This window comes from Triturus cristatus, chromosome 11 (genome assembly GCF_964204655.1).
Source record: "Triturus cristatus chromosome 11, aTriCri1.1, whole genome shotgun sequence".
NCBI lineage: Eukaryota > Metazoa > Chordata > Amphibia > Caudata > Salamandridae > Triturus > Triturus cristatus.
The window spans coordinates 251,944,011-252,016,099 of record NC_140594.1 but is presented as its reverse complement, the minus strand read 5'-3'; the positions used below and the strand labels follow the sequence as shown (position 1 = coordinate 252,016,099).

General features: G+C 44.6%; 1 long non-coding RNA gene across 1 annotated transcript; it reads right to left on the bottom strand.

Moving 5' to 3' along the window:
* Nucleotides 1–22,888: 22,888 nt before the first annotated feature.
* LOC146783974 (uncharacterized) lies at nucleotides 22,889–68,741 on the bottom strand. Its single transcript, XR_014970686.1, has 3 exons — nucleotides 68,613–68,741; nucleotides 64,718–65,008; nucleotides 22,889–23,353 (listed from the first exon to the last, which is right to left on the bottom strand). It is a non-coding gene; the product is annotated as an uncharacterized LOC146783974 (long non-coding RNA).
* Between the last annotated feature and the right edge of the window lie 3,348 nt (nucleotides 68,742–72,089).

Here is a 72,089-nt window from a genome sequence, read left to right as displayed (position 1 = left end):
AGGAATGAATGGGAAGACATTCCTTAATTGCGACTCGCAATTTGCTAGTCGCAATTAAGGAATTTGTGGGAATCGCTATTTCTTTAGCGATTCCTACATGCATAGGGTTTTGCTATTCCTTAATTGCGATTCCTTAATAATCGCTATTAAGGAATCGCAAAACCCTATGATGATGCATGTGCCTGTAAGTTCAATATTCAATTCAGTGTCATGCCACAAGAAGTGTCTTCACCTTGCATTGCTAACAAGTCAAACTTGGCAGATCTGCTCATGGTCAATGCTGTGGACAATGATTGTTGTGATGGGTATCATGCCAGGCCATATCTCAAGATAGAGCCCTCACCATATTCACAAAGACGATGAAGCATAATTGAGCATATTTACAAGCCCCCATCGCCACCGCAATGTCACTTTCGGCGATAGGGTCATACATAGTGTTTTCGCCTTATTTACACGGCAGTGTTAAGCCACCTAACCTCGTAAATAAGGCACCCTTTCAGGCTGTACTCAGCGTGAAAGGGGAGGGCAATGGGTGTTGCGGTGGGCGTTACACCGCAACACCCATTGATTTTGATACTGTTCCCTATTAACAAGGGTGGCGTAAATAGGTGGCGAGGCCAAAATTAGGACCTGGGAAAACCTGGTCTTACCCCAGTGCAATGAGAAAAAATGCTTTATTTCTCCTTGTTTTTGCTTTTTCCAGGTGTGTTCTCTTGTGCAGCACACATAGAAAGAGAAAATTGTCATTGATTGTGCATGTGCAGGAAGGTGAATGTGCAGGAAGGTGACCTATACACATAAATAATCCAAAAATTACATTGTGTAACTTCTATGTGTGCTACATTAAGCAGCACTCATAGAAATTTCTAAACACCATGAATGATCTTTTATGTGCAGGAAGGAAGACCTTCCTTCACATAAGCAATCATTTCCCGTAACGCAGAAACCCTTGCACTATGGTGCAAGGGTGTCTCCGTTGGTGTTATGCAGCTGAACTCAGTGCCAGCGCTAGGGGAAATGCAGGGTTGTTCCGAACTCTTGTGATTACGGCACATCCCTGCGTTTCCAGAATGGAGAAGCATGGCGTTAGCAATGTTTGCTTAATGCCACGCTTCTCCATCCTGTTGAAAATATGCCCCAATGTGTCTTACAACTCCGTCAGTTCCTCATAAGAAGCTAAATAAATCAGCAGACTATCCCTATGCAAGGTCATAATTTAACTTTGCCAGCCTGCAATGCATGCATGCTTTCTGATCACAATCCATCAGCAGTATGACAGTAGCCTTTCCCTAGAAGATGATGTCATGACCACACTTAGACATCAAAATGATAGTTGTGTGAATGAATCTGTTGTATCCAACTTCCAAATCATCACTCCATCAAATCCCTTCAAACATAATTGCCACCACAAATCAAAAACAACTAACAATTTAATAAATCTTAAAAATACTACTGAGCTTAAACTAATACTGATTACCTCAGCTAATCTAATCTAAACTAACTAACACTAACTAAACTTTACACTAAACTAACTACCTTATCTAATGCTAAACACTCAACAACATATCTAAGACATCAACCCACCTCTCTCCCTTAAAGCACATCTTCAGATGGGACATAGACAGCTTAATCTAAACATAAACTAACTATACATATATCCTAGACAAATATATAACTTCTGTATGTTTTTCTTTTTTTAACGAGAATAAAACATTTACCCCCACCCAAAGTAAAAGAAACTTAGCCCATAACACTACATAAGTTGAATAAAAAAGCTAAAACCTTACCTAAACCTTACTACTCTAACACTACACTTAATAACACATAAAATCCTACACTAATTTATAAACAGTAATAAACAGTATTAAAAAAGGAATAGGGGGACTGTATATAAGGTAAGGATCCAGGGCCAGACTAGAATAGCAAACCAACCCTCGCAATTACGTCTGACCGGCCCCTGTGTGGGGGAGAGGAGCTTGATGTCGGGAACCCTGTTGTCGTGCTTTTTTTTTACAAGGGGTCGATTTTGCAGCACTGCTGAAAAGCCAGCCCCCAATAGCAAAAACGGCCCCCACCCTTCTGGCCCACCAGGGAAACGCCTGGTACCCGCTACGACCAGTCTGGCCCTGAAGAGATCACACATTTGGTGGCTCAGAATGGGAGCCCCAAGGCACACTTGATGTCCTGGAGGTTGGTGTTAATATGTGATATGTCCCTCTCCACTTGTGTGAATCTGACATTTATGTCCAGTAGACAAAGAAGGTCCCTGTTTGTGTAACTAACAACATGTGTCCCGGGTGGAGCTGGCAGCGATGCAGTGCCTTGGCGGCAAGGTTGTGAGGGGGCACCTGGTTGCATGCCTGAGGCAGGGGCAGCAAATTGGAAATATGGTGTGTGACTTGGAGTAGCAGCTTGGTGATGATGTCTGGACCCACGTCTGTCATTAGAATTAGAAGGGCCTGGGATTGCTTGGGTGTCCCTTCCTCCACTTTGCGTGCAAATTTAGGCAGTGATTTCCATTGTCCAGCTGCCAGGTCCTCTCGATACCTCCTGGCCATCCCGTGATTACCTTGGCCACACTTTGGATATGCAGTAGCGTTCCTTCCTGAATTGGAACTTTCATACCTCTTCAGGTGACATGTTGTCTAAGAAATAACACATATGCCAATATGCAAGATCCAAGCTAAATGACAATGTTCACCATTTAAGTTTGAAACACAAGTGCATGAAAACATGGACTTAACACTCTCATCAAATGTTTGGTAGTTCCAATATGACCTGAACTATGCAATGTGAACGAAAGGACCAATTACAACCTGATGGTGTTACTGACCAGTCAATGTATGCATGGGACATATCAAGGGCAGAGTAGAGTCACAATATTTGCAGATTAGCTGAGTTAAACCATGGTTCTGACCCAGACTCATACTGAGTCTACTAGGGGAATTACCTCATGAGACAGATTGACAGGCCCATTCAAAGTCAGTTATTGCTATGACAAAAAAAGACACAGGGGCATCTTCACAAGGAAGTGGCAGAGTGTGACATTGGCCTCCTTACCTTAACGCCACACCCTGCAACTTCAGGAACGCAGGTCTGTACCATATCTAAAACAGTATGGTGCAGACCTGTGTTTACCCCTGCGCTGCTGCACAATTTTGTCTCCTTGCATCTACGCAGGTCCCCTTGCACCATGGTGCAAGGTTGTATGCATAGATGGGAAGATTGTTCACGTGACAGAGGGTGCCCCTACCTGCACATCAACCATTTTGAAATTACGTTTTGTCACTTCTATGTGTGCTGTTTAATGCAGCACATATTGAAGTTACAAGAGGGGTCAGACGTCCAAAATGTTGGCTGTGCAGGTATTCATTGCCCACCATTTGCACCCAAGATATGGTGTAAAAAGGTGGTATAACGCACTATTGAGTTTCAATCATAGGGAGTTGGTTTAACGCTGCATCGTGACTAAGGCAAAACTACTCTTGCTACTACAATGTTGTTCCAAGTAACATTGTGGAGGCAATGGTGTCCTTGTAATATCCACCAACATGTCAAAGATACACTAGATCAGAGGAAAGACAGTGACTATGGACAGGAATCAAATGTTGGCACCCAACTATCTCTTACAGTGATGTTGACTCACCCAAAGGAGAAGTGACTCTGGCTCATGCAATGCAAATTATTTTCTCACGTACACCAGCTTTCATCTTGTGTATGTGACTAACTCTTTAGACTGATACCTGTAACTGACAACTGGTGCTCTAATTAATTGATCATTAGTAACAGCTATCTCAGTCCATGCTGTTCATGGATTCCAAGTCTGGTCATACCCATCACCAACATCACTCACATGTTTCCTCTCCTGTATGTACATTGTAGAATCCACATGCATCGGCTGGAGTGACATAGCCTTCTGAATTTCATGCCTCAGTGAAGGTGTCTGTGTCACTTCACAGGTTTCATTGACTAAATCAGTCAGTACAGACTGACCAAATCACATGTTATTTAGCTGTTGACAAGCTGCCACGTAGAAATGATGCAATACCAAGGAGGCATCTACACTTAGTGATTTGGACATCAATTCACACCTGATATCATGGTATTACACAATTTTTCTGGCACATTGAGAGACAATTGCACACAGCATTTATCTGAGCATAGGCACCCACAGCCACAGCATGCAAAGAATGGAGGGAATTTGGGCACAATGGATTCCATAGGATCACACATCTGATGGGACATATATCAGATGGGCAACCTTGAAAATGTATGTTGTATTGTATTGACATAACATCATCTCAGGAATACTGGTCTGACTTTGCTAATGCATGTTGGCAAACAAGGTGCCATGATAACGTGGCAAAACTAATTTGCATACACAACAGTGTCCTATTGCCATGGCTAGCACCAAAACAGGCCCACATGCACATCTGTTGCAGACTGTCTACATATTTGGAATGCTGTGAAAATTCCTCTAAGTCAGGCCAAAAGCCAGTGATAAGCAGGATATTTGCTAATACAGTGTGGTGATGAATTTGACTAACTGGGATGTGCAGCGTAAAGTCAAGAACTCAAATGCTGTGATCCATCACAACAACATAAAATTGTGCATACATCTCAATGTTCGGCTCCCACATCACACTAGAGGTGACGTCCATGTGATACACACCCTGACTGTGTTCAGCTGCATACAGGAGCATATCCATCAAATCTCTACATCTCATGAAGAAAATATATGAGGAAGGCTCTCTCCAGTGTCATGTTGGTCCATGAAGGCATCTACGTCACCCTGAGTTATCGTGGTCTTCCAGCTGTGAGACATGTGAAAACTTGACTTAGTATCAGACGTGACTTTCCACATGTGTCATGATCATTATCAGATTCATCTACATTCAATTTGATGGCCTGTTAACAGTTCTGTCTATGTTCATGTTGCATACATGAAGGGATCTGCTTTGCCAGTCTCACACATAAAACATGACCATTGCAGCCTTGTAGGCCACAAGACAATCCTGCAGCTATATGTGATCATTTTGGACACACTACTTGAGTGACAGATTCACAAGGTCCCGTTTCCAGCCACAACATCAGTTTCTAGATGCTAGGTAGTCAATATGTGCTTACCATAATTCACAAGCGGGTGTTCAGACAATTGACGTGGTCTGAGCCCACATTGTGTATGAGGCAGTCTTATACACCAAAAACAGTGACAAGTGTTCCAATGGGAATGGGTTTTTCGATGGACCTTACACAACAACACCAAAGTCATATTGCAATGTAACAGATTTTAAAGTGTGGCATACATGTGATCCAGCGCCTACATTGGGAACTGGTAACAAATGTTTAGATCCTTGCACAATGGAGATAGACAAGTTAGTCCATCAAGTAGAGTGTTTTGTTGTGTGTGCTGCATTGTGCAGTTCACATGGGCACTTCATGAACATTGTGAGGCCTAACACACAAATATCATTAACCATTATCTTAATATGCTGCACTACACAGCACACATTGAACACACAGCACTTCGTGATTTTTTATGTGTAGGAGGGAACACATTCCTGCACATGGTCAAACTTCATCCTCAACACTGGCACACATGCACAATGGTGCAACTGTGATTTTGTTTCAGCTAGGCAGCTTTGCTTTACTGAAAAATGGAGGGCATAATCCTGTAGAGTTTATTACATTGTGTCACTGACTACATTTGCTGACAGAGCAAGCACACTGTGATTTAATGAAACTTTTATCATGCACTTACCAACTTGCCTGCCAACGATAACTCCCAGGTGGTCCAAAAGGTCACCCTCACATCCCACACAATCCTGCCATCTGTGCTTCTATTGATGGACAGTCGTGTCCACCCCAAAGATCCGCATTTGGTTGCAGATATGCTTCTACTTCACCTTCCGGACCCAGACAATATAGCCCTGCAGGATCCGTCCCCCCCCCTTTCTCCACCATCAGTGGCATCAGTGGCAGGTACAATTTTACTAGCCAGAGGAAGCCTCCCAATGCCCTCTTTGACATCATGCCCTCCCTACCCACACCCGATATCTCACAACACACCTAACCCTACTATATAAAATGAAAACCCAATAAAATACCTTAAAACTGTAAAACTGTAAGAAAGACAAATATACCAATTGGACAAGATTATCAACAAGACACAAAAAGCACGTAAAGACAAAGACGCAGGACTTGACAGAGACACTAAGGACAGATCACAGGATACATAACCACTCTTTTCTCCAACAACACCAGTACACAACTACAGACATCTCCAACACTCTCCACAGACACTGACAGTGTGGTTAAAAGAGAAAGTGAAAGTGTACAGTACTCCTCCATGACACAGGATGCAGACTGACATCACTTCCTGGGCGTTTGCAGCACACTTTTGGACTCTGCGAGAAACGTTTACCCGCTAAGGGCATAGCAGTAATTTTCAGAATTATAACATGTATTTTGTGATAATTTTCAATGGCGATTATGAAAAAAATGATCGCGTACCATATTTCATTAAATTGACTGACTAATGACACCATATGGCTATGGGATGTGATCTGTGTTCTGTAGGTGACTTCCTTCATTCTGATATGTCATAACGTCAGTAATCCAGATCTTTCATCATGCCCTTGTGCCTCTCATTGACGACTATCCACATCTATTCATGTGTGATTGGAAATGCATGCATCAGTGCTAGCCATTATGGTCAGCATAGGTGGTATGTGTGACCACATATATGACTGTCACATTGCACATTGCTGTGATGTCTGTACCTGTTTGACGGGTTTGTAGCATAGATGGACAGGAACATCAGGCATTCACTACTTGGAATTCAGATTTGGTATTCAGCAAACATGGCGAAGGCTTGACCACAGGTTCACATTTGAGTATTTACTCTGCTGTACTTGTAGATGTGAACATTTACAACGGGCTGTGAAAATTCACTAATGGGTAATGATTCAAAGAGATTGGGGGACACAATGGAGAGTTTGCACATCTGAAGATGTTTTTAAACAATGTCTATCAAGCATATCCATTGTCATGTTAGCGACATATGTACAATACGTTGTTACATGGTCTAAGGAACAGCTTGTGTCAGACAATATTGCCCATCAGACTAGCGTGACAGTGATACACAGCTTGAAGCTAGGAGAGTAACAATATGATGGCTGGACCGTTAGAGGACCAAAAACTTTATTTGAGTAAGCACTACAGGAAACTTCAGCCTCTGTAGGCTACAGAAGCTTATGTTGGCACCTCTAATGTTTTTTTCAATGATGTATGCACCAGGATGAAGAATGGAGCAGCCTGGAGCTAAATATGCCGAGGTCAGCAAGTCACACAAAGCCATGTAAAACATGTTGTAGACCCAGAGTCCCAGGTGGACAGGAACTTGTTGGCTGGAAACAGCAATGCAGTACTTTACAATGCGCACTTATTGCAAAAGCATGGCGTCCAATGCCGGTAAGCACCGACAGCCCCCATTAACTTGAAACCACACTGTCCTTCTGTATGAGACCCATGGTGGTAGATACAGGTACAGCAGAGTTACTGCAGACTGACGTTGAAGGCGGTGCCTGCATCATGCACAAGCCTGTGGGCCAGTTGCTGTAGACATTGATGCGTCAGTAATGACCCTTAGCTGGTGTCAAAGTCTGGCATGTCAGATGTAGACACATTGCTGACATAAGAAGCCCACATAGTGCACCTTGTAGTGAGGGACAATCAAGGTGCTCCTGATCAGGTACAAAGGGTAGTCTGCATTGCATGATACGCACCAACACTACACTGGGGTGACAGGGGAGACATCCTATTTTGTGCTGTGCCTTTCAACATCATCATGCTGGAGGAATTTGTGCTGCCCATTAGCTGGGTAGCGTGAGGTCCCTGACTTGGACAATTCTTGTGTGAGAGGGGACCTGTGACAGGGGTTACGCTGCATACTAAGAGAACTCTGCTGTACCCAGGCCTGTATATTTAGGACTGACAGAGGATTCAGCTGGCTGAGGCACTGATTCAAGAAGTGCTGTGTGTTTTGAGGCCTGGTGTAGTTATCCAGGTTATGAGATGGTTGTTTGTGAAGCAGATGTGGCCCAGGGATGGTATCTGCCCAAAAGCCATGGACAGACTGCTTGTACCACCCAGATTCACGGAGGGTCTGTTGAACATGTAATATACTTGCCAAAGTTGGCATCCAGAAGGCAACGGGTGGGGCTGCTTTTACTCAGCACATGTTATAGAGTTCTTGGGTTCATGGTGGATGTCCCTTGGTGCTATCAGGACAGAGATATGTGCCATTGACATTTATTTTTAGATGCATATTTGTCTATGTGTTCAACTGTGCCTGCAGATGTGTGGGTATTTTGATTGGTGTAGTTGTGATAAATCACTAAATTACACACATCATGCAATTGGCACAAGTAGACTTTTTGGGCCCGATTCACAGAACAAACTTAAGACAAAATCCTAAACTTACTACTTTTGGTATTCACAGAAGTTGGAATTTTGTCTTAAGTTTGTCTTAAGACAAACTTAAGACAGACTTAAGACAAACTTAAGACAGACTTAAGATAAACTTAAGACAGACTTAAGACACTGTGGAAATATGGATTTTTCTGGTCAGTTATGTCCCCTATCTTGGACCCCAACGGTTCTATGTGCATGTTACAAGTACATGTATGTTCCCTCCAGTTCCAGTTATGAAGACGCAAATACATGTGCGTCCACCGTTAACATGTCCTCTGTCAGATCCGCCATGAATAGGCCGGATATTCCATTCCTAAGTATGAAAGGCCACCGGCTTTATATGGTTCACTTATGCCATTTTACAGTCCAGGCAAGTAGGCCCTGATTCTGTCATCAAACTTTTCTTGCTTTCTGCCTCTGAAGCTCCAGTCTGAGCCTGCATCTGTGACCATGAACTTTGTCTCATTCTCTGCGCGGCTCACGAAGCCTGACATCAGCCTGCTGTCTGCCAAGAACTGTATTTCACCTTCGAAGTTATCTGCTCCGTTCCCTGCCCGATGCATTCCTGTCTAGTAGTTTAAGTAAACATTCTTCCAGCTACCGAGCAAAGGCCCGGCTTCTCCGTCTTCATGCAAGTAATTCATAGCCCTGTTATTATGGAAGATTCCGCCCTCGCATCTAGTATAGACACTTAGACGCTTGTACACGCACTAACAGTCAGTATAGTCAGTATAGAATAAGATTCTACTCGAAGAGACCTCTCTTTTGGATAACATAGTTCTTTAAACATAGGATGTTAGATATGATTTGGGATTAGGTTGACTTGACCCTCCAGACTTCTGTCGCCACATGTAGAGCTAAATGTCAAGTCCCCTTCACCCCCTAGTTGCACGTCAATTACACGTCATGCTGCTGCGCGCGCATATCTGCCAAGTATTTCTGCTGACATTGCGAAATTCTTTCATGTAACCACCCTCTTATGACATCACATCTGATGACGTTCTTTAAATCACTCCCAGTTACGCCTATTTTTGCTACGTACGAATATATTATCACCACTATCAATTGTTACGCCTCTTGTATTTGCTTCACTGTAATGCCTATTGTATAAAAGTAATTGATTGTCAATAATGTATGTACTTCACTTCCTGAACCTTCGTGGTGATGGAACCTGGAGCAACCGATTATAATCGACCACTGGAATAAAGCCCATTCCGAACCTCTAATACCACGGATTCTGCCTCTTATTTACTGAGCTATTTTATTATGTTTCTGTATCAAATTAAGTCCCGGTAATTAAATTATTTACCACATGAATGGCGCCCGAACAGGGACACTTTCTCATCTCACGCGCCGGCGGTGCGTTGCAGGCCCGGTCTCCTGCCACAGCTGGACGGACAATAACGCGTACCAGCAGGATTTCCTGTATCTCCCTCCGGTCAAGCGGGGGCGACTGAGGCTGCGATCAACACCCAGACGAGGCGGTGAGAAGTGCGAAGTATCCCGACCAGAGCCTAGCTGAGAGAGCAAGATCCGAGGTATACAGAGGCCCACCAGTTTCCGAAGTCCCAAGTCGAGTCCAGTGTCCGAAGTGTTCGAGTCGAGTCCAGTCTGGTTCAAGTTCAGTTCAGTTTCCGAGGCCTTCCGTTCCGAGCTACCCGGTGAGTACCATTACTGGGGAGGCGTTCTGGCGTGCACATAAGTTGTGCCGGTCCAGACGGGTTTGGGTACACAAATCCGGTCTGCACTGTTTCAGCAGTGTATCTGTACTGTTTAGCAGTATATCTAGTATATCAAGTATATCAATTCAGAATAATTCAGTTCAAGTCGAGTATTATGTTTAGTGATTAAGTTTTCCTTAGATCGTCATCATCATTGTTGCTCAGTTAAATGTTAAATGTTAAATGTTTTTAGTACGTTCTGCATATTGTGGTATGAATGACTGTTCATTATTGTGATTACTGTATTAAGTTTGTTCAAGATCAAGTATCAGATCAGTTCTCAATATGCCGCTCTTTTCGAAATTAAGACAGATCACAACTAGAAAAGGGGTACTCGAAGAAGCCGTTCCTATTCCTCCTAGGGACACTCCAGGGTACTTCATGTATCATAAACATGGCTTAGATGCTATATTATTTCTTGATTTATGGGTAGACTACACTAAGGAATTACCAGAAAGTCAGAGGTGGCCCGCGGCTGGGACCTGGGATGCAGAGTGCATCGTGAAAGTAGAGGAAGAATTATGGAAAAAGAAAGCTAGACAATCACAGAAAGACGCCATTGAATTATGGCGTAAAGAATCGTATAGACGTACAGAAAAAGCACGTAGACAGGAAGAGAAGAGTAAAGAGAATTCAAATGAAGTCCGAGAAAATCTATTAATTGAAGAAGGTGCACGAGTGAAATCAGAACAAGTAGACAGACAAAGACATGCCCTTATGAATGGTATGTATCCCCTTCTGGCAGAAGGATTACCTAAGGCTACTCCAGAGATACCAAAAGACTTGCCAACCCCATTATTTCCAATAAAGGTACATCCCAAGGGGCATCCTAGAACCGCAGAAGATGTTTTTCTTTCCTCATATTTAGATGACGCAGCTCCCGAGTATGCTAATCCCGCCCCACATAGACCGCCTGCCAGGGAGGTTCAACGCCAAGATCCAGTACCCGTATCCCTACAGCAACAAGTTCTGACACAAGTTCCGGCAAGCACATCTGTTTCCACATCTGTTCCTACAGCTACTTCTATAGCTGTATCCACACCTATAGTTGCTGTATCACGTTCAACGAATCCTTTCACGCCCGATACCCCAGATGGAGCTACGGGAGGCGCTACCAATATCTTTTCTACGCCACCCAGAATAAATAAACTTACTTTTCAAGAATCTGCACATTCACGTACCCCCAAACTCATAAATGCCCGTACGCTTAAGGAACTTCTTATAGATTGTAGATATGACCCTGTGCCCGGAAAAGAGGACGAAATGACCCTGGCATCATTACGTATCAGACGAGCCGCGGTGTATTTAGGGAAGTTACCAGGAATGACTGCGCATCTAGATAATATATACCATTTTTTCCAAACAGGGCGAGATTCTGAATGTATTAACAGAGCTATGGAATACCAGAAAGTGGAGATACAGGGGGAACTGTTACGTTTCCTTATAAATTGTGTGATCAGAAATCAAGACCGACCGGGGGTAGACCCGGAAGCAATGCAAATTCTTACCAGATGGAGCCAGAATATATCAGAAGGGAGACATGATAAGCAAAACTGTATAATAGCCATGTGCCGAAAGATCCGTAAAGAAATAGAACGCCTACACGAAGAAAGATTAGCGGTAGACCAGTTCGAACAAAGCGAGGAAGAAGGATCAGGACTGCCCGCAGGACAGTCAGAAACTATAGCCTATGTAGGTAGAGGAAGATCTTGTAATAGTACTAGATGTCTTACTGACCCGATACGTCCGATATGTCTAGAAAATAACAGGAATTTCCAAACATCAATAATAAATATAAGGTCTAACGAGCACTCATTCCAAGCAGCTGATAAATTACTCCAAGAACGAAGGGGTTATCATTTTCTCGATTCTATGGATGAACAAGAATTAGCCAGGTCAGCTGTCCATTGGGTTGACAGTCCCGGGAAGTATAGTGATGATACAATAACACACACATTTTTGAATCTCACCCCAGATGAACAGCGTTTAGCTGGGATTTATATGATCCAACAACTTCTTATACTATATAAAAGCCAACATTCAGATCCTGGTCCCTTACCTGATATATTGACTGAATTACTCACGAATAGATGGAGAGGTTCAGGTACTAAGCTAATTAAAGAAATACTAGAATCAAGAAAGCAGTACATTCTTTTTGTATGCCCAGAACATGTCTCATTGCCCATCAAGGAAAGAACCACGTATTACATGGACAGACAGAATCCCTTACGAGAAGTGCACCCAATAAAAGGCGAGGACAATGAGTTTAAACGCGTATTCTTATATACGCCCATATCGAAAATAGAATTGTTAGAAATGAAGAAAGTGGTACCCAGCCATGACAAAGACCCAGCGGGTTTCCACCGAGAAATTAAAGACATGTTACTCATGGGAGAGTATACCTATCCCGACATTATGACCATATTAAAGGTATTGATGCCTGCTGGCATTTATGAAAAACTCAAGGAAAAAGAGTGGGAGGTGGGAGACCAAAAGATAGATTGGACAGCATTAGAAAATGAAGAAAAGGCCCGAGGTCCAGGTTCGGGGCTTGGGGACAAAACTAAAGCACTACCAGGTTTACTAGTACAGGTACTGCCACGTTTATCAACCACGAAAAAGGAAGACTGGGGTGCAATTTCAGCCTGTAAACAAAAGCAAGATGAAGACACTAGTGATTTCTATGCACGATTTGAAAAATGTTTTGGTATAAATAGTGGCATAAAAGCAAGTAGCGAATCATACCCACATCTGTTTGTGACAAAATTAGTTGAAAATTCCTTGCCCCAAGTGAAGAATAGAGTATTAAAATTCGAGAGTACCTGGCAAGGTAACACTCCATCACAAATGTTACAAATGTTACAGTATCATCACAATAGAATTAGAGAGGAACAAGATCATGAACAAAGACGCATGAAAGACACGAAAATGAAAATGCTAGTCTCCCAGACAGTTCCAGCTGAAGGACATAAAAAGGGTACGACACATTCCGGTGATTCAGCAGGACCTGTAAAAGGGACATGCAACTATTGTAAACAACTAGGTCATTATGTACACGATTGTCCAGTCCTGAAGCGTAATATCGCCACAGGTATTACAAAAGAAAGACCGCGGCCACTTAGACAGGATCAGAATGAACAAGGAGCCTTACAGCATGCACAGTCCATGCCAGCTCCACAACAGTCTATACAGTTTGTGCCAGCCGCACCAGCGTTGCCTGCTGCTGCCACGCAAACCACGACACGACAGCTGTACCAGACCGCACAGTATGACTATCCTGATTATCAACGATACGCATGAACAAGCCTAGAGAGGGAAGTTGACTTACCCCTTATCGAGATCCCTGTAGACCAAGAAGGACCTTATGTACATAGTGAATTATTAGGCCAAGACAGAAAATTTTTACTCGATACAGGGGCAAGTCGAACAACTATAAAACGTAGTGAAGTTCCAGGGGTACCCCTCTCAGGCTCACAGAATATTTCCCTTGGTTTTTCAGGAAAACCTACTGTTAATGAAGTGTCACAACCTCTTCCACTTACGATAGGACCTTTGACCCGAACTACAGATTTATTGCTTACTAAATCATGTCCAGAAAACCTGTTAGGAATAAAAACACTGAAAGCTCTAGGAGCTATAATATGTTGTTCTCCGGAAGGAGTAAGATTGTTTTTACGTGATTTTAAAGGTCATTATGTGTCTAGAGACATGGATCCCCGATTGCAGACTTTACCTACACATCTATGGGCACAAGGCCCTACTGATGTTGGTTGCATGAATATTACACCATATCGAGTTACACTAAAGGCAGGAGTGGTACTACCACGAATGCGACAATACAAGTTACCACCAGATGCTGTAGTGGCTTTACTACAAATCATTGACGAGCTTATTGCCCAAGGAGTGGTTGTAGAAACAGACTCCAATGTATGTAATTCACCGATAATTCCGATTCTCAAACGAACAGATCCGAAGGCCCCGCCAGTATATCGATTGGTTATTGATTTGCGCGAATTAAACAAATGCATAGTGCCACAATTCCCTGTGGTCCCTGATATCTCGTCATTACTGACAGCTATTGATTCCGAAGCAACATTCTTTACTGTAATTGATCTCAAGAATGCTTTTTTCAGCGTCCCAATAGATCCGGAAAGCCAATATTTGTTCGGATTTAGTTTAAATGGACGTAGCTTTAAATTCTCACGCGCACCTCAAGGATTTACAGAAAGCCCCAGCATCTATAGCCAAGCACTGAAACGAGAACTCGACAGTATCCACATGCCAGTTAACACTGCCTTGCTTCAATATGTCGATGATCTGCTGATCACCGCTAGAAGCGAACCCGAATGTGAGAAAGCATCACTGACAGTTTTACGATTTCTAGCCGAAAAGGGGCACAAGGTGTCCCCTTCTAAGCTGCAATTCTGTGTCCAGCGAGTTGTTTATCTTGGACACTCGCTGTCCAAGGAGGGGAGGCAGCTTACACCCGACCGCATTCAGTTAATAGCTAACATGCCAATACCCAAGACACAAAAGGAGGTACGGGCTTTTATAGGCCTCACTTCATATTGTAGGCAGTGGATCCCTCAGTATGCATTTCTAGCAAAACCACTCATTCAGTTGACAACACAGGAGGCAGCCACATCGACTGTTCTCCCTTGGACTCAGGAACATACACAAGCTTTTGAAAGCTTAAAGAAAGCTCTATGCCAAGCACCTGTTTTAGCAACACCATGTTACAGAAAACATTTTACACTCTTTGTTACAGAACGAGAAGGTACTGCTTTGTCAGTACTCACACAGGAACAAGCAGGATCACACAAACCGTGTGCTTATTTTTCTAGTACATTAGATCCCGTAGCTCAGGCTTTGCCTGCGTGTCTGAAATCAGTGGCAGCGACAGCTTTAGCAATCAGACAAAGCGATGCCATAGTGTTAGGACATCCATTGACAGTACAAGTACCACATGCAGTGGAGGTTCTTGTGAATCGAACGCAAACACAACATTTGACTATAGCAAGACTTACAGGGTACGAACTAACACTGTTTCAGCCACATATAGAAATCAGACGTTGTAGTACATTGAATCCTGCCACACTTTTACCTGTAAATGGAACAGACCCACTAGCCCATGACTGTATTGATGTTATTACAATCACGACGAAACCCAGACAAGACTTAACCGATGTCCCATTGTCAGACCCAGACCTGACGTTGTATGTAGATGGTTCATGTATGAGAAAAGGTACAGGAGAACTAGTGGCCGCTTACGCAGTCACAACAGATACTGAAATCATTGAAACAAATTGCATAAATACCTTGTCCGCTCAAGCAGCAGAGCTCGTCGCTCTGACACAAGCCTGTATTCAAGGCACAAATAAAAAAGTCAACATATACACTGATTCACGTTATGCATTCGGAGTTGTACATGACTTCGGCGTGCTGTGGCGAGAGAGAGGTTATTTAACTTCTCACGGTGCCCACATTCAGCACGGACCCCTCATTCATGCTTTATTAGATGCAATACATCTACCCACTGCAATATCAATTATGAAATGTAAAGCTCATACGAAAGTTACTGATATCATTTCTCAAGGTAATGATCTAGCCGACAGAACAGCTAAACAGACTGCTCAAACTCAAACATCCGACATGACAAAGACAATAGTCCCGACACCAACATATTGCATGATGGTTAAGGATCCCGCTCTTGACGTAATCGACATACAGACACATGCTACACCAGACGAAATAAAGAAATGGACTGAATTAGGAGGGATCCAAACCGATCAAGGATGGATGATGAAGGAAAAGTCTGTGTGGTTCCTTCCTGATTCAATGGTCCAAGTTATAATTAACACTGTACATAGTCCAGCACATCTAGGAGAAAAAGCTATGCTAGACAGCATTCAACACATTTGGTTCAATAAACATTTACGAGCTGCAGCCAAACAAAAAGTTCGTACCTGTATGATCTGTTGTCAGTTCAACCCAGGAAAAAGCGTCCCCGTAGAACAGGGTGGATTTCATCCTCCTGATCATCCTTTTGAAGTCCTCCAGATGGATTATATCCAGATGGAACGATGTAGAGGATTCAAATATGTTCTCGTAGTTGTTTGTGCTCTTTCCCGTTGGACGGAGGCATACCCGGTTTCAGATTACACTGCCCCGACTACTGCCAAACAGTTGGTTCGAGAATTCTTCCCACGATACGGTTTACCACGTGTTGTTCACTCAGATAACGGCCAGCCGTTCTCGTCCGAATTAATGAAACACGTTTCGCTCTTGTTAGGCTATCAGTGGAAATTCCACTGTGTCCGACACCCCGAGGCAGCAGGTCTCGTAGAAAGACATAATCAGATTCTGAAAATAAGATTGTCCAAAATATGTAGAGAGAAAGGTGTCGACTGGGTAGTAGCATTACCAGTTGCACTCTTTTACATGAGAATGGTAGCACACTCTCGAACAGGGCTATCCCCGTATGAAGTGATCTTCGGCAGACCACCAAATATGTGGGGGACGCCTATACCACGCAAAATAACTGATATTGACTGTAATATGCTGACAGATTACTTGGCTTCCTTGATGTCTGCACTACAATCTTGTCGTTCACAGGTAGCTGCAGCTTTTCCTGACAACACTGAGGTGAAACCCCATGACGTAGTTCCGGGAGACTTGGTCCTCGTGAGGAACTTTGATCGAAAGACTCAGCTGGAACCTAGGTGGAAGTTGCCTCAGCTGGTGTTGCTCACCACAAGGACAGCCGTGAAGATCGAGGGCAGGAAAGGTTGGATTCATTCAAGTCATATCAAGAAATTTCATGGACTACAATCAGATGTGAATACCACACCTCGTGGGTCTTCACCCATTGACTCAAAACTTCCTTTTGTGGAAAAAAGTAATTCTGAACATTATAAACTGAAACTCAGGCCCAATCAGTCGAGCAATTTGATGGTTTAAGTCCTCTCCAAGGTGAAGCGGTTGAATTGTCTCTGACATGTATCCCTTGGACCTGAATAGAGAAAACACCCGAAAAATGTTGAAACGACAGGCGTACTGTAAATCACTGCGTAGTCATTGCATAGTGACATTAATAATTTTGTTTTTCTTAAGTCTTTTAATAATTATTGCAAGTATATTGTTGCACATATATTATCCTATTTCTAGACATGTTTACAATGTTACTGCCGAACATTCTTTTAGTGAATTACCTCCGCTTGAGTTGTCTTATAGATTTGCGCTGCGCAATAACACGTTTATTAATATGTTATATCATTCCCATCAGGTTAGCAATGCTACAAATTGTTGGATATGTGGCCGACTCCCTCCCTATCAGAATTATAAAGGAATTCTACCTCTCTTTCCATACCCGTTCACACACAACGGCTCCTGTGGAGCATGGTTTAGTTTAATTAATTCTCTAGATTCGAATTCTGCAGTTTATCAAGATAACTGGGTATGGGGAAATTTGAATTTAGTTTTACTTAATGTCTGCTATCCTAACAAGGAGGGACTTCCCCAGAGAACAGGAACTGATCTAGAAAATGAAGTGTATGGATTAGGTAATTTTACGCTTAATCTTATGATCCTAAATGTCGAGTCCGAAGCTATTCCAATCTTGCCCGCCATGTCCGTATTCCCAGTAAAAGGGGAATTATGTATAAGAAAGAATGGCTCCATACACATGGGCCATAGTAAATGCACCACTGTAGTAGAATTTAGTGATCAAGGCAAGTCTACATTTAGAGCTTCTCGCCATTCCTATTTCATATGTGGTCAGACGGCATATGTACGTTTACCTCTAGATTGGGATGGTACTTGCTATATTGGATTTCTTTTGCCACCTGTTTTTCTAGCTCCTCCTGATTATCACAGAAATACTCATTTAGTATATAATAGAGTAAGGAGAGATCTCCCAATAGTCGATTACACTGAAACAGCATGGGAAAAATACACAGATTTCAATAAAGGTCTCTTTCCCTATATAGGTACAGTTACTAATAGTAAGCTGATACGTAGATTAACTAGAACCCTTGAAGCAGTAGTGAACGAAACTATTTCCGCCTTAGGCAATTTAACAGAAGAGCAGTCTGCTATGCGGATTGTTGTGCTTCAAAATCGTCTTGTCCTTGACGTCATCCTGGCCGATAGGGGCGGAGCTTGTAGGGTCATCGGATCAAGCTGTTGCATTTTCATACCAGAAAATTCGCCATCTGTATATAAAGCCATAACTCGCCTTCATAAGATTGTAAGCCAGATACACCAGAATCCAGGCACCTGGACTTGGTCCGGTTGGTTGTGGAATGTATTATCTACCTTTGGATGGAAGGTCCTATCTTTCCTAGGTATTGGCCTTCTCATACTATTCAGTTGCTGTCTATGTCTACAATGTGGACCAGCGATCTGTGGTCTGTGTGCCACATCGTGTATTCCACCACCAAGATTTCATTCGTCCCAGAAGAAAAAAGAAGAACAAATGATGCTACATGAACAGATCAACGGATTGATGAAGATTGATATCTCTTGACGGGCAAGTAGGGGACAAGGAGGGAATGTGGAAATATGGATTTTTCTGGTCAGTTATGTCCCCTATCTTGGACCCCAACGGTTCTATGTGCATGTTACAAGTACATGTATGTTCCCTCCAGTTCCAGTTATGAAGACGCAAATACATGTGCGTCCACCGTTAACATGTCCTCTGTCAGATCCGCCATGAATAGGCCGGATATTCCATTCCTAAGTATGAAAGGCCACCGGCTTTATATGGTTCACTTATGCCATTTTACAGTCCAGGCAAGTAGGCCCTGATTCTGTCATCAAACTTTTCTTGCTTTCTGCCTCTGAAGCTCCAGTCTGAGCCTGCATCTGTGACCATGAACTTTGTCTCATTCTCTGCGCGGCTCACGAAGCCTGACATCAGCCTGCTGTCTGCCAAAAACTGTATTTCACCTTCGAAGTTATCTGCTCCGTTCCCTGCCCGATGCATTCCTGTCTAGTAGTTTAAGTAAACATTCTTCCAGCTACCGAGCAAAGGCCCGGCTTCTCCGTCTTCATGCAAGTAATTCATAGCCCTGTTATTATGGAAGATTCCGCCCTCGCATCTAGTATAGACACTTAGACGCTTGTACACGCACTAACAGTCAGTATAGTCAGTATAGAATAAGATTCTACTCGAAGAGACCTCTCTTTTGGATAACATAGTTCTTTAAACATAGGATGTTAGATATGATTTGGGATTAGGTTGACTTGACCCTCCAGACTTCTGTCGCCACATGTAGAGCTAAATGTCAAGTCCCCTTCACCCCCTAGTTGCACGTCAATTACACGTCATGCTGCTGCGCGCGCATATCTGCCAAGTATTTCTGCTGACATTGCGAAATTCTTTCATGTAACCACCCTCTTATGACATCACATCTGATGACGTTCTTTAAATCACTCCCAGTTACGCCTATTTTTGCTACGTACGAATATATTATCACCACTATCAATTGTTACGCCTCTTGTATTTGCTTCACTGTAATGCCTATTGTATAAAAGTAATTGATTGTCAATAATGTATGTACTTCACTTCCTGAACCTTCGTGGTGATGGAACCTGGAGCAACCGATTATAATCGACCACTGGAATAAAGCCCATTCCGAACCTCTAATACCACGGATTCTGCCTCTTATTTACTGAGCTATTTTATTATGTTTCTGTATCAAATTAAGTCCCGGTAATTAAATTATTTACCACAACACACTTAAGACAGACTTAAGACAGACTTCAGTTAGGATTTTGTCTTAAGTTTGTCTTAAGTTTGTCTTAAGTCTGTCTTAAGTTTGTCTTAAGTTTGTCTTAAGTCTGTCTTAAGTCTGTCTTAAGTTTGTCTTAAGTCGGTCTTAAGTCTGTCTTAAGTCTGTCTTAAGTTTGTCTTAAGACAAACTTAAGACAAAATCCTAACTTCTGTGAATACCAAAAGTAGTAAGTTTAGGATTTTGTCTTAAGTTAGTTCTGTGAATATGCCCCATAGAGACCATCCAGAGATAGATCGTGCAACTTCATGGTGCTACTATTTTTTTCCATGTCAGTCCGACCCAATACAATGTCAATTCCTGATTTAATTGCGTGTATGTTACTTGCATGTTTTGGCTGTACTTATTGGTTTTCTGGTTGCACATGTGTATGTCTGTTCTCTGTCTTGGGGGTGTCAACACACAGTAAGTGTTATTTGATGAGGATGTAGCCAGTTCTCCACCTTCATTGCCATGCCACACTCATGTTGTTGCAAAAACCAAAGGAAATGATGGACGGAGTGTTGAACATTGCAAGCACTCACCCCCAGTCAACTGATCTGGGTTTAATCCATCACCGTTCTTTAGCCCACTCTGCCACCCCAGTTCAGACATGGCCATATGCAAATCAGTCTGAACCTGTGCCTCATGGGAACAGTCCAGCCCGAACTGCAAAGCCATGTCTTCCCTGGACCTTAAACAAGCTTCCTAGGACCGGTTTCTGGCATTTCAGCCGTCTTCAGCCAGGCTTGCTTGAATCCAGTGGCAAAGTGAGCAAGGGACTCATGTCTGAGCATACCCTGCCAACTTATGGCGAACAAAGCAAAAACCAAAGGAAATGATGGACGGAGTGTTGAACTTTGCAAGCACTCACCCCCAGTCAACTGATCTGGGTTTAATCCATCACCGTTCTTTAGCCCACTCTGCCACCCCAGTTCAGACACGGCCATATGCAAATCAGTCTGACCCTGTCCCTCATGGGAACAGTCCAGCCTGAACTGCCAAGCCATGTCTTCCCTGGACCGGAAACAAGCTTCCTAGGACCGGTTTCTCGCATTTCAGCCGTCTTCAGCCAGGCTTGCTTGAATCCAGTGGCAAAGTGAGCAAGGGACTCACGTCTGAGCATACCCTGCCAACTTATGGCGAACAAAGCAAAAAACAAAGGAAATGATGGACGGAGTGTTGAACATTGCAAGCACTCACCCCCAGTCAACTGATCTGGGTTTAACCCATCACCGTTCTTTAGCCCACTCTGCCACCCCAGTTCAGACATGGCCATATGCAAATCAGTCTGACCCTGTGCCTCATGGGAACAGTCCAGCCCGAACTGCCAAGCCATGTCTTCCCTGGACCGGAAACAAGCTTCCTAGGACTGGTTTCTGGCATTTCAGCCGTGCTCAGACGTGAGTCCCTTGCTCACTTTGCATATGGCCATGTCTGAACTGGGGTGGCAGAGTGGGCTAAAGAACGGTGTTGGATCAAACCCAGATCTGTTGACTGGGTGTGAGTGTTTGATTGGTTCTGATGCTCCGTCCATCACCACCACCTTTTGTACCGCTTTGTTCGCCATAAGTTGGCAGGGTATGCTCAGACGTGAGTCCCTTGCTCACTTTGCCACTGGATTCAAGCAAGCCTGGCTGAAGAAGGCTGAAATGCCAGAAACCGGTCCTAGGAAGCTTGTTTTCGGTCCAGGGAAGGCATGGCTTGGCAGTTTGGGCTGGACTGTTCCCATGAGGCACAGGGTCAGACTGATTTGCATATGGCCATGTCTGAACTGGGGTGGCAGAGTGGGCTAAAGAACGGTGATGGATCAAACCCAGATCTGTTGACTGGGTGTGAGTGTTTGATTGGTTCTGATGCTCCGTCTATCACCACCACCTTTTGTAACACTCATGTTGTTGTGCATGTTACTTCAACACTTTCTCGTCGTTGCATTGCCTGGTTCATACAAGTTGTTGATTGCTGATGCCTTGCCAGTTGTCCAATGGCTGACCTATGTGTAATTGTTTGTGCTTATGGAACTATAGCGTTGTAAGATCAGGGCAGTATTGATGGATGATTCATGCACAGTGTTAGTGATGCCAGACATGCTTATCTCTCATTCCAGTGACACATGTCAGCTAGGGAAGTTGTGTCACTTGCTAATGTTGAATAAATGGGTATGCTTGGTGTTAGAAGCATTCCCTGCACTATATTGATACATCTGTTATTCTAGCTGTAATATCCTCTGGATCTTCATACTCCACACCCGCAAGTGGATCCAGTCCACATTTATCATGTATCTTTGTGACTATTGTCCGTTACCTTTATTCCTGTTAATAATTCACAGATACGTTGTGTTTCCACTTTTATGATAGTTTATAGCAATGTGGCGCCAGTTACAAGGATGCATCAGACACACATTGTATGTTGTACTACGCTCTTGTGTGAAAACAGATCTGATTGTGCTCCTGTGAAGACACAACATACATTTTTTGATTCTCACTGAGAAACCATACACAGTCATACATTCTGATGCCCAATACATTGTCCCATTCTCATTCTTCCTTTAAATCGTGTCAAATCAACGGCTAGGTGAGTGATCTGTGTGACACTGTTGTTTTGTTAACGTGACTTTACAGGATTGATCACCTTCTAAAGTCACAAACCAAGCATACAATGGGAAGAGGATGTAGCCTTAAGGCTAGAGTGGTCTACCTCGAAGCTGGGGAACCGGGTTTGAGTCTCAGTAACAACGCTCAACTTCCTGTGATTCTGGAAAAATCACTTAATCTCCCCATGCCTAACAAAAATGAATGTGTCCATCTGTATCGAAACTGGTGCTTATGTAAAGCACTCTGATAACCGATTTCTCAGGTCTAGTTCGCACTATATAAAACTCTAAAAAAATAAAAATTACAAGACATTGTTGTAGTGATATTTTATTTTGCAAACACACAAGGTGTAAACTTTGGTTGACAGAAATGTTTGTGACAAGACATTTGTTTTAATGGATTATGAAAAAAAGTTGTGGATGATGGCATCCTTTCATGCTGTTCCAGCTGAAGGAGCTAAGGTGTGCATTGTCTCACCTTCTTTGTCCTGCCCATCCTCTGGATTGTCCTGCTCATCCTTCTGGTCTTCTGGCAGTGGTGTGTTGGTCTGTACACAGATGTTGTGCAAAATGCAACACACCAGTATGATTTTGCAGACTAGTTCAAGCCTGTATAGGAGTCTTCCCCCAGAAATGTCAAGGCACCGGAACCTTGATTTCAGGACTCTGAAAGGTCCATTTCACGACGGCCCTTGTGCATCCCAGTGCAACATTGTAGTCTCTCTGGGCCTGTGTGTGGGTCACTTTGATGGGGGTCATCAGCCATGGTGACAGTGCATATCCTTGATCACCTGAAACAGAAAATGGAGAGAAGTGTCCATTAGTATTCATGCCTGATGTGTTTGCAAAGTGTTTTTTATATTTTGAGTCCATTGTGCAGCTTTGTACTTTCTACTTCATCATGTTGTGGTACATACAATTGACCTTCATTACTGACATTGAATTGCCTGTACTGTACAGCCTACACATCACCATGATGCCATTGGCCAGGTCTTGTGTATTACCTTCATGTTGTAACAATCAGGATGTCTGGGTACCTCAGAACACCTTTGGGATTATTTACAGGCTCCTTGCACCACCGGTACGCCACCTTTGAACATATTGTAAATGAGGCACTGGTGGCTCATGAGCCTTGTGAGCAGCCACCTCATGGAGTCCGTACGCGTCATTGTTCCATGTGGCCCCATCTCCCCTCACCTTTCATATGTCTTGGAATATATGTAGGTACAATAATCTTTTTTCCCTTAGTTCTTTTCACACTAACTCTATCTTTCTCTAAATCTTCATTGTTTACCCCTTTTACTGTATTCATAATTACTTCCTACCATGTATCTCTCTTCCTTATCTTTCCCCTTATCTTAATCGTTTGAGTTTCAACGTCATTGTATATGTATTTGTATCACATGTTTCTCCTCACGAAATTTGCATTAAGGCTGGTTCATTCTATCATTTATTCTGTTTTTTTATTTTATGGTTTAAAAAACTTGTTATGTGGAATGTCAAAGCTTAAATTCCCCCATCAAGAGACAACGAGTACTATCATACTTATCTAAATTAGATGATAGTATTGTTTTGTTGCAAGAAACCCATCTTACAAAAGCTGAATCTTTAAAACTTTTTAAAAATTGGGTTGGTGAAGTCTTCTTCTCACCTGGTTATGGCAAAAGAAATGGAGTCATAACTTTATGTCCTAAAGCATTGTATGCTAAACTTTTTTCACAAGATGCGTATGAGGAAGGTAGATGGTTGTTCACTAATTTACTGACCGGGAGAGCTCTGATTTCTTTATTCAATGTGTATGCTCCCACCAATATGTATGCTTCCTTTTGGTCCCACATCTCCCAACTGATCGCACAGAACCCTGCAAAAATGTTTATTCTTGCTAGCGATTGTAACCAGATAGTTGATCCAGGGTCTCCTTCATCCCAAACAAAGCACATAAAGCCTTCATACAAACTGTAAAGCAACAAAGCCTAACAGAAACATGGAGATTTTGTAATCCGGCTTCACAGGAATATACCATTTATTCTTCACATTACCAAACCCAGTCAAGAATTGATTACATTTTCATGTCACACAACGTTTCCCAATCTTTGCTTTCAGCGGATATAGGTCGTATACTCATCTCCAATCACGCCCCTGTCTCAATTCAGCTAGATATTGTACCTCAATCTTATTATCCCAGAAGATGGCTTTTCAGCAACTCCCTGCTTTTAGACCCTAATTTTAACACCAACAACATTACCTTTCATACAGTCTGAAATGCTTTCAAAGCTTCTGTACGTGATTTTATCATCAGATACATATCTAATAAGAGAAATGTAGCCAGGTTATTGAACGTGGAACTCCTATCTAAGATAAAGAAATTAGAGCATTCCTATTACACTTCTAAATTGAAAGAGTGCCTTGCAGATTTTATAAATGCCAAGATTAAATGCAACAAGGATACTACTGAACGTGCTTCTTTGTATTTACTGAAGACCACCACAAAATTCTATGGAGGACAAAACAAATCAGGCACATTATTATCTAATTACCTTAAGACCAAACAGAATAAGCTTCATATTGAATCTATAATAGATGATGATAACACACCAAAACATAAAGATGCTGATATTTTACAAGAATGTTAACAGAACCCTCCAAGCAATTTAATGCTCTCTAGCCTCCCATCCTAGCCTCCTGACCTACCATAAGAGGAGCTACGAACCACCCCACTTCTTGTTTTTTTTTGGTTCTACGTTGTAGACTCTTCAAGCAACTCACAGGGAAGTGGGGAGAGGTCATTCTGTAGCAGACCCAGGGGCCCGAAAGGGCTTGCATTATCACGACAAATAGGCCAATCACGGAGCAGGGGTGTATGGAAAAAGGCCCAAACCACTGCCATAAAGGAGGAGGAGAGAAAACAAAAGAAGGACTCGATCGAGGAGGAGGCGAGAAAGCAGGCAGCCGCTGAGGAAGGAATGACCGGAAGAGACGCCTGCAAAGAAGACGACACAGGAGAGGACGCGAGTGCAGTAAACACCAGTGCCAGGGAAGCCACAGACGAGTGGAGCGAGGAGTGGTGGTCACCGTAGGATGCCCAAGAGCTGCAGCAACTCTGGAGAGTTGCAGCAAAAGACGCCCTGACGAAGTTCAAATCCTTGAACGAAACGCGTTGGCTGATGTGTTTTATTAACCACATGGATTGTCAAAAATAAAGATTGATGCAATGAAGACACTGATCAAGCTTCTTTATTGACGCAATACTGTCTTGGGTGTGCACCGCTCCATTATCCTTACAGTTCTGTTTTCCTGCTTGGCAGGTGACATCCCACAATGGCGGGTGCAGGAGCGGATGGTGCACACCGACCACCAACCTACACTTAAAGTACCAACTGAGGAATACACAGAGGAAATTGCGTCAATTGGAGTCCGCCGTTGGTTCTTTGCTCTATTTTACAAGAATTTGTTCAATTCTATGAAAGACTGTATACACCAGAGAACGCGCCCACAGATATGGACATTTCTCTTTATCTTTCCTCTATTCCAAAACATAGAAACCCTCTAACAAATTTGGATCTCCTGGAAATTGACATCACGCTGACAGAAATGCTTAATGCACTCACAATCCTTAAGAAGGATAAAGCCTCAGGTCCAGATGGTTTCACCATTGAATTCTTCCTGCATTTTGCCCAAATACATCTTTCACGATTACATAATCTCATTTCCTCTTTCGCTGACTCAGATAACTCTTAATGAACCTTTTTAGAGGCCCTGATACGTCTTATACCAAAAGAAGGCAAAGATTTACGTTATTGTAAAAACTCCAGATCCATTTCCCTAGTTATTATAGATTACCAAAAGTTTTCTAAAACTTTGGCCCTTCGAATTGAATCACATCTTCCTCCCTTATTGAGTAAAGAACAAACAGGCTTTGTTAAAGGATGTTTTTTTTTTTTTTTTTTTTTTTTTTTAAACTTTATTTATGAAATTTGAGCGACCATACATCATAAGCAAGTTACATCAATGGGGTCATATGGCAGCGGGAAGCAGTACAAAGGTGACAAGGAGCAGCACAGCAATCATCAATAACAGAAGATATCAATAAATCAGTATCGCATTTTAAGTCCATAATGATTGTACATTGCGCTGCAACTCAGACTCCCCCCTGGCGGAGCCGCAGTTCTAATCCCTCACGCCTCAGCACCGGCCAAATGGAAGACACTTTCCGCGAGCCCAGGGGCCTCTGCACTTAACGACCAGCCATTCGCGTCAGCATTGGAGCACACCATTCACCACAGGCTCTCTGCATGTCATAAGGGATAGTCCTATATGCTGCTATGGGATCGCCTCATCCCCCCCAGCATTCTCCCCTTCTAACAAGTAGCAAGTCAGTGGAGCCCAAATGTCAGTTGGTCTTGAAGCGAGTGGTAAGAGTTCAGAGTACGTGTTAATTTGTTCTTGGCAATAAACAATATCCCGCATCCAATCCTTAAATTTGGGGGCCCTGCCTCTGCCCCATTTACATGCAACTCGTCTTTTAGCCAGTAAGAAGGCCAGTGCAATGAATTTGCGGTGCGCGGCTTGTATGGGCTCCACATACCCTAAGAGTGCAAGGACAGGGGAAGGCTCTATCTCCGAATTGATCATTTTGGATACCGCTGTAAAGATCTGACGCCAATAACGCTGCACCGCCTCACATGCCCACGCCAAGTGGAGGAAGTCTGCCCCAGGAGCATGACACCGGTCGCACCTATCATCCTCCCGGAGTCGGTATTTGTGCAACTTGACAGGTGTGTAATACAGCCTGTGAATATATTTATAATGTATCATTCTGAATCTGCTACTAGAAGAAATACGCTCCGTTTGTTGAAGGCAGAACTCCCACTGTTTGTCCGTCAGTGGGATCTGCAGTTCCAGATCCCACTTCTCCCGAGCAGCAAGAGGCGGCGCGTCCACCAGTGATCGCACCGACCCATAAATCTTGGAGACCAACTTAGCAGGGGTCTCGTCACGAAGGGCACGCTGTAACGGTGTCACTGCTGGTGGCTCTCGTGGGAAATCGGGCGTGAGTGCCTTAAGCCCCTGCCGGAGCCGAAGATACAGAAAGACCTCAAGGGGAAAAGGCTGGATGCCTCCATAGAGGTGCTCCATAGAACGGAACGTGCCATCATGGTACAGGTCTCCCCATGTCTTAACGTGGATAGCATGGGCCAATTTCTGAAACCCTGTCTCCTGCAGCAGGGGCATGGCAGGGTGGTAGACAAGCGGCAAGAGCGGCGCGTATACCATATTTAGTCCCAGCTTAGCTGTTATTCGCTTCCAGGCCGTCACTGTACTTGCCACTGTCGTGGGGGGTGCATCTGCCCCCGTTACTGGAGCGTACAATGCGCCTTCTATGGGGATCGGATGCGCCAACCAGTGTTCGGCCGCAAGCTGGGGCATATATCGGGGCTGCTGTATCCAGAAATAGGCGTAATGCGCCTGCGCCGCTTGAAAGTACAACTCAAAGTCCGGGACGCCAAACCCGCCCTGCACAAACGGCCTAGTGAGGACTTCCCATTTGAGTCGAGGAGACTTCCCGCCCCAAACTAAGCGAATAAGCTCCGAGCGAAGGGTCCGGAAAAAGAAACTGCCCGGGTAAAAGGGGATGTTCAGGAAGAGATACAGCAGCTGCGGCAGGATTACCATTTTAACCAACGACACCCGACCTGCCATAGAAAGGGGAAGCGTAATCCATCGAGTGATGCAGTCGGTAATACGGGTCATCTTCGTGCCATAATTGTCCCTCATCAGTTCCTCCCTGTTTTTCTCAATGTGTATACCTAAATAGGTGAAGTCCCCCTCGCACCAGGCTAGAGGGTATTCCAGCGTAAATCGCCTAGTAGACGCCGTAAGCGGGAAAACCCGAGACTTGCTCCAATTGATCTGAATTCCCGAGAGCCTGCCAAACCTGATGAACTCCCGAAGAATCGGATGAAGGTTAACACAGGGATCACGAATATACAGAGTGATGTCGTCCGCATACATAGAGATCAATATCTGTCTTTGGAAACACCGCATCGCCTTATCCTTATGATGCTGTCTGAGCCGCACCGCGAGCGGCTCCATGGCGATAGCGAACAACAGGGGCGACAGGGGGCAACCCTGCCTAGTGCCCCTGGTGATATGAAACGCCTCAGACAGTTTCCCGTTCACCAGCACTCGGGCCCTAGGGGATATGTACAAGAGCCTAATCCAAGAAATAAAGATGAGGGGAAACCCCATCAATTCCAGAACCCGAAATACATAATCCCATTCAAGCGAGTCGAAAGCTTTCGAGGCATCAAGGAAGACGGCAGCCATCGGGAGATCGTCATGCACGGCATTCAGAATCGAGAAAAAAGTACGTAGGTTATGGGATGTTGCTCTTCCGGGCACGAACCCCGCTTGGTCGGGGAGGATTAAGTTAGGGAGGAGTAAGTTAATGCGGGTGGCAATCAGTTTAGCAAGTATTTTTACGTCGCAATTGAGCAGTGAGAGGGGCCGATATGAATCACATTGGTCAGCTGCTTTACCAGGCTTGAGGAGAGATGTAATGAGGGCCATACGCATCGAGGGGGGCAGACGGCCCACCTCCAGAGCATCTTCATACACTTCGCGGAGGACCGGCGCCATAAAATCGATGTAGGTCTTGTAGAATTCGATTGGGATCCCATCAAGGCCAGTGGCCTTGCCCGATTGCATGTGCATAATAGCCTCCCGTACCTCATCCAATTCAAAAGGGGAGCTTAAAAACGCCCTTTGTGTATCACTAAGCCACCCCAAGGAGACATCCCCCAAATAGTCCTGTAGGTGCAGATCCCCAGCCCTGGTCGACGTATATAAGTGGTGATAATGCTCAACAAATGCGTTAAGAATGAGCGTGGTGTCTCTGTACACTGCACCGTTCCTGTCTTCAATTTCCATTATAGTATTTGGCGGGCGCGTGAGTCGCATCGTCGCTGCCAGGGCTTTCCCTGGCCGTTCGCCTTCGCCATAGCGGCGAGCTACCCAGTGTTTACCCCTAAATTTCACTTCACGATCGGCTTCAGTCATATATTCCGCTATCTTTTCACGGATACGAGCGAGTGTGGCATCCTCAGGGTTGTCGGCCAGCGACACCTCAAGCGCCCCAAGTTCACCCTCCAGAGTACGCAGGCGAGCTAATATGGTTTTGAGAACGCCTGACCCCTTAGCGATGCACACTCCCCGTATGGTAACTTTAAAAGCGTCCCATATGGTACCGACCTCGGACACGGAATCTTTATTGCGCTCAAAGAACTCCAAACATTCCTCCCGTAGCTCCTCCTGAAATACAGTATCCAGCAGCATCATGGGCTGCAAGCGCCAAGAGGCCACAGGGGGGCCTAGGTCCTCCGCCCGCAATGTGACGCGGGTCGGCGAATGATCAGAGAACGTGCGTGGGAGATGGTGTGCATGTTCAAGCGCTGCATGAAAATGAGGTGAGATAAAAACATAGTCAAGTCGTGCCCATGATTTTGCTTGCGCCGTGAAGTGTGTACCTTCACGCGCGTCCGCATGCAGGTGTCGCCACGTGTCTATTAAGTTATGATCAGCCAGTACGTCCAACAGGTTCGCACGCGCCTTAGTGTAATGGTGCGGGGCCGGGTGGGATCTGTCCCTAGACGGATCTAGTGTAGTGTTGAAGTCCCCCCCCCAAATCAGCTGTCTCGGGCCCACGCCCACAATTGCCGCATTGAGGTCTGTAAAGAAATGCGGGTCATCTATGTTGGGGCCGTAACAACAGACCAGGGTAACCGCCACATGTCCCAGCCTACCCCACATTAGACAGTATCGCCCCTGAGCGTCACTTTTAGTGCCCTCCATACTGAAGGGCGTTCCCTTCTTTATCAATATCGCCACACCCCTAGAGTACGAAGAGTAGGAGGAGAAGGCAGCAAATGCCGCCCATCTGCCAGCAAAGGGGTGGTTGGCTTGCACTTTGAAGTGGGTCTCTTGGAGAAAGGCAATATGTATGACATGGCGGTCTAGATAGAAGAGTATCTGCCTCCGCTTTCGCGGGTCTCCCAGACCCCTAACATTCCACGTCAGGATATTTAAGGCCGAATCTACTCGTGTCATGGGGACAGTAAAAGAGTAAGAGAGTGCTGCGATAGGGGAGGGCCCCCCACGCAGCTATAAATATACATGTTTGACCGCAGTGTCACCCCAGCATCAGAGCAGCGCCACCACCCGCGCCTCATATGTCTGCAGTTACCTCCGCCTGGCCATACGTGAATAAGTGTGGGAGGGGCCGGCACCAGGAGGGGGTCCCCCATCCCGCCACCAACAAGTACACCCATAATCTTAAAAAAAAACCTCACATTGATGTTGGTCGCGTACAACAGTGCAATAACATATTCAAACATTCCCATCCCCCCACCCCACATCTTGAACATTTCCAACAGAATTCCCGTAATCTTCTGAAGAACATGGCCCACCGGCAACGTATCTAAGTCAATCTCACACTGCACTGGAAGGCGCACCTCCCCGCTCCACCCGGCGCCAGCCGCCCTGCATAACCACCATACCCAAGCATGTTGACCTAAAGTTTGGGCCAGGGTCATCACACACAATCGTTCTGTCCCAGTCATCCAGCAGCTATCTATAAGAGATTCCTCATTATTCCGCGCATGCCAACTCCTACCACAGACCTCAGGCGCGGGCAGATCAGGGCGGCCCGGGCTAGTAAGCTCCGGGGCCCTCGCTCCAACCCCCTCCCATTCACCCCCTGAATATAGGACAGATAGCCCCGTACACCCCACGACCCCTGACCCATCAATGAGCGTCCCTACCTGATCGTTGCCGCAGGCCATAGTCGCAAACAGCGTGTGCAGCAGGGGTCCCCGCCAGTGCCAATCCCTCCGCCCGGGCAGAGTTGCCCCGGTAGAAGCGAGGGCAGCGGGAGAGACCAGGGCCGCCAATCGTATCCCTACCCCACCCCCAACCCACTGAAGCAGCCCCAACTTGCCAGAATCCTCTCCCCTCCCCCCACCCATAACTCCCCACCGAAAGCTCAACAGGAGCAACACAGTCAATGTAAGCAATGGGGTACACCCCATGGGGTCCGTCCAGAGTGCGCCCATATCCACCCCCAAAGGCCCACCCCCTCTCACAACAGGGGGAAGGCGCGGGGAGGTGGCGCCTGGAATACGTTACCAGCCGCTGTCCCACACCCGACCAATGTAATTCCAAACAGTCACATCGTCTTCATGCTTGCATGTCCCGTAGGCTTGCATCTGTATTAAGCAATATGACAATAGGTCCTAAGTTCGCAGATCCATCTAGCAAAAATAAAAACAAAACACATCCACATAGCTAGTGTTCATCGTCACGCTCTTCCTCGCCATCAGTAGACCTCTCTGTACGCCCATTCTTCAGAGCCTTAAGAAACTCCTCTACCTGCTGCGGGTTTGTAAAGAAGTGCTGCCGTGCTTGGTGGGTAATTCTCAGTTTTGCCGGGTAGAGTAGCGCATAATCAATTTGTCGGGCCCGCAGTTTCTTTTTAACATCGAGAAATTTACGCCTCTGTTCTTGCACGATAGGCGTGAAATCAGGGTACACGGTAAAGTTGACCCCGTCACACGAGAGTGTCTGAGCCGTGCGAGCCGCTCGCAGCGCTGTGTCCCGGTCTCTATAATTTAATAGCCGTGCAATGATGGGTCTTGGAGGAGCTCCCGGTTGCGGCCGTGGCCCCAGAGAGCGGTGTGCCCTCTCGACGATAAAGTGCTTGGAAAAAGCGTCGGAGCCAACGGCGGCCAGGAGGATCTTTTCCACGTAGTCTTCCATGCGCCCCGTATTGGTGGACTCCGGAATCCCTACCACGCGGATGTTATTGCGGCGGCTACGGGCCTCCAACTCCTCATTCTTTGCTGCTATAAGTCTCAAGACATTGTCCATTCTTGAAAGCTGCGTGGTGTGGGAGGCTGTGGTATCGTCGTTATCGGAGATCCTCCGCTCAGTTTCCGCAATCCGCTCTTCATGGATATCTATTTTCTGCGCGATGGCGTCCATTCTGGACGATAGCCGGTCCACTTTATCCACAATTGTAGCAAAACCTTGCTTCATCTCTTGCATCAAGTGTTGTAAGTCCGAGGCCGGAGCAGAGGAACCCGCCTCGGGCGCGGGCGAGCCCTGGGTGCCTCCCGTGTCCTGCGCACCCCGCACCCCTTTCTTGGTCGCCGGGGGGTCAAACGTGAGCTTAGGCTGCCGGCTATCCTGCTTGCCCATCGTGGGTGCTGACACAAGTCTCAGTACGCCGGCTTCTGCTATCCTCAAGGGCACAGGTGGGCCCAAAAGTCCCGGACAGCACACAGCGCAGCCTCAGTGGTGAGTACCAGGCCACCGGCGGGTCCGAACCAGCCACCTCCGACCAGGGAGCAAAAGGCAGGTAAGAGGCATCCACCGCTACAGCCCCCAGATGAAGACCGGCCGCCGGAACCCCGATAGCCACAGATGCCGTGGCAGGCAAATGAAGCGAAATGCCCCGCAGGTCGCAGGGTGCAGGGCCGCGGCGTCCGTAGCGTGGCGTCCGTAGCGTGGCGCCCTCCTCGGACCTCCAAACAGCGGGCCGGCACACGGGAGAGAGGCCAGCCAGGCACCGACATACAAGAGAGGAGCCCAGCTCTCGTCGAGTCTAAGCAGATGGCCCCGAGGCGGTGAGTCCCCGAGCCCCCCTCACAGGCCCGGGCACCACACAGCTGCCGTCGGGTGGGCGCAGTCTCGGTCCCCGTCTCGTCCTCCTCCGGCAGCAGGGGGAGGGGGGGGAGCACGTATCAGATCTCCGATGTGCGAGCCAGCCCGATAATCCTCGCGCAGCAACGTGGCTCACTGCAGGGAGGCAGTGTCCGGCCGCGCCTCTCCCTCTCTCAGCGACCTCTCCGCCATCCGCACAGTCGTCAAGGTGCCGCCAGCGCGGGTCCCCAGCACGGCCTGCTTGCCTCGTGGTGAGCCTCGGACTTGCGTGGATCACACGCCGGGCGGCTCGCTCCGCCCCACGTCCGCCACGCTCCCCTTCCGGCCACCGCCGCCGCTTACTCCGCCGATGCTGGTTGTACAGGGCCAAAACTTTCACCAAAGCAGCAGCAGAACACCCTCAACAGTTACGGGTAGTTTCGGTCGCGGGAGCAGCGGCTTAAAAAGGATAAATTACGGATTTGAGGTCCAGGCTGCAGGAGCCTCACAGCAGTGCGGCCATTCTGCGTGCGCGCTCTCTAGCGCCCCCTCTTTGTTAAAGGATGTTCTATTACAGGATGTTCTTTTGTTTTTTGATATTATATCCAAATTTTCAAAATACACAGAGCCTCTTGCTGCTATTGCCCTAGACGCAATAAAGGCTTTTGATAGAGTGTATTGGCCTTTCATTTTTCATACACTGACATGGTTTGGTTTTGGCCCGAAAATTACTTCTTTGATTTCTTTTCTTTTCTTTATTCAGAACCTAAAGCTGCGATCTGCGCTAAAGGTCTCACATCTCCTTACTTTACTCTTCATAGAGGAGTGAGGCAAGGCTGTCCTTTATCTCCATTCCTTTCTAACCTAGCTTTAGAACCCTTATTATCTAGAATAAGACAAAACCAGTCTATTACTGGCTTCATTTCAAATACACAACACATTAAATTATCAGCCTATGTTGATGATGTACTTATGTTCCATTCTCAGCCTCACCTCACCCTCCCGGCCTTTTTGAAAGAAGTTCTTTCTTCACAGGGGTTTCTGGCTATAGATTAAATAATGAGAAATGTGAAATTATGCCCCTAACCAAATACACTTTTAAGGAAGACTTTTTGATCGCTAACTTTACCTGGAATCCACACCACATTTTATATATCTTGGTTTGTAGTTCACTTCATCTAATAAAACGTCAATATCCCTACATTTTGACAAGTGTATAGAGAAGCTGACTACCCTTACAACTAAATGGCACACCCTATACCTTTCATGGTGGGGCTGCCTTGACACCATCAAAATGATGTTGACTCCTACTGTCCTCTATATTATTTCTAATATCCCGATGGCCATATCAACAAGATTCTTTCATAAAATTAACTCCATCCTTATATCTTTTTGTGGCTTAACAAAAAACCTAGAATGTCGCTACAAAAAGTGTCTCGCCCAAAATCAGATGGAGATGTCAACTTCCCTGACTTCCCTAAATATCACAAAGCCTTTCTATTAAGACAGCTATCCAAATGGATGTCTAACTCATCTCTAGATTGTCCGTTATGAATTGATCTGGAGAGATCTTTTCTTTCCCCCTTTTCTTTTCAGGAGTATCGGTCTTTTACATGTAAACCACAAAAGCTTTCCTCACCAATTAGCAATCATACATGTAAAATTTTAACACTCTGCCCCACTCCACCCCATATGATGCCGATACATTTCTCTATTCCTCTACATGGCATAATAAATTCATATGTATCAATAATAAACCTATTTATTGGAAAACATGGAGAGATAGAGACATAATATGGGTACATCAACTATTTGATAAGGGTTCCTTTATCACATTCTCAAATGCATGTTCTCTTTTTCAGTTACCTCCCTCATTTTAACACAGATTTTTAATCCTACGCACTGTAATATTTGAGTCTTATTCTCATTTTAATTCTCTAGTTTCTTGTTCTCCTTTACCAAATTCTACATGGTATAACTTACTTCGAATTCCACCCAAAGCCTCTACTATTTATTCTCGCTTATCACAACCTTCCATCGAGAGAGACAAAACAAAAACAGCGCTTTCCTGGGAATTTGACCAGGACACACATTTGTCTATTTCCCTATGGAATAGGATCTGGATGAAAATTAGGAAATCATCCAGAGCGGCAAAGGCTACACAATCTCTTTTCTTCACAAATGATCGCCTTCTCCTAACATTCATTGAATTCATTACATAAAATGCATGCTGAAATTCCTGACACTTGTTGGTTCTGTTCCCTAGCGAATGCCGATTTAAAGCATTTACTATTTACCTGTCCGCATGTATTTCACTTCTGAAACAAGTCTGGTTACAAATCACGCCAAAGTCCCCCTTTCACCTACCAACATCTTTCTTGGTAGCCTTTTCACTGGTTGGAATACAAAGACTGCACGAACACAAATCATTGACTTGTTATTGGCAGCTGCTTTTCAACAGATAACAAACAAGCATTTGCAATGCAATCGGTCTCGCATTTACGCGAGTTTAAGCTATTGGCATTGTATTTATGTTTCAAAAATCAAAACATTAATAAAAGGCACTGTCATTTACAATGCCAATAGCTCAAGGGAAACATCCTTTACCACGCAACCATTACAACGCGGTATGGTTACATCGTGGTTTTTACAACGAAAGTCGTTACACTGACTTGCACTGGAGGGCGCTCTAGACTAAGGAATAGTGTGAATTACTATTCCAACACCTTCCCTTCTGTACGTAAACTGGAGTTGGAATAGTAATTCACACTATTCCTAAATCCAGCGCCCTCCAACGCAAGTCGATGTAACGACTTGCGTTGTCAAAACCGCAATGTAACATACCGCGTTGTGATGGTACGCGTTGTACCATCATACATCCATAGCTCAAATGCGAGACCTGTTGCATTGCAAAAGATTTTAATAAGGTCACAGGTGGCCTCCAGTGGGACGGAAAAAGTCAAGACAGCGCTGACCATAAGGGGAAACACACAAGAGGTGCGATTGCTCTATTTGAAGAATATCATTTTGCTCGCCCTATTTTCCAACACTGATTGCCCCCCTCCTCCAATGCTCTTGGCTTCAGTTCTTGTCTACTCCTTTCTTCACGAAGGAATGGCTTGGAGAAGAGGAACCTGGTGCACAACGGACACTACAAGGTACACAGGCCAGCAACGACTTGCAAGTGGCCGCACAAGCAATGCAGGCTCCAGCTTGCAACTGGTAAGACAGGGGCTTGGGTGAGACAGTTGCCGGTACCTGATTGCATAAGCCATGCATGAGCTGTCTTGCAAACGAATGGTAAAGCCATGCTGTCTCAGGCGTGCAAACGCTGAACCCTGCAAAAAGACAGCAGCAGTAGAAACGTCCAATGGCAAGGAACCTCAAGGCAACGAAAAACCATAGAACCCAGATCAGAAACTACAAAGCAACCCTATGAAGGAACGTCTGTTACTGCTCCAATGTAGAGCTGCAGCATTGGAAGCAAGCGCAGTATTTATAGCACAACCCTAGACATAAAGCAAAGCATATGTGTGTGTGTGCGTTTGTGCGGGCATGCATGTGTGTGTGTGTGTGTGTGTGTGTGTATATATATATTCACTGCAAAAACCATAGGTTTCAGGCACGTTATAGTTAGGAATTAGCATTTAAAAAACCTTAAAAATTCACTGAAAAAAACATAGGTTTCAGGGGCGTTATAGTTAGCTGGACTTTTCACTCGTACAAAACCATTGAAATTCCCCCGTTATAGTTAGTTCAGCTAACTATAACTCGCGCGCCCGCAATGCACTGCTGATGATGTCACATATTACATCACTCATGACATGGTCAGTGATATCACTCATGACATCACTGATGACATCTCAAATGACATCACTGATGACATCACTGATGAAATCATCCAGTGAATGTGTGTTTTTCTGAAAATTACATATGTTTTATATATATATATCTCAAGGTCGATGGAAGAATAAATGGGTATATAAGTGTCTAAATGGATGATTTGTTTTTGAAAAACTGATTGTATAACTGACTGATTAAGTGTATCTTAATGAATACATGGCTTAGTGAGTAAAGTTTACATATGTAATTATCTGTATCAGTCTCTCACTTTGTGTATAAGTGGCTGCATGGGTTAGTGAGTAGCTACATGAGTGTCTATATAGGTTATTAGTTGGTTTTTTGAGTATCAGTATGAGTGTCTGAGTGTCTGTATGGTTCGGTGGGGGTATTACGTAGTGCATAGGTGCATGAATGAGTGACTCACTGTTTGTATGTGTTGAAGACAGCATGTGTGCGGGACTGTATGGGTAGATGAGTGTGTGCATGGGTGTGTTAGTGAGTGAATGACTGTCTCAATAGTGTCTTTATCAGTAACTACATATGTTTTAAACTAGTATATGTGACTATTGGTGTATATAAGTGAGTATATGTGAGAGTGAGAGATTGGAAGAGTTCCTGTATGAATAAGTATGTGTTTCTATAAGTGATTGTTTAAAAGACTAAGTATGTGTAAGTTTCTGTAGAAGTAAATGTGGTGGTGTGTGTATAACTGTATATGCAAGTAAATGGATGTGTGATTCTTTATCAGCATGAGTGACTATGTGTGTGAGTAACTCTATGGATGAGTGGCGTTGTGTAACAGGATGTATAGGTGTAAGAGTACATATGATGAGTGAGTACATGTATGAGTGACTGTATAGGACTGTTGGTGAATCAGTGGATGTGTATGTGGATCTTAGAATTACTGAATAGGTTGTTGTAACTGGTATTGGTATGTCAATTGTTTTGAAAATTTTAGTTTCTATTTTTGAATGTGTGTATCAAAGGTTATATTAGGGGGAGAGGAGGTCTGCCACTCTATCACAAGGATGATGTCATCAGTGATGTCATTTGAGATGTCATCAGTGATGTCATGAGTGATGTCACTGACCATGTCATGAGTGATGTAATATGTGACGTCATCAGCAGTGCATTGCGGGCGCGCGAGTTATAGTTAGCTGAACTAACTATAACGGGGGAATTTCAATGGTTTTTTACGAGTGAAAAGTCCAGCTAACTATAACGCCCCTGAAACCTATGGTTTTTTCAGTGAATTTTTAAGGTTTTTTAAATGCTAATTCCTAACTATAACGTGCCTGAAACCTATGGTTTTTTCAGTGAATTTCAAAGTTTTTTTAAATGCTAATTTCTAACTATGCCTACAGAGATAGGACATGTGAAGAAAGAAGAAAAAACGCACAGAAAGAAAAAAAAGAAATGCAGAAATAGGCAACAGAAGTCCTCAAAGATGAAGAAAAGTGCAGGAAGAAGGATAAAGTGCAGAAAGAACAAACAGAAGAGCAGAAAGAAGCCTTGTTGCAAAATCATCCTGTACTCTCAACTTTTTCAGACGGATACTGGTGGTAACTGAGTCTGACTGACCAGTCCTTGGGCCAGTGCTATGTTAAAAGACACTCAGAATACAGTGAAAACACCTACATACATTAGGGAACACTATGCGTTGGGGTCCCCCTGTGATTAGCATGACCTCCTCTGTAAGCCACTAGTATATAATAGGGCAGGGGATTAAAACTACATCTTAAAATGCGCCTCAGGGCGTGTTTGCACACGTCACCTCAGGCCCCGTCCCCTTCCTTCCCCACTGTGTAAACATGCCCTGTGGCCGTTTTAAGTTGGGAGATTAAGCCACCTTGAATCCTGAGGGTCCCTAGGGTCCAACTAGACCACTAGGTACCTCCAGTAAGCGCCACAGAGCTGTGTTGCAGAGAGATGTAAAAAGAGGCACGGCCTAGACCACCTCTCTGCAACGCAGCACAGTGGCGCTTACTGGAAGCACCTGGTGGGCTAGTTGGCCCCCAGGGTCCCTCAGGATTGAAGGGGAATTATTTCCCCAACTTAAAATGCGCCACAGGGCTTGTTTGCAGACGTTAACTCATGCCCTGTCCCCTCCCTTCACCACTGTGTAAACACACCCTGTGGCCGATTTTAGTTGGGATATTAAGTTAATTTGAATCCTGAGGGTCCCTAGGGTTCAACTAGCCCACTGGGTACCTCCAATAAGTGCCACAGAGCTGTGTTGCAGAGAGGTGTAAAAAGTGGCACGGCCTGGACCACCTCTCTGCAACGCAGCTCAGTGGCGCTTACTGGAAGCACCTGGTGGGCTAGTTAGCCCCCAGGGGCCCTCAGGATTGAAGGGGAATTATTTCCCCAACTTAAAAAGCGCCATTGGGTGTGTTTGCACACGTCACCTCAGGCCCCGTCCCCTCCCTTCCCCACTGTGTAAACACGCCCTGTGGCCGTTTTAAGTTGGGAGATTAAGTCCTCTTGAATCCTGAGGGTCCCTAGGGGCAAAATAGCCCACTAGGTACCTCCAGTAAGCACCACAGAGCTGTGTTGCATAGAGGTGTAAAAAGGGGCGTGACCTCAGAACACCTGTCTGCAACGCAGCTCCCTGGCGCATACTGGAGATACCTGTTGGGCTAGTTGGCCCTCAGGGACCCTCAGTATTGAAGGGGAATTAATTCCCCAACTTACAACTGGCCAGGGGGCGCGTTTGCAGAGTGCTGCAAGGAGGGGGCGTGGCCTCCGGCGTGATGCCGGTCTTTTATTTATTTTATTTTTTTAAGAAGGAGGGCTGTGTGCCCCCCCTTCTTTTTCTAATTTATTGGCCCTGGGGACCCCATCCCCAGGGCCTGCACCCTCATTTTTTTGGTTGAAAAAAATAAATTTGGAAGGGAGCCACGTGGCCCCCCCTCCCAAGGCCTTAATCGGCCCCGGGGACCCCAACCCCCGGGTCATGGCTTTTTTTTTTTATTCTTTAGGAGGGGGGCTGCATTGCCCCCCTCCTCAGGCCACTTATGGCCCCGGGGACCGCATCCCCCGGGGCCGGCCTTTGTTTTTTATTATTTAAAAAAAATATATCTTTATAGAAACACCTAGGACATGCTGGACAAACCGTATGTACCTATCACCATGACGATTTGCGTGATATTCATTAAAAGGCGACTATGCATACAATGAATCCACGTGGAATGTATTTACACCGCTAGTGAAGCTCTGACGTGTCTGACGCCCTACCGTGCCTAATCCCGGCGCCCCCGCCGGTGGGTACTCTCCAACTAGACACCCTTGTCGTTTATTTATACAAACATGGGTAGCTATTGACGGGCACATTTAATACACACGTACACCAAGCCATTCAAAGGGTATTCGACAAAAATCGACCAAACTATGCAAGAAACCCCCCTTACGGTTAATAAAACACACACCCACCGCCGGATGTGTAATACTTTTTATTTTACTCTCTGGAAAGGAGACAAACCTCACTTGAGAGTCACAGCGTGCTCCTGGCTGAGCCCAATGCTGTGTTACACCCACCAGTACCCGCCGAGTGCCACACATCTATGTGTTGTATTCCACCAGCTAGTGCGTATGCTATGGCACTCTCTAGCCCATGTGCACTGTAACACCACCCCATGAATATGTCATGCCACACTTGCCTTCACAAGGGTTATATTGCCCCATCTAACGTGCCTTCCTCGATGCCTATGTTATAACGCACAGCGCTATGCCATGCATATTACAATCTGGGATCCATATCTTTGTCACAGTGCATATGCAACGTTACACTCCCCAGCACATATTTTATATTACAACTTTAGAGACTAGTTAGGTTACACAACACTGCCCTGTGGTTATTACACTCGAAGGCGCATATCACATAGCACGCGCTAGTGCCTGTGCTATCTCGCACTCTCCAATGAATCTGTCATTGCGCACAATGTATTGCATATTATATTTCACGCCCGGTTCATCTTATATCACACATTTTGGTGCATAGTTTATACCATATACTATATCTAGTTTTCATTTTCAGTCGTGCTCTCAGGACTATGTTCTATATAACACTGTGTCCACCTACCCTTTTCACCGGCATTACATTTTGCGATGGGGTGGAGGGTCAGGGGGTGTTTCTGCCAAGTGAGCCCGGAGTCACAGTTACAAAGGTCCTCTTCTTCCTGAATAAAAGTGAGATTATGCTGCATACTTGTTCATATTTTAAGTAGTTCGCACAGACACACATTTTAAAAACAATAAAGTTCCTAATACCCACCTTCTCTGAACAGTTAGCTTGCTGCCCCATCCACCTCCTCCCTATCCTCTGTTGTCTGAATCCATGGACTAGCCTACTCCCTCCTGCCATGCATGGTCTGATGTGCTGCCACTGCCCTCCATTTAGCATGATGTACCAGTCCACTCCTCCTGTCCTCCATTGCCCAATTCTATGGCCCATCATTGACCTCCTGCTTAGCCTCTGTGCTTAGCTTGCGGCCCTTATTCTCCTTCCCCCTGCTCTCCGATGTCTTTGTGCATGCCCCTGCTCCATCCTTTTTGCCCACCATGTTCCACGGACCTGCCACTCCTATCTACTCTGAGTGTTCTGTTGAGCTGCCACTCCCCTCCCACCTGCCTAGCATTGTCAGATGACTGTAACCTGTCCCTGCCACCTCCACTCTGCCTGTCCACATGCCATGCCATGCCCCTATCCCCTTCCTCCTGTCCTCCATGGTCCATTTTACTGCCACACCCTTCTGCCCTCCCTGGTCTGTTGTGCTGCAACTGCTCCTCCTGCCTGCCCCGCGCGGTCTGTTGTGAGGCCCCTTCCCCTTAACTCTCTTGTCTGTGCCCAGGTCCTGACCCTCCCTTCTTTCCTCCATGGTCCTTTGTGCATGCCCCTGCACCCTCCTTCTTGCCCATCATAGCCATTGTGCTGCCACTAACCCTCCCGCTTGCCATGCATGGTCTTCTGTGCTGCTATGGCCCCTCCCACCTTCCCTGTGTGGTCTGCTAGCTGCCCCTGACCCCCTCCGACCTTCCCTCCATGGTCTGTGTGTATGCCATCATAGTCTCACAGTTGCTCTCCATGGTGTCTTGTTTCTAGTGCCCATCCTGCCTGACCTCCATGGTCATCTTGCTACTCCTGCACTGCCCCCTTGCCCCCAGCCCTCTGTTTCCATGTGCAGACCCCTATTCCCTCCCTCCTGACTTGTCTGTTCCATTGTAATGCCCCTGATCCGTCCCTCCTGCCCTTTATGGTCTGTTATGCTGCAGCTTTCTCTCCTGTCTGTCCATTATGGTCAGCTAGCTACCTTTGCCTCTTTCCCCTCTGTTCTCTGTTGTCCATGTGCATGGTCCTGTCCCCTACCTATTGCTTTCTATGGATTGTTGTGCTGCACTCCCATCCTGCATGCCCTTTGTGGTGTATTGTGCTGCTGCAAACCCTGATGCCTGCCCTGTAGGGTCAGTTTGGTGCACCTCTCCATGTCCCTCCTGTCCTCTGTTATCCGAGTCCATGTCCCTACCCCAATTCCCCCTGCCTACCATGATCCAATGTACAATACTTGCGAACATTTTGAACTTGGTAAGAGGGAGATTTTGAAAAAAAACTGGGGTATTGATTTTCCCCTTTGAGATACCTTGAAAAAGAGGAGATTGTAGACAGGAGACAGATCAGATAAAGCCAATTTGAGCTTAAAAACATTGGACGTTTCCTGGCTGAAACGGGTCTGTTGGCATGTATGGTTGTACTACCACTGCCTCTTCCTTCTGCCCACAATGGTCTATTATATTGCCACGGCCTCTCTTGCCAGTCCTGTATTGTTGGTTTGTTGCCCCTGCCCCCCTTTCCACTGCCCTCCATAGACTGTTGTGCTGCCACTGCCCTTCCTGCCTGCCCAGTGTGGTCAAATTGTTGCCTCTGCACTCTCCTACCTGCCTTCAATTTTCAGAGTCTGTGCCCCTGGCCTCTGCCTCTCAACAGTATCCCAATGAACAACTAGATTGCTAACATTCTATATTTATTACAAAAGTGTGGAACGCCTGACTTCATCTTGATGTAATCAAAACTGTATTACCTAGAGCATGTCCTTTAGAAATTACATATATGAGAGGGTCTTATTTGCATCAAAATTATGGTTAGTGCTCTAAAAAACTAAAATGAGGACACATTTTCTGAGTTTTCAAATAGCGACAAAGAACTTTTAAATTATTTGTAATCTTTATGTTTTTTTATCCAGTTGACCACTTGATTAAATGTTGCACTTAGGGGAGAGCATGTGATGTTACTTCCAGAGCTGCAGACTTTGCAACTGGGGAACCAGGTTGAAGTTTCTGCTTCAGTTCAACATTCTGTGATTCTGGTCAAATCACTTAATCTCCCCATGTCTACAACCAAAATGAATTTGATCTTGTGTGATGTAACCAATGATCATGTAAAGCACTCCAATACCTGACAAGTCTTCACTAGATACAACTGCAAATACACAAAAAATAAGTGTTTTGCACACTTCTGTCATTGGGCTACATGTGGGCTACATCTGGGTGATATTTGTGCTGCATTTGGGCTCTTTTGTCTCTGGTGGCCATCTTGGGAGATTTATTTGTTATGAAGTTTCCTAATTTCCTCATTTACTGCAGTCTCCTCAGTAGGAAATGCTTTCAGTTTTTTACTTTGATTCCATCAAGAAGGTATTCAGATATATCACACATTGTCCATAAATTCTGAATGTTAGCACCCTAGTTGCTCATTAGATCACTGTAGTAAAGCTACTGCTCACCACGGAAGTCTGCTGCTGGTATTAAAAGTGCATGTTTGAGTCTGCATATCAGAATGTTTTAATGAAATTGAAGAGGATTTGAGAAGTCACTCAAAATGTGCCCTAATTTTTCTTTCTTCAACAATAATCATAATTTCTATGGCAAAATGAACCCCCTCATTGTGTTCCTTTTTAAATTAAATGTTTTAAGTGTTACCAGTTTATTCCAATCAAGATGGCTTCAGGTGTGCCATACGTTTGTCATAAGTAAGACAGTAAGCGCTCTCGTTGTTCTTAAGAACACTCTGGGACATTCTGTCAGTAGGCTATACTTGGGCTACATCTGGGTGATATTTGGGCTACATTTGGGCTCTTTTGTCTCTGGTGGCCATCTTGGGAGATTTATTTGTTATGAAGTTTCCTAATTTCCTCATTTACTGCAGTCTCCTCAGTAGGAAATACTTTCAGTTTTTTACTTTGGTTCCATCAAGAAGACATTCAGATGTGTCACATATTTGCCATAAATTCTGATTGTTAGCACTCTAGTTGCTCATTAGATCACTGTAGTAAAGCTACTGCTTACCAGGGAAGTCTGCTGCTGGTATTCAAAGTGCATGTTTCAGTCTGCATGTCAGAATTTTTTTATGAAATAGAAGAGGATTTGAGAAGTCAAAATATGCCCTATTTTTTCTTTCTGCAGCACTAATCATAATTTCTATGGCAAAATGAACCCCCTCATGTTGTTCCTTTGTAAATTAAATGTTTTAAGTGTTACCACTTTATTCCAATCAAGATGGCTTCAGGTGTGCCATACTTTTGTCATAAGTAAGACTGTTAGCGCTCTAGTTGTTCGTTAGAACACTCTGGGACATTCTGTCATTGGGCTATACTTGGGCTACATCTGAGTGATATTTGGGCTACATTTGGGCTCTTTTGTCTCTGGTGGCCATCTTGGGAGATTTATTTGTTATAAAGTTTCCTAATTTCCTCATTTACTGCAGTCTCCTCAGTAGGAAATACTTTCAGTTTTTGACTTTGGTTCCATCAAGAAGACATTCAGATGTGTCACACATTTGCCATAAAGTCTGACTGTTAGCACTCTAGTTGCTCATTAGATCACTGTAGTAAAGCTACTGCTCACCAGGGAAGTCTGCTGCTGGTATTCAAAGTGCATGTTTCAGTCTGCATGTCAGAATGTTTTTATGAAATAGAAGAGGAGTTGAGAAGTCACAAAAAATGTGCCCTAATTTTTCTTTCTGCACCACTAATCATACTTTCTATGGCAAAATGAACCCCTTTATTTTGTTCCTTTTTAAATTAAATATTTTAAGAGATACCACTTTATTCCAATCAAGATGGCTTCAGGTGTGCAATACGTTTGTCATAAGTAGGACTGTTAGCGCTCTAGTTGTTCTTTAGAACACTCTGGGAAGCTGCAGTTGAACACATAGGAATCAACTGACAGTCTCTGCCCTTGTTGGATGTACATGTTTTACTGAGAATGACAGACTTCATTCTCACATGACTGAGAAAGATAATGTGAATTTACAGAAAATATGCTCTCAGTTTAGCTTATAGATCACCTTCCAAACCTCTGTGGGAAAAGCATGAGAAAATAGTTTTCTCTCAAACATGATTCATGATATCACAGCAGAAGGCTTTTTCACATGGTAAAATTACCTTAGAACACACCACAATTCCTAAAATGAGTATGGTACCATCAACAAATGATTTATAATGTAACTAAAGTCTTAAAACCTTCTATTAACTACAATGCTTTTTAATGAGGTGCTATCATGTATATTGGTCCCAAGATGGCTGCCAACACTTCTTGGATGAAGTACTGACAGCCAATCAGATCTCACGATGAGATGTGTGGTTAGGCTCCGCCCAATTATATCTATCTTTTTAGCTCTAATTTTCTCAGGAACTACTGAACGGATTTACACCATTTAAGCAAAAGGCACAAGTCTGAACTGAGGACTACCGAGAAAAAAGGGGGGTCCCAAAACGTGTTTTCCCCATGCAATTTCCCATAGGAAACTTTAGACACGGCTACAGCCGGAACTGCTGAACGGAATTACACCAAATTTGACAAAAAGTTAGCCTTTGGTTCAGAAAGATTCCTTGATGGTGTAAATCCGTTCAGTAGTTGTTGAGAAAATCAAAATTAAAAAAGTTTCGATATCTATGGCTGTGCAGGATCCGCACACCCTCCCGATCATGAGCTGAATGCTAATTGGCTGTCAACACCCCAAAGCAGGAAGTGTTAGCAGCCATCTTGTGCCTTGTAGCTTGTGTATGGTGCTTAGGTGGTGCTGTATAGGGAGTGCGAAGGTAAATCAATATAGTATTTGTAGAGCGCAAACTACTCACCCCTAGAGGTCTGTGCTGCAAAGTGAGATGGTCTGGCCACTGCACCACAGCTGTGTGGAGAATAGTTGGCGGGAGCTGGCGTTATCTGGCCATAAAATAGTTGGCCTAAGTTGTAAGTTATAGGGTGGCTCTAAAAAGAGCCCTTGTGTTCATTAGTTGGAGCTACATATAATTGTGGATGCACAGCTTCAAGTTATTCAGGAAAACTCATCTGTGAAGTGTACTCCATCACTTCTGTATATATCCGCCATATCAAAACGTATGTTGTTTTTGTATATGGACCCCATTTTGTGGTCTCTGAGGTATGCAGAGAATGCTTTGTTGACTTTTCTTCCGAGATTTTTCAATCTGAGGACAAAATTGTTTGGACCATTTCCACTTCTGTCTTTGGCATGTATTGGAATATACAAAGACAGTTTGAGGCAAAAGTAACATCAATTGTCCAAAGGTGTCCTTCATAAGCATTTCCAAATCTACCCCAGTCAATGTGCCTAGGTCGTTTCCACCATAGTGTACAATCATGAGGTCAGGGTGTTGGAGATGCAAACAGGTTTTAACCAAAGGCAATAATTGGTGCCACTTCAATCCTCTCTGTCCAAACCATTTAATGTCCACATTTTGTAAACCTAGGTCTAAGTCAATACGTCTCTGTACTGCATACCTCTTGCACCAGAAAACATAGCTATGTCCTACGATCCACACTAGGATTTTGAAGGTATGGCTGGAAGGTATGGAAAGATGTCTGTAGCTCATGCAGTTCCTTCGTAGAATAAGAGATATGTTTAAAGTTGGGGAACTAGTTTCTTTTTGCATACAAAACGGTACCTGATTGGGAGATGAAAAGCATTGTTTTTTAAAAGTAGGATGCACATTCGTTTTGTGGAAAAGTATGTTTGTGATTGTTTAAGAAAAAGCAGTTTGCACGTACATATTATAGTAAATATTAAAGAATAAAATTTGCTCAACTCAACCACACTTGTTACTTGCATTTGGAAGGCACTGTTCAAACTTAAAACAATTGTGAACTTTTAACCTGCAAGTGCCGTTAAATGTTCGAGAAAATGTTGCAAAAAAATATCGTTATGTTTGTGTTGTAGAGTGTTCTAGAAATTGTGTTGATAGAATACATTCATTTCTGACTTCGATGTGTACTTGAATATTAAAAAAACTATTAATATGGAAAAGTAGAAAGACAGTAATAGAGAGAATTTTTGAAAGCTAAAAGAATCAAGGAACTATTGTAATTTGTTCTGGATTACCTACTGGCGGTCGACAGTAGGTAGTTATCACTGTTAACGGTCTGAAAGTGTGGTGTTGCTCAGAGTGGCATGGTGGTGATATGATATGGTGCTATACTCGGGTATGAAACCTAGAGTCTAAACCGTGAGGTCATTGCTGTAAAGTGATTTGGTCTGGTGTTTGTAGCATACGTGTGCAAGTAGTGTTAGTAGGCGTTTATACCATACAGGGAGTGGGAAGCGAACTACTGACTGCTACTGTGTGTTGATAGTATACCGGAAGTGGGAAGCAAAGTAGTTACGCCTACCGGTGTGAAGACTTGAGGATGAAACCGAGCTGATTGCTGTAAAGTGATGGACTCTGGGCGGTGTAGGATACTTGTTGCTGTAGTATGAGTGTGTAAGTAGTGTTAGTATGCGTTTATAGTATATAGGGTGTGGGAAGCGAACTACTCATCCCTACTGGTGTGAAGCCTCGGGGATTAAACCGTGAGCCTAAATTGTGAGCTCATTGCTGTAAAGTGATGTGCTCTGGGCGCTGTAGCATATTTGTGGAAGGAAGAAGTGTTAGTTTGCGTTTATACAATATAGGGAGTGGGAAGCGAAAGTCTTACCCCTACTGGTGTCAAGACTCGTGGATGAAACTATGAGCTCATTGCTGTAAAGTCATGTGCCCTGTGTAGTATTCCATTGTAAGTCATAGTAGAATGTTAGTATGTAATTCTACTAGAATCTAAGGGGCATATTATCAAGGAACGTTGTTAAAATTATCACCGCTTTAGTGGCAGGAAACTGCCCCTATAACAGCGATAATGGGCTTGATAATATGCCATAGAGAAATCCAATAGAAGCCCATGTTAACACGAGAACGTGGGCTTCTATTGGAATTCTCTACGGCATATTATCAAGCCCATTATCGTCATTTTAGCGGCAGTTTCCTGCCGCTAAAGCGGCGATCATTTTAAAGCAGTTCCTTGATAATATGGACCTCATGTAATGTTAGAATGTAGGGCTGTTATGAGGGGAACCTTACAGAGTTTGTACACTGTGGTGGATTAGACGGTTGTTTTGCTGTCTGCTCCTGTTGGTGGTTGCTTCAGGTGTCTTGTTTTCTTGTAAAACTTATTGGATTCATTGCTGTTTGCCACATCACTAGATAAATTTGGCGACGAGTGGGAGAAGGCAAAAAGAAGGCACCACTCAGCAATATTTCAAGACTGCTTGCGTTGTGCTGAAGACCAGTTTTGTTCTTGTAGCTGTTTCTACTCATGCCAGTGTTGTCAGCTCATTGAACTATGTCATCCGACTTCTGGTACGATTTATATTTTTAGATTTCACGCTTCCTCTGCTTCTTCACTACATTCTGGTCGCTGTACTACACGTGTGTAAGTAGTGTTAGTATGCGTTTATACAAAAAAATGCGTCATGGTAGTAGGGAGGGCGACCTCTCAGGCGCAGCTCATACAATGTTCCGGGGTGTGCATTCGCTGGACATTTGTGTTTGCTATTAGAGGGTGGTGCATGGCTTCCACCCTGTGATAGCAAATACTTGTTCGACTACTTGAAACGAGAGGAGGAAAACCTTGTATCACTGTAATAGAGAGGATGCGGATGGTAAAAATGGAGAGAAAAGAACAAAAAAAAAAGCGGGGTCTCACCCGTTCTTTTAAATGAGGCCCCTGGTGGGTGGGTAATGTTCCGTGGCCAATCCAAATATTATATTGCAGGGTCTCTGTAGGACTGGGGATCTTAATGACACATGTAAATTAGGCGCGGAAGGGCACAGAGACGTTTTGCAGCCTAGGAGAGCGCCACCTTCCCGGGAATTGTTTACTAATTGTTTGGTGGGTTCGAGGCCAACTGAAGTCCGGGGATCGCCACACTCCGGGTCTTTATTTAAATATGCAGGGTGGGCCTCAGCATTCCCTGAAGCCTTGGTGGTCCTAGGCAGTGCCTTATTTGTTCTGTAATCACACGGGCAGTACTTGTGGTGTTATAAAGTGATACACTCATAGAACTCTTGCAGTTGTTCAATTACCCAGGCTTCATTTGTCTAATAGTCAGTTAGATTATGTTTGGTAGGTGCACTCTAATATTAAATAATGTTGTCTTTAAAATCTTCTATAAACAGATGATTTTCACGATAAACAATAGACAAGTGTCGTCAGAAAAAGAAGACCTATACAGTTATTTATTTGAAAAAATAAGTAACCTTCATTAAAACAGAAATAAATAGAAATGTAACTTTAATAGAACAGTATAATAACAAAAATGTGGGTTGGACTCCAGTGGAAGCAGCGTAGGAAACCTGCAAGACAAAAATGAATCATAAGTATGTGGGCTATGTGGAAGAGGTAAAGAAAGGTAGTCCGAATGAAAGGACCATGGTGAGAATGGAAGGGAGGGGGAGTGGGTGGAAGGGAGAAGGGGAGGGAGAGTCAAAAGAAGATAAGGAGGAGGAGACAGAGCGTTGGCCTATTTCACCCAGCCCTTAGTGTTTACCCTCCGTCACCTATTTGTCTAGGACGCTGGGGTCTGTGAGAAAGAGTGTGGTTCAGCAAGTCCTTGAAATTAAATACATGAGGGCAGAGATTATGGGCCATATTATGAAGGAAGGGCGATAACATTATCGCAGCTTTAGCGGCAGGGAACTGCTGCTAAAGCAGCGATAAGGGGTTGATAATATGCCCTTGTGAATTCCCTTAAAAGCCCAGGTTCTGATGTGAACCTGAGCTTCTATGGGAATTTACAAGGGCATATTATCAACCCCTTATCGTCGCTTTAGCGGCAGTTTCCTGTCGCTAAAGTGATGATAATGTTATCGCCGTTGTTTGATAATATAGTACTACATTATTAGCTACGGGAAAATCGCTTGCATGCACCTGTGCACCCATGGTGCTGCACCCCAACCCCTTCCCCCGCACTGTGCTCAATTGTAGGTCTTGCACACCGAGACTTCACTGCTCACCTGCCACCACTGATGTGTCCCACGATGTGTTGGTGCAAGCTCCTAGTCCGGAGTATGTTTGTCTGATTGACCAGGTCTCCAGTCGGGGACAGTGTCTTGATACCACGATGGAAGGTGTCAGAATGCCAGGGCATCATTGCGGGGTCAGCTCCCACTCCGCCCTTCTTGTGGCAATGAATGGAATGTCTGAAAAGGGCGAAGTAATTTAATGGTGGAAACGTCTGGAGGTAAATGAAGGTTTATTTCAAGCTTGATAGAAAATAGGAGTTGAGTGCATCCTTCGTTTTTGAAGTACGATCTACCAACTGTTAGTGGTAACCGTGGTTCAAAGAGGAGTTAGAGTGCACGAGAATACACAAGGTTAAATAATAATATGTTATGCCAACGTTCACATACAAAAGAACAGAGCGCATGCTAGAAGCATATTGTGCACGTGTGTTGCAGTGGTGGAAGCCTGTACCCATGTACACTTAGTAAAGAGCTCACTACAGTGTCCGAAAGCCAACGCCACGTGTCTGTAGATGTGACTGAATGAGGTCAAAGATCACATCATAACACATGGCAATATCGCTTATTCGCACTTGCGCAGTCTGGCAGATGCATCCCACCCCTACCGCATCACCGCGCTGAAGAGGTGTCTGTAGGGCAGCGCTGCCCGCTGGCTCAGGCCTACAGTTCAGTCCAGCAGGTCTTTAAAATGAGACAGGGATGTGACTGGATGAGGTCAAAGATCACCTCATAACACATGGCAATATCCTTTGATCGGACCTGCGCAGCTAGGCTGAAGCACCCAACCCCTCTTGCCGCAGCACGCTCAATAGGAGGTCCTGTGCACCCAGGCTGCTCTGCTTATCTGCTGTCATTGTTGTGTGAGCAAACACTACGGGCAGCAGTGCTCACAATTCAGATGGAGTGTTGATTGCAGGAGAGTGTACACCTCATGGATCCCTTTCGTAGACGACGGGCAGTAGGGCTCACAATTTAGAGCCATTGTTGATTGCCAGGATGGAGTACACCTCATTTCTTTTTTTCATTGCGCATTGTGATATGCGAGGTGGATGCGACAAATCATTTGAGGTAGTGTGGAAGAAGAGGGACGTGTGGCATTCTGGTTATCCTATTTATACGTACGCAAAGTGGGCTGGGCTTGCGTATGCCTGGCCAGCGTAGAGGTGTGAATAATTATTCCGGGGACTTGGGCATTTTTCAGTTCCTGCGTGGCCAGGAAGTGTACTTATGTGTGTTTCTTTTGTAGTTTTGACCTCGCAGAGTGTGCATTTTAGATTAGTGTAGCATGTGTCGGGAGGGCGGAAACTATCGTTAATGAGATGGCATGTGATCTAGGATGTGCAGTCTGCCCGTGGCTGATTATGCTCCTTAGAGCCAGCAATACCCAGGCCGAAAGGCAGCACAATAATGTGCAGACACACACACCAGGGGCATCGTGTAACACATATTTGTTTTTTGAAGGAACGTTTTAGATGCATGGCAATCACACGTGGAAGGCTAATATACAGAGCATGAATATTGATCAAGATGATCATTGCATGTTGTGTGTAGTATAAGATATGTGTATACAGGAAAATACTTTTCAAAAAAGCTTTCTAAGCAGAAGAGGTGTCTCTCATCAAATGCTGTAGAGAGAATGAGTAAAATGGGTGGGGTCGTACAACTGTTACAATGGGAAATGTTATGAATCAATCAAATGGTTTTTTTTAAGGTCACATGGCAATTGCGCACCAAGCACGCAAGCAGGCCGCACCCGACGCGTTTATTACAGTTAGAAATAAATAAATGTTTAAAATAATTTAGATTTTCGCGTGTTCTCATATACTGTTTAAAGTTATTTAGATATACTTTTGAGACACAAAAAAAGGGAATGGTGTACACGGCGCGATACTATACGTCTGTGATGTAACACAGGGCCTGGCAGCATGTACTCGTCAAATACGCAACGCGCAGCAGGCGCGACCCCATACATACATGACGTAATGCGTGGGTGCATCAAAGTTTATATTAGAGCATCAGTATGTGCATCAGATTGTCACGTGGATGATGTCATGAGTGATGTCATCAGTAATGTCATTTCAGATGTCATCAGTGATATCATGAGTGATGTCACTGACCATGTCATGAGTGATATAATATGTGACAGTGCATTGCGGGCGCGCGAGTTATAGTTAGCTCAACTAACTATAACAGGCGAATTTCTCTGTTTTTTTATGAGTCAAATGTTCAACAAACTATAACGTCCCTGAAACCTATGTTTCTTTTAGTGAATTTCAAAGGTTTTTTAAATGCTAATTCCTAAATCTAACGTCTGTAAAACCTATGGTTTTTAAAGTGAATGAATATATATATATTTATATGTATATATATATATATAAATATATATATATATATATATATATATATATATATTATCTACTGGCGGTCGCCAGTAGATAGTTATAGTTAGGACCGTGTTTCCATAGGAAATCCGCAACATTCTATTTGGAATAACTTTGGCGCCGGTTGACGAATCCTCGCGAAATTTTCAAAATAGGTGGGGCGCTCCGCTCCGCTCCTACCCTAAAAGTCTCGGGGGGATTCGTCAAGTGGGGGCTGAGAAAAAAGGGGGGTCCCAAAACGCGTTTTCCCCATGCATTTTCCCATAGGACCTTTAGTCCGAGCTACAGCCCGAACGGCTGAACAGAATTACTTGAAATTTGGCAGAGAGGTAGTCCTCAGGTCAGAGATGTGCCTTTTGCAGGTCTGGTGTAAATCTGTTCAGTAGGTCCTGAGAAAATAGCATTTAAATCAATATATATATCTGTAAGCGCGCTCCGTGCGCTTACGGTAAGCTTACCGTACGCGTACGGTGCCGTGCGCAAGCTCAATTCTGATTGGTGGTTACATGACTGTAAACATTCGAATCGGTCGAAATCAGAAAGTGTCGGCCGCCATTTTCTGTCTCTCGCACTGAAAAACAAAGGTGGATAACGTGAAAAGGGGGCAACGAAGAGAGTTGCAGACCCCCTAGCGTTTGTCAGGGGGTCCACGAAGGACCAAAAAGTACGAAAAATAAATTTAATAATTTAAAAAAAAAAACGCGGAGTGCGCGTATGGTAAGCTTACCGTACGCGCACGGCAAATAAAAAAAAAAAAAAAAACGAAATAACAATCACATTTATTAAATAAATTGAAGGACCCGCAAGGGAGAAAAAAAAATTGGTACTGTGTAAAAAAAGGCGAGGCGCGCACGGTATGAACTGCGCAACCGTGCGCGCAGGGTGTGGGCACAGAGAAAAATCTGAAAAAAAAATAAAAAATAAATACATAACTTAGCATTTAAAAAACCGTACAAATTCACTGAAAAAAACATAGGTTTCACACATGTTATAGTTAGCTGTACATTTCACTCGCAAAAAACCAATGAAATTCCACGTTATAGTTAGATCAGGTAACTATAACTTGCGCGACCGCAATCCACAATGTGTCATTTCAGATGTCATCATTGATGTGATGAGTGATGTCACTGACCATGTCATGAGTGATGTAATATGTGACGTCATCAGCAGTTTATTGTGGGCGCGCAAGTTATAGTTACCTGATCTAACTATAACGTGGAATTTCATTGGTTTTTAACGAGTGAAATGTACAGCTAACTATAACATGTGTAAAACCTATGGTTTTTTAAGTGAATATATATATATATAAAACAAATCTGTATAGGGTACATGCAGAAGAGGGGCTGATGGACTGTATTTGTGAAACCATGCTGCCACAATGTAGGGCCTGAATAAAGTTTTATTGCTGCAGCTCAAACGAGTAGCCATCCCTGAAGAACAATTATAAAAAGTAACTGTTAATTTACCTTAGTGTTTATGCTCACTGAGGTACCAAGTATCACATTGACAGATTCTACTGTCGCCAAGTTATCTATCTCAGGAACCTAAGACCAAGTTATGATTGGAACCTGCAGCCCACGGAAAGAATTCTGCATTAAATTCCTTTGCAAGCGTACACATCTGATATGATTCTTTCGCCGTCCAAACATAGCACACAATGTTAAAAACTATGACAACTATGACAAGGCGTGACGCAAACTTCTGCACCACGGGGGGGATCCATAACCCTTTAGGTGCCCCCTATTGAACGAATACCCGCCAATACACAGATAATGAGGTATGGGACTTGGGGAGTGGGGGTGCTTTGTCACATTTTGCAGGGGAGGGGCATCATTTTGCGTCACGCCCGTGGCATGTCGCAGCAGTGCAGAACCACGGCAGATGCACTTGTGGGCGCGCAGACAGCGGGGTTATACATATACACTTCCAAAGCCTACTGCTAATAAGTTACACAATGCGCACAACAGATTCAGAGCAACACAGTGCAAAGATAACCTTGTTGCACATAAAGAAAGGCGGGGCCGGCATCGGACATGCCGCATGTAAGGCGGTCCTGCCGGCCCCCAATGACCACACAGGGGTGGGCCTGTCGCGTGCAAGGGTGACGCGACAGGCGCTTCCCGCCAATCATGGGTCTCTAGGTGTTGGGGGCGTGCCCCGGAGGTGATTGCAATCACTTCCGGGGCACGCATCGCATCAAGGCCAGGCCGGTTAGAACCGGCATGGCTCGAATAGTTCGAATAAAAGGCTGGGGAGCGGCGGAGTCTACTTCTTTGCTCGCCGCTCCCACAGCCTGCCCCTCAAGGGCAACAGCCTCGCTAGGAGGCTGTATTTTTAATTTCACCACCCACCGTCCCCTAAAAGCAGGGTTTGCAGGGTATATTAGTAAGAAGTTAATTTCAGGCGGACATGGTTACGTTTATCAGATGTGTGATGATTTTCTTTCCCATTGTTTTAGGAGATTTTTTTTCTTGAACAGGTCATGTTTATTGTTGTATTTTAGTTCTTTCAATGTAAACATGGTAATGTCTATTCATATGTTTGATAGTTTCTTTCCCATTATTATAGGAGATTGTTTGCTTGAATAAGGTGTTCATTGTCGTATTTTAGTGCTATTCCTTGGTCAGGCGGTAAGGTCATGATTGGTGAGCAGTAAATTTAAGGTCCTTAGAGGGCGGCGCCATTCTTGAATGGCGTCGCCCAAGGGGGAGGGACAAGTGGTCTCTCATAGAACTCCAGGGGCAGTTACAGCCGGGTGTCTGGATGGGTGTGGGGGAGGGGGAGTCACGCTTTCCCAGTAGGATGCTTGGCCACCCCGCAAGGGCGCAAGTAAATGGCGCATAACTGCAAGGGCCCCTTATGGAGAGAATTTACATGACGTACGGGGGTGACCTGGGGGGGAAGTACCCTCACGGGAAATGGGCCCTCTGCGCATGCGCACTCCAGTTGGAGGGCGGGCATAAGGGCGTACGGGGGCGACCTGGGGGGGAAGTACCCTCACGGTAAACGGGCCCCCTGCGCATGTGCACTCCGTTGGAGTGCGGGCATAATTTGATAAGGATCTGGCACCAGTTAATGACCTTGCCGTAGGCTCAAAATAGGATACGCAGAAATTGAAATGTTATTGTTATGATTATTGATTATGTAATGTTTAGATTCGGATAGGAATATCTTTGTATTAGAGATAGGTTAAGGTTAGGAACATTACACCTGTACCTATCCAAGTAATCAATGTAATGGTTTTTCTGCGTATTGTTTAAATATTATAATTAAAATTGTTGATTTGATTTTATGTTAATAAATACGGCCGGGGGGTTTACGACTCCCTAATCCAAAAATACAAATTCCTTGTGCTAAGCGTGTTACTGTCTTAGTATTGATAAGGGAGGAGGGGGTCTCGGCTGTACCTGACCATACAGCAAGGGCTAAATGCGACAATTTCCTGTGCCCCAGAATATAGAATCTGTGTACTGGATTAATATAAATAACAGAGCCAGAAGGTTAAAAGCAAAAGCATTTATAAGACACAAAGATCCTGTGTGATAATGTAGGAAAAGTGACTACGAGGATTGCAAGTACACTGTGTATGTGACTGGGACCGTATCCTTAAAGAACTACAAACTCGTATTCCTTGTGACAATGCAGTACTTTTCCCATATTGCAATGATCAGGGAAGAAAAAATCTAACTCCGTGACTGACTATTTGGGCAGATAAAACAATCCAACGACTAAATGCAGATAAATAAAATGTTGATATGGAAAAATTCAACTACATACAGGGAATATTAATAAACAATACAACAACAACAAATATAATCACTCGAAGTGGCAGCTCAGGTGCGCAGCAATGGGGGTTTCCAGCCATCCCTGAGGCTTGCCAGGAACACAACAAATACCACAACCGCTTCCTGACCTCAGGGGTGCGTGCTTTTCAAGCTGACAGCGTGGTTCTTGAACTGGAGTTTCACTGCACATTATCCCCTTTTCACCTGTTTGTCAAAGCTGAAGTGCCTACCATGTGGGCCAGACGCCACCTTTATTAACAGCCTGATTTTAGCTGGCAGTGAATAAAGAAAGTGTCTTGTGTGGCAGCAGTTTTGAATTCCAAAACTGCGTGTCTGTTCAATATTCATGTCGACTTTGTTAAGTCCTGTTTAACTCCACCTACCAAACATTGCATTCAACCTGCCACTTCCTTCGTGACTGGTCAGATCCTGGAGGCGTGTTTTGAGAGGCAGCCACAATACCTCCGCCCGAATAGGAGTCATGTTGCATAAATACGTTTTTCCCTCAGTGCCCAGCAGATATCGAAAATAATCACAAAAAATACGAAACCTTTTCCTCTCAAACGCAGACGTTAATATTTTCTTTGAAAATCGGTGTCTCGCCGATGGAAACACTGGCGTTTTTGTAGCACTAAAAGTGACGAACCCCAACTTGCTTTTTTCAGAATATTGATTTAAATCACGCACACCCCTACACAGCGCATGCTCATGGCATGTCTAAAAAGCAAGCTGGTTCTGAGACACTGCGGGATCTTTACGGCTGAGATCAAATCAGCAGCATTCCTGGATTTCCTAAAGTTTGTCGTAGGAGGCAGGGGTTGGGGAAGCCGTGGGCTTTGCAACACGGAGCGTGTAGTGAAGCGAGTGTCTCTTTAAGCTCGCTGGGGCAGCTCTGCTATGGTCTGGGACTACCGAATTTCCCCCTCCCCCCTGCGCATAACCACATTTCTAATGATGGACATGAGAAGGGAGTTTCTTTTGGAGGCGGGGGTCGTACGACCCCCGGCCGTATTTATTAAAATATGAAAACAAAATTAAAATTTTGGAAATAAACAATATTTGCACAATTATACGCAGAATCATAACACGGCATTTGATTACAATTCATATGCACAGATATCAGATGGCTAACCTTAACATATCTCTAATACATAGTTTTTCCTATCCGAATCTAACATCTGGATCATAATCATACATTAATTACTTTCTGCGTATCCTATTTGGGCCTACGGCAAGGTCGCTAACCGGTGTCAGATCCTTATCCATTAGCCACGCACTCCCGTAGGAGTTACGCATGCGCAGAGGGCTCGCTTACTGAGAGGGTACTTCACCCCCCCCCGGTTACCCCCATACGTTCCCTGAACTCCATTCAAATTTGGGGGGTCTTGCACTCTGCGCCATTTAATGACGTCCATGCCAGTGCGGGGTGGCCAACCAGCCTAAAGAAAGCGTGACTCCCCCCTTTCCCCGCACCAATCCAGCCAACCAGATGTACCGCCCCTGGAGTTATAGGAGAGACCCCTTGTCCCTCCCCCTGGGTGACCCCATCCGAGAATGGCGCCGCCCCCTAAGGACCTTAAATTTACTGCTCACCAGTCATGACCTTACCGCCTGACCAAGGAATAGCAATAAATACGACGATTGATGACCTGTAAACGGAAAAACGCCTAAGGAACAAAACCACACCTTCAACTTCATTACCCAATGACCATATTGCCACAGGGGATGGTGGGTGGGTAAACAAAAAGTTAGCAGCCTCCCAGAGGCTGCGTGTCGTATGCCTGCGAGCGCGGGACAAAGAGTCCAAGTCCCGTGCTCCCCGGCCTTTTATTCTTCCTACTGGGGGCAGGCCAGTTCTAACTGGCCTCCCCCCCCTACCCCCCCCGACCCAGAAGCGCCTTAATCGCTTCCGGGCCAAGGGTTCGCCCCCACCAGCCAATCCCCGCCGCGGCGCGCCCACCGCGTCATACTGACGCGATGAAACGCGCCGGGCCGGGCGAGCAGGTGAGAGGGGGGGAGGGGGTCGGTGCTCCGCCATATCTGCGGCAGGGCCGATACCGGCCACGCCTTTCTCTATGGTGTGGGACTACCGAATTTCCCCCTCCCCCGTGCGCATAACCACATTTCTAATGATGGACATGAGAAGGGAGTTTCTTTTGGAGGCGGGGGTCGTACAACCCCCGGCCGTATTTATTAAAATATGAAAACAAAATAAAAAATTTGGAAATAAACAATATTTACACAATTATACGCAGAAACATAACACGACATTTGATTACAATTCATATGCACAGATATCAGATGGCTAACCTTAACATATCTCTAATACATAGTTTTTCCTAACCGAATCTAACATCTGGATCATAATCATACATTAATTACTTTCAGCGTATCCTATTTGGGCCTACGGCAAGGTTGCTAACCGGTGTCAGATCCTTATCCATTAGCCACGCCCTCCCGTAGGAGTTCCGCATGCGCAGAGGGCCCGCTTACCGAGAGGGTACTTCCCCCCCCGGCTACCCCCATACATTCCCTGAACTCCATTCAAATTTGGGGGGTCTTGCACTCTGCGCCATTTATTGACGTCCATGCCAGTGCGGGGTGGCCAACCAGCCTAAAGAAAGCGTGACTCCCTCCTTTCCCCGCAACCATCCAGCCAACCGGATGTACTGCCCCTGGAGTTATAGGAGAGACCCCTTGTCCCTCCCCATGGGCGACCCCATCTGAGAATGGCACCGCCCCTAAGGACCTTAAATTTACTGCTCACCAGTCATGACCTTACCGCCACAGGCCAGCATAGTTGCCCGACTATCTGGACCCCCCATCCTGTCACTCAGAAAGGTCATGCCCCCGGCCCTAAACTCCCTAGCCAAGCTATGAAATGTTCCAACATTGTTTCTTTACCTAACCTAGTCAAGTGGACCCCGTCTTTTAAGAAGCACAGTTCCCCCCTGACACACCCATGTGCAATGTTCTGTAATTTAGGAGATTTGAACAGTTTCCCTATTTTATTGTTGACCCCCTTTACCGAGTGATTCAGCGCTCTCACAGAGTTCCCCCCCTCCATTTAAATCTGGGTATCATCTGCGACCAAACTATGCTGCAGCCCTGTCACACCTTCACTAACCAGCCAACCTCGGAGATTATGTCCTCCATCAAGACCCTTCTGCCTAATGTTACCAAGTCGTTCCCCCCCAAATGCAAAATAACTATTGTGGGCGGAGGACTGTGTCTCTTCAGAAGATCAATCATAAAACCCCTAAACTGACTAAGGCAAAGGCCCCCTTTTCCATGGAACGATACTGTGAAACCACCCTGCTCAGCTCTTTGTCTGTATAGTCTGCCGGTGTAAAAAACGCTAGCTAGCCTCCTCTCTACTGGAATCTCTGCAATCTATGCCGAGGTGTACCCCGGGCATAGACATGACAACTTTCCCACTTCCGTGCGAAGTATTCCTGCTGTTCTACCCAGGCGTACCATCCGCCACCCCCCTTCCCCCAGTGTAGGATAACAATGCCAGGGCTGACTGAATCAGACAAAATTGACAAACCGTCTTGGAGCCACTAAATGGTCTCGATTGATAGCATCGCGATGTAACACGTTGCAACCCGCGCCCTTGGCGTTATTAGCACCACGCTCTAACCATCTGAGTTAACCGGCCACTCACAGACCCTGATACTCATTGCCGATGTAACTAATACCATTGGAATACTAACCAAGTAGTGCCCCACAGGCTCACAAAATCTCCCATAAGCATACCATGGGAATCATGAACCACCGAAACCGAACCAATATGTTCTAGGATAGGTTCTGTGTTGGCTGCTGCCCCTACTACGGAGCATCCCAACAACGCACAGTGACCGCTGTGATGGCACCTGCGAGCACAGGCACCTTAATGGCCAAAAACCAGTTTAATGACAAGGGGTGTTGAGGAATAGTTTTTTACCCGGTCACTCCCAAGTTGCAGGATAATAATGCTAGGGCTGGCTTACTCATAGGGACTTAACATGCGGTCTTGGAGCCCCTACCCGGCCTCACTTCATAACCTCGCGATGCGCCGGATAATCACGTCACCCCAGACAATGCTACTCATTGCCGGTGAAACTATACCATTGTAAGACTACCCAAGGAGTGCCCCACAGGCCCCACGCTTCTCCCTTAAGCATATCATGTAAACCGTAAACTACCTGCACCCGACCACTATGTTCTGGGATATGCTCAGTGCCAGCCTATCCTCCTACACGGAGCATCTCAACACTGCGCAGTGTCCACCACGAAGGCGCCTGCGAGCACAGGCGCCGTAATGGCAGCTAACCGTTCCATGACACGGGAATTGATGTGTCGCATCTGCCCTTAATACCTGTGTTTCGGACAAGAGGTCAAGGTATACACCTGTAAGGCAGAGTACTGCTACCATAACACAAATGGCAACAACAAATGGATGACAACTATACCCTTCAACTATAATGCATGGGCAGCTGACAAGGTATACACCTGTAAGACAGCGTACTGCCGACTTACCACAAATGGCAACAACACTTGGGTGACAACTATACACTTCAACTTTAATGCATAGGGAGCACTGTCTCATGCTGGCACCACTTGAGCCCCTGGGTTGATCACCCATCACACTTGATGCCGTCGCTTGCCACTCACGTTCCGGATCTACCGGTCCCCTTGATTGTCCACATCTTGCAGTCATATTGGTGTGGAGCACTTCCCAGGCATCAGGCGTGGATCCAGTCATACATAAATGAAAATCAAAGATCAATGATTAGTGCCTTATGCTTTCAGATGCCCAAAACGATTCTCAAGTCAGCGCTACTTCGTGAGACTGTACCCCCCCCCTTTACACCCACACCCCCAGGCTTTAAAGTGCATAGGTACTGTTGTGACGCCCGCCGGACCCATAATTTGTACGCCAAGGGGTGCATTGATACTGCCGATACTACACCTGTCTCTAGGTGTGACACCACCAGGCCCCATAATCTGCCGGCCGACGGATGCGTTGATCCTGCGTGGGTCTGACAACATAGGACCCCAAATACCCCAAATGTGAACCAGCTCCAGGGAGGGGAGTTGGTCCAGCGCGACACAACACAGGAATAACCTGCTTATTTACAGGCCCAAGGACGTCAGTAATGTGCGACCCCACACATACAACTCACTGTGTAAGTGCACAGGCACAATGGTGCATAGATACAGCATGACAACCCCAGGCATATAATGCCGCATTGTACACGCACCAGGGGAGCGATGGTACCGTGTGGTGCCACACGGCCATCCAAGGTACAAGTGCACAGGCACATGGGTGCAGAGATACCGTGTGATACAATACATTATTGTGACTACATGTATGCGCATGAGGGTGTATAGACACTGTGAGCAGACACCGTAATCCAATGCCTACGTGTATAAGCGGACCAGTGCAGAGGCACCGTGTGACATAACGCCCTCCTAAAGTTCACTTGCCCTGCACATGGTGCCTAGGGATTTTGACCCAGACCCCTAATTCCTATGTACCACCACACCGCACACACGGATACCCTTGAAGGTGTGACAACAAGGCCTGGGATGTACTGTTTTTGACGTCATACGGGTTGAGAGTATACCTAAGTGACCCTCACCTGAGGCCAGTGCCTAGTGGGCCTGACCTCACAACCATGTAAAGAAATTGCTTTAATATGCTAAGCATAACTCACTAAGTAAGTAATGTCGCCCAATGTGGAATCCTGTAGCCTACCGTAGAGGTAACTTATATGTAAAGGAATGAAGGTTTGGACCAACATGGCAATTTACCAACTGTGTGAGCAGACCCTAAAGTGATAGGTCTGACATACATTTTTTAAAGGGCTACCCCGACGGGTGGCAACGCTGGCGGTACAGGCCCACTAGCAGCACTTGGCTTACAGGCCATGGCACACACCCCTCGTAATCCCAAGAGATTTACCAGTAAATCAGGTACATTCACCATAGGACGCTTTAGGCCATGTTGTTCCACTTTGTATGAATATTCTTGCTGAAACCCCCGAAGCAAAACACTGACTCATAATATACTGTTCCAATCCCTGCATACTTTATTCCTCAATATCGAATGCCAATGCCCTTAACACAGCTTCCTACAGTGTTACCTAATGTATTTGTAATACAGGCCAAGGCATTGCTTTAGCCATCTAATGAATTTCCAGACAGTTTAGAATGGGTCAAATGTACATGCTGCATCTAAGGCACTGAGTACTGACTTACATGTACAACCCTTATGTGTTCCCAATTGATCCGAAGCCTGTAATGTTGTAAAACTCAAAGCAATCTACAGTGCCCAATATCCTTTTGCTTTGAAAGCAAACCATAATTCATAAGACAATGATCTAGCTTCAGGAAGTAACATTGAATCTATTGCGCGTGGTGCGTTCCCCATCCTTTTCATTAATGTATGGCATCTATACTGTTGCATTAAATTGAACGCTCATGCTTTCATTTGGGAAAACTGAAAAAAGCGGGGTAAACATCAGCCGCCTTATTCGTCTGCATTCACCTGCAGGTGCGGTCTCCACTACCAGATACCTTTGCCAGGGGTGTCAACCGCAATCGCAGACTCAAAAATTGAGAGCTCTTAACATAAGACCAAATGCATTACCTCCGGAACATTGGAAGCAGACTCCCTTGAGAGCGTCCTGCCAGTCCCATCACATAAGGAACATTGAAATCGGACTCAAAAAATTTAAAGGCGCTTAGCATAACACCAGCTGCACTACCTCAGGGACCCTAGAATCCGACTTACAATTGGGAGTACCCTGCATAGCACTGGTCGCATCACATGAGGTAACATTGGAATCACCCCAAGGAGAGTGCCTACCATGCGCAATACTTGAGGAGCATCGTACTCACTTTCAATTGAGACCGCCTAGCTTAACACCCGTTGCATAACATAGCACAACATAGTACACGTTGCCGTACAAGACAAAACCTAGAAAAACGGACTGTCTTTTCGACAGCGTGTAACTGCACCCTATGACTTACACGAGGATCATTGAAATACATTTATTTTAAATGGGAGTGCTTAGTGCAGAGTTGCGCTGGAAATTCGGTATAAGAATTATGGTAATGCCTCTAAATCAGAGGCGGATTGTTAGCATATAAGCACTTCATCATACAACTAACATAGTTGTGCTCCGCAAGGGAACATAAGACGTGACCGTTTTTTAGCCTGTGAGAACTTGTGTAAGGCATGGAAGGATATGGTCCAATTTCAATGTTTAAAGCGCGAACTCGCCCCGAAAGTATTGGAGCGCTTTACATGAGCACCCGTTACGTTACACAAGGAAACGTTCATGTACTTTTTTAGTGTGTGTGGGGAGATTTGCCCATACTCACAGGATGTGTACGCTACCCCGAGGCTCAATCCCTGGTTTCCAACCCCAAAGTCGGCAGCTCTAGCCATCAAACCACATCCTCTCCCCCTTTTCAAAATGTAATTTAAATATACGGGGCTTCTTCTCATATAGTGCATGATCTTTTGTTTTTTAGCTGTAAATTAGGTTAAAGTTGGATGCTGGTGCTGTTGAAATTCATTATCATTAGCGAACCCAACGGTGCATGCTTTGTTTTATGCAGAGCGTAGCCTATTGCTGTTCCCACCTTGCCGTGCAGTTTAAATTATAGCCCACACACGACTAGCTGAGCTACACTAAAATCAAGTTCAAACACCGACCAAGCTACACAATATTTAAGTTGCTCCGTTCCTTAAAAACCCGCAATGCAAATCCTTGCCACATTGTCTGTATTTTGATAATATCTACAGTGACCCACTTCTGCCTCGTTGCCCCAACACCAAGATGGATGGCAAACACGAAGCACGGTTTAACCACCTTAAATTAGGAGAGACATAACAGGCCACTTTCACACATACAACATGGGTACAAGTGGCTAATATTCTAAAGAGGGAGTGAGAGGAGTTAAAGGACTGCTGTACCCTCTGTAAACAGACAAACATAGAAGAAGCACAACAGTCCTAGAAGAAACAGCCACACTGCTCTGGAATTGCCATGCGTTCAAGTACTCACATATAATGAACTCTCAACTACAGCCAAGCGCATGCTCACCATCAATATCAAAGGCGGAGGCAGCCGCTCGCATCGCAGCTGACAGACACAGCTGTTCCCCTCACGATCGATCGCCTTCTCCGCCGACGAGCCCGACACAGGCACTGGTCATCCCGCGGGTCTCGAGAAGGCAACCTCCACGGTCCTCCGGTGATGCAGCACACATTCCCGCCAGGCGCTGCACTGATCGTCTGAGAACTCCCGCTTTTGTCGGTGAGAATACTGGGCCCACTCTGCTCTCCGCCCGAGTCTTCAACGACGCACTTCGTCCACGAAATCCAACACGAAGATCTGCAGTAAAAACAAAGTAAACAAAAAGTTAGCAGCCTCCCAGAGGCTGTGTGCTGTATGCCTGCGAGCGCGGGACAAAGAGTCCGAGTCCCAAGCTCCCCGGCCTTTTATTCTTCCTACTGGGGGCAGGCCAGTTCTAACTGGCCTGCCCCCTACCCCCCCCCCCGACCCAGAAGCGCCTTAATCGCTTCTGGGCCAAGGGTTCGCCCCCATCAGCCAATCCCCGCTGCGGCGCGCCCACTGCGTCATACTGACACGTGTGAAACGCGCCGGGCCGGGCGAGCAGGCGAGGGGGGGAGGGGGTCAGTGCCCTGCCATATCTGCAGCAGGGCCGATACCGGCCCCGCCTTTCTCGATGCTGCTGCTTTTGTGAGCCGGTGTGCATTTGGCCAATTAGTTTCTGGTATGAAACGTTTTAAATGGCCGTAAAGTGCGCGTCAGAGCCAGTGGTCGAAGTGGAAAAAGAAAAGTAGGGGGAACTCTGGGTTCATCTGGTTAATCCACATATTAACCAGGTATTGCAGTACCTCCAAGATTGGAGCACTTCCCCGCCCAGGGAAAATAATGTTTTTCAAAGAAAGACAAGCAAACAAAAGCTACTAGTGCTTCACTGGCAAACTCTGTAAAGTGGCGCTAATGTTCTGGTGTGAATCAAACCAATCTGGCCACTTTGCGAACACTATGTCTTGTTTTATTTAGTTATTTATTTATTTCTCATATTTTAAACCTTTTCTCGAGGCTGCACTTTGGAATAGAAAAATGTCAGAAAAGACGGCATTTTCAGCAAAAGTGTTTTTCTTTTTTGGATCCATTTCACAAGGGAACAAATACACGAAAGGAGAAAAGAAAGAGTGAGAACCCTGTTTGTTGAAGTCACGGTTTTCACTAATTGAGAAGGAGCTAGACAGAGAGGGAAGAAGAGGAACAAGAAAGTGAACGAGTGGTGTGTGCTCGCTGGGCAGCGGCAGCGAAGCAACGAAAGTGAAAGCATTTGTAACCTGACACAAAACAGATGGCAGGCTGCCCACGCAGAAGCTGCTCACTTTGGAGCTGGAGAACAGGGTTCGAGCTGCTCACTTTGGAGCTGGAGAACAGGGTTCGAGCCTCGGCTGCATTATTTAATTATTTAAAAATAAACAGCGATCTCAGAGTGGGGGTGGAGAGAGACAAATTAAAAGAATAATACACATGGAGGGGGAGACAGGTACAATTAAAAAAACAGGGTTGAGATGGAGAAATGTAGCATCTGAAACCAAGTATAACAAATGGTGCGAGGAGGTGGCTCAACAAATAAGGCTGCTGACTTTGGAGCAGAAAAAACAGGGTTCGAGCCTCAACGTGGGCTGCATCATTTAAGTGTGATTTAATTATGAATAAATCCCACGTAAATAGGGTCGGGTAATTGCAGGAAGCTGCTAGATGTGGAAATGCGAGCAGCAAAGAAAAAAAGTAGTCCCTAATTAAAAAGATAGCAGCCAGCAGTGTAAGTTAACTGTAGTTGGTCCATGCTGTTTCCTCCAGAAAGGGAAGAAAAAGGAAGTGATGTATCGGACCACAAGCCAACAATGAGCAAGATAAGAACAGCAATGCCAGATTCCACCAATGGCAAGCGACAAAACAAAGACAAATGTAATGGGTGGAGTTTCAATAGTAATACCGATTATTTGAGGCCGCGCATGCTCTGCTCTATGCGAGACCTAAAAACTGGAAGGTTGCATCCAAACTCTCATACTTAGCTTGGTGGTACTCTTTTTGTCATACCCATAGTCTTTGTGCAACCTTTGTATTTCCTATGTTTCTTGCCAAGAAATGCTTACAACTATGGTCTCCCATTACGCACTTTTTATATGATAGCGCTAAAAAATATTTTGCTCCCATTCCCTTTATACAAGAAGTTGCTCAGCCTCCTTGAATTTTGTTATATTGTGACTACCATTATTTGCCATATTTTCCTTACCTATCCTCGTTCTAGCTTTATACCTATTGATACTTTTAGTCTCGCCTCTTTCTTTTGATTTCCGTCCATAAGTATGATTTTTTTAAACTCAGCCCTTGTGTTACTATTGATATTGTAGTGATGTCTATCCATTTGTACTCAATGAACTTATGTTTTTGAAACTGAAAAAAAAGGATGTTACCTGGTGATTAATGTATTTTTCCTTTAACCAAACTGCTGAATTGTATGCCCTAAGTTTTCCCTGATGTATTTAGTTTTTGCCCTGCATTGTCCAGTATACTGAGTAACATCTGTGTAATTGCCTTGGATGCACAGTCTTTAAAACTCATGTCGTTTTGGTCATGTTTTATGTATAATATACTAGATATATTTTTATATAATCCAGTCTAGGGTCTCTTTTGTGGTGTATTCATTGTGTTTCTGTATGTTTGTGTTGTGCAAACACTTTACACATTGCCTCTGATGACAAACCGGACTGGTCTGCGCCAAGCTACCAGGCCATGAGCAGAGGTTATCTTTAGCATGTAACCTACCTGTCCTGACTAGAGTAGTGGGTTCGCCTGGCTGAGGTGCATACTCTAGCCAACCAGAAACCCAAATTTCTAACAGTGGCAAAAGTGTCCGTGGCCTCTTCTGTAATACGTATTGATGAAATGGTGTGTGGCACACTCGATGTATGTGGCTTTGTGTAACTGAGTTAATCACTTTCTGACTTTGGGTGCTAATGGGTACCTCCTTCTAACCATCGGGAGTTAGATTCAATATCAACAAAAATTAGCACTATTAAATTAATAATAGTGTGCCCATTGAGCACTCCTGTGAGACGTAGTCTCCTTTATAATGTAGATCCGTTTCGTGTAATAAAAACAATAAACTTTGTTCACATCCCAATTCAATTGCCATTTTTTAATGTATCGTCTTCTTCATTGTTGCATCACAATTAATTCATTTGGTATACATTGTGTCACTTTCTATGAAGTTGTAATTCCACTTCCTGAATTACCTTCAGTTAATCCTGTGCTTCCCTATGCATTTCGGGACTGAGCCCTTCTTCGGGGGCAGTGCAAGTGATCTAAAAAAAAATATACAAAAACTGCGCTATACTCCATGGACGTCAGTTGCCCTCACGCAAGCACACAGTTAAGGGCGATTAAGATGATGAAATCAGTGAACGTTATACGATCGTGTTGTTAGAAAATTGTTGTGGTTTCACAAAAAATAGAAGTGATATAAATGAATGAGGGAGAGTGAGTAAATTAATTGAGCGCATCTAAACCGCAAGGGTTACAGATTTATTAACCGGGGAAACACTTACGCATCGGTTGACTGTAATAAACAAATAAACAGAACAGTGCTCTTTAGAAAAGGGTTATAGTGGAGTTGTGATCTCGTGATTTCAAAAATGGATAATCACCAAATATTGCGTATAAGTAAGGTGAACGTTAAAGGCCAATGCGTTTCGTGCGCCGCGACTTATTAGAACAGAGAGATACCTATCCCAGTAACCGCATCCCAAACGTCTTTAATGTGAATTCAATGCGTTGTGTGTGCCGATATTTATTTAAACAAAAAGGTTCCTATCACAGTGACCGCGTCTCAAGTGCCTTTAACGTGAAGCCACGGGAATCAAAATCCTCAGAATCTTACCGCGTAACCAAACGCTGGGCTGTTCTATGCTCGTGAACTTCTGTGGAACGGTAATGTGTGTTTCCGGTTAGCACGTAAATATACAAATAGCCACATACGTAGACGCTGAAGGTTCATTGGTTCCCGGGTGGAAGCCACCGACAGGCAGAGAAACAAAAAACTGTCGCCCATCTTATATTGCTGGTGGTCTGGATAAAAACTCTTTGTGTGCGGATTTATTATGGTTGTGTGTGATAAGATACAAAGCATATTCAGTGAAAAAAAAAACACTAATCAGCGCAAGTATTATAAATTTGTTATGAAGTTATAAATTCATAACAAGATTTGCTATCAAGTAAGACGGGAGGATAGAAGTATTATGATCAACATACAGAAATATATAATAAATAAAAAAAAAGGATAACCAAATGAATAGTGATATATCTAGAGTGAGGTGAAGGAAAATTGAACTATCAAAAATACTGTCCTGGAATTGCTGAAATCATAAACAAACCAAGGTTACATTGTGTATATATGTAAACATATTAAGGCGTGCTCGTTCATTATAATGTATTCACAGGAAACAACTGAACTCCATACGTTCATTAAGCCCCTTTGGGTGGCAAGAGTCCAGTTTTTTAATCCAGTACATTTCGCGTTGTAGTAGTCTCTTTTTGTTGTCCATACCCTGTCTTACAGGCACAACCTCCAATACCAAGAATCTTAGCTGGCTCATGTTATGTTTATAACTGGTAAAGTGTGCCGCTACTGGTGCTTTCATGACTTGGTTCCTTATAGTACTCTTATGTTCAGTTATGTGGACTTTCATTTTTCTTTCCGTCTTCCCCACATATGGGAGTCTGCAGGGACATTTCAGTAAGTATACGATGTTTTTAGTGTCGCAAGTTGCGTTGGTGAATAATCTGATGGTTTTGCCAGTTGTAGGATGGTTCATAGTGTTGCCTCGAATGATATTGTTGCAGTGACTACAATTAAGGCACGGTTTGGTTCCTGTGTATATGGCACTTTTTTGTTGCGGTCTTGCCTCCAACAAATCTTTAATGTTTCTGGAACGTTGGTATGCAAATAGTGGTGTGCTATTGAAGATGCCAATAAAATCCGGTTCATTCTTGATCATGGGCCAGTTCTTTAATATGATTTTTTTCACTTGATGGCTTCTGGTTGAAAATTTTGACACGAAGACTGGTCTATTGTTGGACATTTCTGTTTTGTGAGGGGTTAACAAATCTTTCCGGTTGGTGGCTTCAGCCCTTTCCTTCGCTACATTCAAAACCATATCCGGGTATTTTCTGTCTTTGTATCTCTCAAGTATTCTGTGTTGGTTAGTTGTGTATGTACTAGGTTGAGAGGATATCCTTTTTGCTCTTAATAATTGTGAGTATGGTAGATGTCTCTTCAAAGTCATTGGATGGCAACTGTCAAAGTGCAAAGAGTTGTTTCTGTCAGTAATTTTTGTATAGACATCTGTTTCAATTATGTTCCTATTGCGGGTTACCAGAACATCAAGGTATGCGATGCGTTCCATACTGGTGGAATATGTGAATTGAATATGATCATCTATGGTGTTGATGAAAGTAATGAATTCTTTTATCTCGTCTGGAGAGCCCATCCATATTAAAAAAATGTCATCAATGTAGCGCCAAAATTTAAGGATTTTTGTTTTCCATCTAGGATTGTTCAAGATGTTGTCTAGTTGTAGGCGATGCATGAACAAATTTGCGTAGCTAGGAGCAGCACAATTGCCCATAGAAGTACCGGCTAGTTGTAAAAAGAATTTGTTGTTCCATTCAAAGTAGCTGTGGTACAAAGTGTATTGCAGTAATTCCAGTAGGAAGATTTTTAATTCTTGTTGAATGTTGTGGTTGATTAAAAATGATTCAATTGCTTCTATACCTCTGTTGTGAGGAATGGATGTGTAAAGTGCACACACATCAATGGTGCATAAGGTTATCATCATGTCTGGATCAAGAGTTGTGTCATTCAATTTGATCAGAAAGTCTGTAGTGTCACGTATATATGTCGTCATCTGTTTCACAATGGGTTGAAGGTGTCTGTCTAGGTACTTCCCAGTAGGTTCATGAATGGATCCCTTAGTGGACACAATTGGGCGAAATGGTGGCTTATTCAAGTTTTTATGTATCTTTGTAAGCATGTGTAAGCTGGGACTCTTGGGGTATTCTTGTATTAAATATTTCTTATCCCTTTCTGTAATTGTGCCCATCGTACATGCTTTGTCAATTATGGTATTTAAGGTCTTCGCGAACTCTGCTGATGGATCCAGGGGTAGTTTCATGTATAATTCAAGATTGTGTACATGGTCATTAACGCTCTGTTGGTAGAATTCGGAGTCCATTATTACGAGTGCGCCACCTTTGTCAGCTTTACAACATTTGATGATGTGATTTTCGATGATTTGATTGATAGCTTGTGTTTCTTTGATGTTGAAGTTTGTCTTTTTTGTGGTGGGTTTTTTAAATAGTTCCTTGATTTCATCCATAGTGATAGTTTCATAAGAGTTGAATATTTTGTGACTTATTGGAGCCGTAATATAATGTTTTTCAAAGAAAGACAAGCAAACAAAAGCTACTAGTGCTTCACTGGCAAACTCTGTAAAGTGGCGCTAATGTTCTGGTGTGAATCAAACCAATCTGGCCACTTTGCGACCACTATGTCTTGTTTTATTTAGCTATTTATTTATTTCTCATATTTTGAACCTTTTCTCGAGGCTGCACTTTGGAATAGAAAAATGTCAGAAAAGACGGCATTTTCAGCAAAAGGGTTTTTCTTTTTTGGATCCATTTCACAAGGGAACAAATACAAGAAAGGAGAAAAGAAAGGCTGAGAACCCTGTTTGTTGAAGTCACGGTTTTCACTAGGTGAGAAGGAGCTAGACAGAGAGGGAAGAAGAGGAACAAGAAAGTGAACGAGTGGTGTGTGCTCGCTCGTGTGAAGCCACAAAAGTGAAAGCATTTGTAACCTGACCCAAAACAGATGGCAGGCTGCCCACGCAGAAGCTGCTCACTTTGGAGCTGGAGAACAGGGTTCAAGCTGCTCACTTTGGAGCTGGAGAACAGGGTTCGAGCTGCTCACTTTGAAGCTGGAGAACAGGGTACGAGCCTCGGCTGCATTTTTTAATTATTTAAAAATAAACAGCGATCTCAGAGTGGGGGTGGAGAGAGACAAATTAAAAGAATAATACACATGGAGGGGGAGACAGGTATAATTAAAAAAACAGGGTTGAGATGGAGAAATGTAGCATCTGAAACCAAGTATAACAAATGGTACGAGGAGGTGGCTCAACAAATAACGCTGCTGACTTTGGAGCAGGAAAACAGGGTTTGAGCCTCAGCGTGGGCTGCATCATTTAAGTGTGATTTAATTATGAATAAATCCCACGTAAATAGGGTCGGGTAATTGCAGGAAGCTGCTAGATGTGGAAATGCGAGCAGCAAAGAAAAAAGTAGTCCCTAATTAAAA